The sequence below is a fragment of the Grus americana genome, chromosome 3, assembly GCF_028858705.1.
Source record: "Grus americana isolate bGruAme1 chromosome 3, bGruAme1.mat, whole genome shotgun sequence".
NCBI lineage: Eukaryota > Metazoa > Chordata > Aves > Gruiformes > Gruidae > Grus > Grus americana.
Genome location: NC_072854.1, coordinates 116587235 through 116659323, shown reverse-complemented (window position 1 = coordinate 116659323; position 72089 = coordinate 116587235). Strand labels below are relative to the sequence as shown.

Sequence of the window (72089 nt, the reverse complement as noted above, 5' to 3'; positions counted from 1 at the left end):
GGCCATGACAAATCAAAGAAGCAAATTAGGGCTGAAACCTATAATCCAAACCAGTTAGGATTTTCTCCTGTGTTTTGTGGAGCCTGTGTCTCCCTCCAGAGTTTAAAGATAGGAAGGATGGTGTTGGTATTACATATGTCGAGCAGAACGCATGGACGCTTGGAATACCCTGTGCCAAATTCATGAACATTTTACTATCATCTTTGGGAAGAATCCATAAAAAGCCAGACCAACATTTTATGAAAGTTCTGAAAAAGTTATTAAAAAATGGAAATGTATGTTGTATGTATCTGAAAACTGCCTCTGAGCACATATATTCTATCAAAGGGAACAAATGCATTGGAACATAAGGCTATCACATCTGGGAATAAAAGCTCCAAATACCTCTGAACTTTGCTTCCCTTTGGTTTCAACTTCTATCTTAATGGAAATTTTTTTAGGGTGTAATGGTTTGGCACAGTTGCAGAGCACAAGACAAAGAAACAGGAGATAAAGCCTGATTTATTGTGTAATGCTGACCAAGACTGTTGCATCCCTGCTTTACCCACGTCCTCTTCTGCTATACTTGCTTTATAGGCATGCATTATGTGAATGGATTACTACAATATACAGAGATAATAAACTAAATTCTGGAAGTTGTTTTCTCTTATAATTCATAAATTTAAATGTTTCATAATAACTTTTGTTCTCTTTTATTCAAGATCCACAAATGTCTAAATCACAGTCAGTGAGAAAACCTGCCTCCTTCTAAACAGTCGGATGATTGTACGCAGAATGCGTTGAGGAGTATCAGGTCCTTTCTCTGATTTTTCCTCACCTCTGTTTAAAACTAACATACTGATAAAGAGAGACTCATCTAGGAAAACCATCCAAGCTGGAGCACTCCAGCAGCCCAGCACATATCACTGAGTACGTGCCTAAAGTCACAGCAAGCTTCATTCAGATCTTCCCGTTGCTAGAAGTTGAGGATAAATTAATTAGATGTGCGGCTTATGCTGATTAACTGTGAGGTGGCAAGAGAGTTGCAGTGATTTCCGCTGTGTAATATAGATGTACAGTTCATTTGCTGATCATTGAAGAGAATGTCTGCTTGACTCTTCCTTAAGATCAGCTTGCTCAAACTTCCTGGTTGGGCTAAGATGGTCTCCAGGTGACTTACCTGGATCAGCAAGGAGCTCAGGTATGCCAGGAATAAGGGAAGCAATGACGGGTGCATCCCTGGGTTTTATGTCATCACTGAGGCTTGAATGCGGAGGATGCCTTCACTGTCAGCCTAGAGTGCTCGTTACAAACCAGATAACTGTTTGGGGAAATATTTTTCCAGGATCCTGTGTACAGGTTGTGTGGTTGACAGACAACTAGCTGTCTTTGAGTCGTTTTTGAAAAGTATTTTTCAGAGCTGTGAATATCAGATTTGTAGCTATCCACCAAAAAATTGAGAAACCATAGTCTCGGAGTTACTAAGGGTGATTTATTGTCTGTGATACCAGCTGTAGTAATGATGAGCCCCAGTCATGCTGCCCACTTTCAGTTGTTCAAAATAGCATGAGAAGAGCTTTGAAGGCAATTCACACAGAATTTTTTTCCTCAGTTTGTCTTTTCATGTGTGATCTGGCTAGGGACCATCCTTTTTCAAGATGTAGTTTTTCCCGCAACCATCGGGGCTATAATATATTAAAAATGAAAAACAAAAATGGAACCTTATGAAGTTTTTTGGGTTTTTATTCTACAGTTTGGTGATTCTAGATGTTGGATTTTCAAGAAATACACACAGAGCCTTGAGTCTTACAACGAAAAATCTGGCAACGCAGAGACGATGACTGCTGACCTACTGCTAGGGACCGACGTGTAGACGTGGTGGCCTGTGTATCACATTGCTGTGATACATCCTGTAAGTCTCTTCTTTTTCTAAGGGCCATGCCGGGAGCCAGAGAGCTTGCTTCTGAGATCCTGAGCAGATAAGTCACATTTGGAACCTGACAGCGCTGCCACTCCCCATTGCAGACTGAATCCAGTCACATTCCTAAGGCCACAGCTGTAAAGCGAGTTTGTGGTTTTATTTTTGTTCTTTTCAAGCCATATTTTTAGTGCTCCCTATAATAAATCTTCATGTTTTGATTATGTGTAAAAAGACAGTGACTAGAGACAGAACACAGTGCTACCAAAATAAACTCGCTTAATGCACAATGGTCCTGCCACAAGCACGGACTCCCCTCTTTGCCTAAACTTAATCTCATTTGAAGTGGTGCAGGGAGAAACATGGGCAGAAGGGAAGAGTCCTATCCCAATGAAAAGAAAATAAGATTAAAAAGAGAGAACATAAATATATACGCTGGCAAAACGTGCGCAAAGAGTTGCCTAGCAATTCTGCAGACTATTTGTGCAGTTTGGGGAACGCGTTCCGAATTAGCATGAGGGAGAAGGCAGAGCTGGTTACACCAAGCCCTTGAACGTGGCAAGTTGGCCACCGTTTCCTGAGGCTGAAAGTAGCAATTTGCTTTCATCGAAAATGAGTCACTGGGAGCCACCGACATCGAGACACGGCCATGCGGCAGGGTCCTGCGGCACAATGGAGCCAGCTGGAGGGCCGTGGAAGCGAATGCTAGTGCTCAGCATGTGCTGGCCAGCTTGCAGCATCCCGGGAGTGGTGCTGGGGTGCCGGAAGCTCGGGGACCCCAACCCATGCCCATGAAGGGAAGGAGAGTGGTGTCCCAGCTCCCACCCTGCTCCAGTGCGAGATCCACCCAGGGCTGGGTGGCGGGTGCAGAGCCCCGGCGGATGTCACTGTCCTGGGATTGCGGCCAGGCTCCAGGCCTTACGCTACCAAAGTAAAGTGCAAAGATTTTTTTAGAAGAATATTTAGGCATTTTCCTTTAGAAGTACTTTCTTGTGACAAGTAGATTTCACTTTGTCTTTTTCAGTGAATTTAGTTCTGTTTTTCAAATCCAAATCTTAGCTCAGTGACCATATTTAATTCTAAAATTCTAATTTTGCTTTTCCTTTCTGTGTTAATTTAATATCACTTTCAGTGTAAAGCTCAGGTTTATGAAATTCAGTTTGATGATTTTCATATCAAATGGTGGAGAAGAGGCTGAGACCAGAGAAAGAGTCTTCCATTTTTAATTGGGAGGTGGAAAAGGTGTAATGGTATTTGGAAGTTTGGGGTTTATTCTTTATTAGCTTTTTCCTAATAGGTAATTGAGTGCATTTCTGCTTTGAACTACCAAATTTTTTCTACCCCTTGAAAAGCTGAATTTTTCTTTCTCCCATACCCATCTCTAGCAACTTTCTATTTTTTCAAAGGCTTAACTTCCCAGGAACTCTGAGAAATATATATCTAGTTCATAATCTCTAAATTAACCAGAATTTCTATTAAACTGTAAGTAAGGTACTTACTTTAGAAATATGTGTTCAAAGGAACCACTAAACTTCATGGCTCTATCAATACATACTTATCTCCTAATGGTATACGTGTTTAATATATATGTAAATAAGAGTTATTAGCAGAGATTGCATGTTTGGCTATAACTGTGGGTACCAGATTACCCTGGGGATCTTTTAAACTCTTCTTTGTTTTATTCCACATGAGAATGATAAGATTTTTATTGAATTAAATTTAGTTTTGTTTAAATTATCTTGCTATGTACCCAGAAAGTGTCTATTTAAAGGAAAATGTGTATCTGATTTCAGAGACTCAGAATAGATACTTCTATACTTCTCTTTGGCCACAAGGGAATATGACAGGAACATTTTATTTCAATATTACTTTAATTAAGTAAGAGCTGATACGGAAAGTGTGTAGTGCCCTGTAATTTGATACGGACATTTTCTAACCTTCGAAACAGACTGTGGAAAGCTCTCTGTGTATATCAATTCCTGGGGTGAGCTCGAGTGGATACTTTTTGAGTTTGTCATCTATTTCTGGTGTCCTGGCAGTATTTTTCCTTATCAAATCCATAAGTTATGTCATTTCTATTTCTGTTCTTTCTTTGAATCATTCAAGGTTGTGGGTTTTTTTCATTAGCTGTTATACAATGTCACTTATATTCTTGGCATTTGTATTTCTAGAAGCATTTGTGTGTCACTTTTGCATGCTTAGCACCTGCAAAAAATGGAATTTATGAGTTCACTTTGCATACACCGTACCTGCATCCCTAGCTTTGCGTTCACTAATTGAACTTGGAGCGTGTAAGTAATCTCATCTCAGACATGCTCCAAAAGGGGATGTGCAAGTCAAAAAAGTATTGTAGGATTCTGTATGGAGAAGTGTTTTAAGCTCCGTTCTGGACATGCTGGTGCAAAGGCTATTTTGGTACAGTGGTTAAGCACAACCAACTGCCTCATTCAGCTTTTGCATTATTCATGGCTTCCCTTCAGAAACTGAGTGTCCATGAAAGCCAGCATTTCAGGGCTGGTGGCTTAAGAAAGATCTTTCGCACAAACCTTGTCTGAAGTTCTCTGCCACTCGGGGCAATAAGAGTATTTTCCAAAACCTCAAGAAAATTGAAAACCATGGGATTATATGGGGTAAAATGTCTGTTTTGATGGTACTGGATTTTTTTTCTTTGGTTTTAGTTTTTATAGTGTTTTTCTAGGTCAGGTAGATGAGGCAAAAACATGCTTATGTTGCAGGGAGTGACAATTCAGATACGCCAGTGAGAAATTTGTAAGAAAAGCCTGTCATCGAAAGGATGCAGTGGGAACTACGTGCCGCACAGATGTGGTGCAGGAACACCACATCTTTCTTTATTTAAAAAAAAACCAAACCAAACAAATAAAACACAGGAAATTCAGGCTTCATCCGTACCATCCTTCACCTCAGCCTGAAAGAGGATGCCCTGAGATCCTCAGGCCACGTGGGTCAGGCTGACGGGGTCAAATCCTGCTGTCCAAGAGCAGGGGTGGGAGAATACGAGAGCAAGGCTGGCATCTATACCAGAGATGCCCTATACCACATGGTCTGACCCATGCACAAGAATTAGCCAACACATAGGTGTCCGCGGTATGGGAACTGCCTCGTCCATGGCAGGGGAAGGAACTGGGATCAATCACAAAATGAAGAGCTGGTTTTGAGCCATAGAGCTGTTGGAGCTTTATAGCAGCAGCAGCAGCCGCCACCATTTGCTGCAGTGAAGGGCAGGTGAACACTGCGGGGATTTGTGTGTATCGTGAGATGGCAGAACAGAGCCAGTGGTCCTTCCCTACCCGAGCGTACTTCTTATCCACGTGTCAAGAGGTTGTTCAAACTCAGCATTCCTTTGTCAGCATCTACATTTCTGTAGCATTAATGAAAAGGAGCTGGAAATTGTGTCTGTCTTGCGACAGAGCTGCTGGCTCTTTTCTTATAGAAAAATCTGCCTTTAAAAAAAAACTGTAAGGAAAAAAAAATCAAGTTTTACAAACAACGTTGTATCCATATCTTGAAACTCTACCAACAACACAGCCTTCACGAGAAATTTTAGCTCTTTCCATTGTCAAGTTTGCTAAATGTAAGTGGGGTGATTAAGTTCCTTTTCTTTATTCGAAGCTTTTGGGCAGGAATTTCAGCTAATATAAATGTCCCTCATGGGCCAGATTAGGTCTCAGTATCTAATGTAACTTGAACATTGAAGTGACTTGGATTTTTTCCTGTCTTTATTTTTCTTGTAAATTTACTTTTAATTTTCTTTTCTTTCAAATCTGTTGTCTTGGGGAACTTTTTGGTTGCAGAAAATAGTTTTATACATAAATAGATAATGGAAATTCTAAGAATTCAGAGTTTGTTTTCAGACTGACTTAAAGAGTAATTGTTTCAAAATATACTCCAAAATGCAAATCGCAAAAGAACCCCTAGCAGTTGATATGGGAACACTGAAAAAATTAATTTTTCTTTAAATGTTGTGAAATAAAACAATATAATTATCAATACAATTCAAATAAAATGATTATAAAATTAAACACTGATAATCAAAGTGAAATATTTTTACCTTAATGAAATGGTTTTGATATGGACAAAATAAATATTTTGGCGTTAGTGGCATAAAGTAGGAATTAGACCTTCTTTGTGAAGCTCTACTTCAGAAAATTTAAAAATACTGTTGAAATTACCATGGTGAACGTTTTTCTTTTTCTTTTTTTTTCTTTTTTTGGATGTGGAATGTTCTGATGGAAATCTGTTTTTCTTTCATGCACTAGTTCAGTCCAGAAAGCATGTCATGCCAATGCATCATTTCAGTGCTAGCTTCAGTCACTAGCTGAATTCTTCTCTCCTTACTTACGGCATTCCCCTGCTGAGGTCAAGGCTTGGGTCTTAGCAGCCAAGCAAACAGATTTTGGCCATTCATTTAGTGGCTAAATCAAATATCCCAAACTATCTGGATGTCAGGGACCCAGTAAGTCACAAAAAATGATTCCTCATTGCAAATGAGAGAGAAATGACCTTTCTGGCTCCGTATGCCTCTTGGTTCAGGTGCTGAAGTGGGACTCGTTCAAATGAACCATTCAGTGTCTGGTTTATCCCAGCACAGTGAGCTGGTGGTCTAGGATATAGCAATGTTCCCTGTCAAAATTAGTGCATTAATTTCTGGTTTTGTTATATAGCGATGCAAACCTGCTTCTTATTTCCGGTTGCTGGTGTGTCAAACCCATGTGACTGAGAGAAGATTGTGGCTTTCTTTGTGGATGGTACAAAGTACCGATGCCTATGTGGATATGCCTTTTCTGGTTTGGTATTACCAAATTAAGTGTCAGTTTGTGAAATATTTACTCTATCTGCAGAGCAGATGGAGTGGAAATGCTCATGTGAGTAAATATTTGCCATATATGGACCGCACAATCTGGCTGCATCCTTGCTTATACTCTATAATTTATGCTTTTTAAACAGCAATGAAGAAACCTCAAAAGATTCGGAGGTTCATTTGGATTCTTATAAACACCGAAAGCTTGGATGCTTTCCTCTGCCTCTTGAGGCTTTACAATTTCTGTAAGAAATTTGGTGAAAGCACTTTCTGTAGCAATGTAGTTCATACTTCCAGTTCTCCTTCCATCTAGGTGCAGAAAAAGTGGGATAACTGTGAGGTAACAGGGAACATTGGCTGCGTATGTTTAGACTCTAATACATAGTACTGTTTAGGTTTGGGTCAAGTATGATGTTCAAGACAGGCAGCCTCATTTTTACCTAAACAACCTATTGTGATCTGGATGGGTGTCTTGTTTCATTTTAAAATACCTAGTTCTGTTCAAGACCCTGTATAACAGAAGTCGCATTTGGCTACCATCAATTAAATATATTATCTCTAAACTCATTTACTGTCTCTTCTACTAGATAAGGAAAATTTCCAAACATATTCACCAAGTGAAAGAGGAGAGAAATAAGAAAGGTTATTTTTAATTATACTTTTAAATTATTTTATTCTGAAGATTTATTAAAAGGAGAAGAAAACCCCCTAAAGTTCTGAAGGAATATTAACATAACATGCCTGTAACTCAAGCTGTGTTTAATGAGAGGTGCTGTTTTTTTCTGCCATGAGGGCTACAGTCCAATGAGTGATAGCTATGAAAGAGGTCACATACATATTCATCAAATTCGACATGCACATGTAAACTGGTTTTAATAGGCCATGACAGCAGAAGTTGTGTCAGGCAAATAGCTGCACATGTGCTCATTCCCTCGACTGGCATATTTAGCCATTATCACTCTGGTATCCATGGATGAAATATTAGCTTGTTAACTTAAGACCATCAGTTGTTGCTGATGCTTAGTGGCAACCAAAAAAGCACAGATTCCCTCTGCAACTTTATTATGTGCAGAGCTAGGATTGAATTATTACGATTTCATTGTAATATTTCCATTTCCTTCCTTTATTTATTATGGAGGATATTTGTAAGTGATAAATTGGAATGCAGCTACAATATAAATAAAGGGACTATTGATTCGAAAATACTCCAAGGATTGGATCCTGTTATTTCCATGAATTTCTTGTACTGTGCTTCTGATTGTACATTCAGAAGGGACAACGTTGCTACAGCATTAATTTTTCCATGAGCACGTAGCAGCATGTGTATTGACACACAAAAAAAATAAACCGAAGGAAAATACGGCCCTTCAGAATCCTCAGCACAGCAAGGGGTAAACGACTGGCGCTCTACCACGTGTAAATCAGCATACCTACTGGATCCCGCTGGTTTGTTTTGCCTAAGGTGTGACAGTTGGGTTGATAGTTAACCTCTTTTTGTTACTCTGTTCCAGGACTAGGGAAAAGGAATCTATGCTTCCCTTTTTGCTTCTTTTAGGGGAACAGCATCTTCCCGCATTAGGAAAAAAAGCAGAGAATGGCAACTGCGTACAAAAAACCAGGCTTACTTAGACAACAGCTTTGCATTTTAAGAAGGAAAGTAGACTGTATTGCGGTCTTTTCCCTAGAGAGATTTTTTAAAGGCTACAGATTTTGGCTGACGTGTGGGACTGGGCTGTGATGGTGTGTTTGAGGAAGTGGTCTGGATTGCCACAGCAGCAAATGTACCTTTGTGTGATACAAGATTGATACACCGCTTCATAGTCCTGACTTATTACTATACATATGTTAAGAAACCTGAAGTGAAAGCTTGAACAGGACGAGAAACCTAAAAAAGAGTTAAAACCTTGTAGCATTCTAATTATGTATGCTGAGGTGTGAACACTTTACTTTTCCAAAGTGGTTCCCTTGCATTTCTTGAAGAGCTTTTGCAAATATTGAGAGCTAGTGAAAGCAGATGTCAAGCTTGGCCAAATTATGGTGTACTTGATTGTAATTTAAAAGTAATAAACCAAGTCAGCACTGAGGCAACTCATCTCAGCAAAGAAGGAAATAATTCCCTCTGCAAACAAGTCCCTCCCCTTCCATGTCTGATCAAGAGACTTAGCGACCCAGGTCCTGAGGACAAAACCTTTAGGTGCACAAATGAGATTTGGAAGGCAGATTTTGAACTGTATCCTCTCCTAGCCTGTTGACTCTTGATGTGGCGGAGGAAGGCTGGCAGGAAGCTCAGAATAGTTTTTAGGTTTTCTTCTGCACAAGGACAATAACTGTCTCCCTGGAGACAGTGCTTGCAAATTCCTGGTGCATGCTCTTATTCTGGGCGCAGTTCATCCCCTAAAAAGCTCTTTATGCCAGGTCTGTTATGGAGTTGGCCAAGGTAGCTTTATCCCGTCTGAGTGTTACTCCCCTCCCTGGAGGGAATATTCATGTAGCAAACTACAGCTGCAGTGAATAACACCAGAGTCTTCTCTGGACTTGAGGTTGGTGTTTATTTTAAGAAAGCACACCTCGTTTTTGTGATTTCAGACTCCCACACAGCTGGGAATGCCGTGGCTGGTCAAGAAATCTGTAAAACTAGACTCCTGGGGCAGATACATTCATCAGTTACTGCATGCTCCTTTGTGTGTCTTCTACTGCTTCTATTTTGTGTGAGAACAAGCATGGAGAACAGCACACTATTAACCATGCCAATGGCAAGGACAGTCAAGTGCAAAGAGAAATGCTTAAGGAAAAGTACCGTGTTTCAGTTTTGAGGGACTAACTTGAAAATTATCTGTATTCACAAAAGGTGACAAGTTTTGTAGAGGACCCTCTGCGCCAGTTTGTCTCTCTGTCTTCTGAATTTGGCAGTACCTGGTTCAGAGGGAAGATCAAGCTACAGCAGGGTAATTGCCACTGCTTCAAGGTTAATCTTGCTCTAATCATCTAGAGGTGAGGATGGCAATATAGCCTGAAGTAGCAGGCGTTAGATCCTGGCCAAAATGTTTCTTAGCATCAGGTGTTGCTATTCCAGGCAGTTTGGATATCCAGATAAACAGACAGTGATTCCTGCAAGTCGTCTTCATCTCTGAGCTGGAAGAGCCTCTTCCCTGCAGAGCTGGAGACACAGGATCTTCATGTACATGTCACTGGCAGATCAGAGTTACTGACCCTGAAGTCTTCCAGACAGCGTCTTCCTCTGCAGCTCTATAGGGAGACTCTAGTGCAAGAGCTCTGTGGAAGGCTCTTAGGTGCTGCTGTGCTATAAATGAGGATAATTTAAGAGCAGAGACACTGAAAGTTGACACAAGTTAATCTTTTACTGTTGCTCTATTTCATATTTGTTAATGCAGCAAGTCTGGTTTCAAATATTTTGAAGGAAGACCTGAGATTGCTCCAGTATTAACTGTGCAAGGAGAAGTCTATCCTATAAAAAGACTTTATCTTTTTGTTAAAAAATGCACTAAGTCGTGGGAAAATATTCAAAATGAGGAATGATCTGATAAAAAACATTTGAAGCTTGGCTTTGGCTCGTATGCACTTTTCTGAAAGAGAAGGGACGTGTTTGTATATTTCTTATCAAACAACCCCAGATTTATTTATATCAATCATTCCTGTAACATGACATGTGAAATTAGCATTATTATTTAACTTTACATTACAGTGACAAGCAACATCGTTTTTGATCTTGTCTGGATGGAGGGGATGATTTCCAAAAGTGCTCTGCAAGAAGTTGGAGGACTGGCTGCTCTTTAGTAATGCGGAGTGCAGGTTTTGGTTCGTCTGGGTTTAGGAGAACAATTTTTTATTGAAACCAGAAGAAAGTGAGTTTTTCAAAACTTCCTAGTCATATTGAGAAACCTGTCCTTGGAGCCAGACAATAATGTGTTGCAGTCTCTGTCACAGAACAGCCTTTGAGTTTTTGGGGATTTTTCACTTTTTTGACCTCAAATCAACTTTCTGTCTTGAACATACAGTAAACACTTGAACTGCATTCATTCTGAAAGGCAAACACATCTGAGCTTGCAGTCGAAGCCAGTTATTTGACTTTTTTTGTTTGTTTGTTTCTTTTCTGACAAGCTGTTTAGCCTCTTTGATTTATTGATGTGCTGAGTTAATTCATTATCTGTATAAGTAGAGGGCTAGGGGTGTGCTGGGGTGGATTTTTCAGCTGTGGGACGGCCCCAGCATTTGCAACTGGAGGTCTAATTAGTGGATGAGGCAGCAAGAGCTGCTTTTATGGTCATTTTTGTGTGTGTTTTAATGGAAATCAAGAAATACAGCAAGTCCATGGTTAATGTTTATAAATATGCATACAGTTAAGCTTACTGCAACTGTTAAACTGTTCCATAAGCTTCTGAGTCCATGACCCAGTGATCATTTGGTGATGGCCACGCAGCTTTGCTGCATGATCCCACATTATTGGTGGGATGAAGGATCAGAAAAGAAACAAACACAAAGTGATAGAGTTGGCACTTTAACTGCTGGATATAACTGGAGATCAGAATTTGTCAATTACTTAGTTTTGAATTAAGTCCTCTGCCAGCCTGCCTGCAGAAATGTTTTTATGCAGTAACAGATGTCAAAATCATGTGAAATAAAACCTGTTTATCTTGTTCTTTCTCCTTCCCTCTGAATCTCTACTCCTTTACTTAAAAAAAAAAAACTTCATCTTAAAGTTTTAGAAAAAGCCTTTCAAGTGAGGCTCCCTTTCTGTAACCGTCTGCAGTACTCTTGGCCATCAAATGCCAGCCACGCTGGCCCAAACAACTGAAATGGCATTCCCTAAGGAATAAGCACAAACAGGGAAATGAAGCCTCAGGTTTTTCTCTTGCTACCCTGCCCAACCGTAAAAGCCTCATATGCCAGTTTTGATCACTTTTCTGAGTCAGTAAAATGCTATTTGGCACATAGTTCCCTAAAGTTTATGGGGAGGATTTTCCGATGGTGTGACATGTACAAGATGGTGTCTTGCATGTGTTTTTCCTTTCTCCCCTTCCTCACTGACTGCTGGGTCACTGTTGTCTGGTTGAACATACACAGCGTGTGCACTGTGTGAATTCACACTTCCTTGGCAAAGGCACCTCATACAGAAAGCTCACTCCATAAATAACTTGGGCTGTGCATTTATTCTGCTCTGAAATGCTGTAAAAAATAAAAGGCTACCTATCAAAGTTGTTTGTCTAATAATGGAGGAAGGGGACGATATTGTAAACACTGTCCAAATGAATTGTAGTAACCAGAATAAATGGTGGTTGCTGTTACTGAGCGCTGAGACTGAATTGAGGCCTTTCCAAATACATCACATGTGACTTTAATCCATTCCAGAGCCCAGGTCTCTTCCAGGCTTGGAAATTTGATGCTCTGAGGTGCTAAGCCCCCTCTATTGCTATAGAAATCAATAGGGCAGCAGCCTGCTCAGCACCCCGCAAAGGTGATCAATCTGTCGCGGGTCTGGTCCTCCAGGCCTGATCCTGCACAGCGTTTCTGTCCGCACTTAATTTTAGGCAGGGATATACCGCCTTTTGCAGAAGGACCACTCACTTGCTTTAAGTTAGCATGTATGTAGGGTTTACAGCATCAGAGCCTCAGTCCGTGTTCCGGTTTTATGTTGCTGCTTTCTCGTGCGCCTTCCTTGGTACGGTCTACTTGAATAAGGCCCCATTTCTCTATTTAAAATCAGTGGTTTCTCTCCTTTTGGTGGACAAACATTCTCGGCACTGAACTTGTTAATAATAAGCTCTGCCTAGGGTTTAAAGGAATGTGTTTACAATGTATAAAAGAGACCGTAGAGGATAAAGTTAAATTATATCCAGCCAAAACTGATTTTATGTGAAAGTTTAATCCAGCAGGTGCAGAAACGGTAGGGTGGAGAAGGGGTGGAGGAAATAATAAAACAAAACAAAAATGTTCTCAGCCATCAATATTTGCTGCCTGAGAGGGGGGTGAATCCTGCTTCAAACAGCCCTTTAGACGCCACCACTTAAGGGTCAGAAAAGGAGCTCTTTTGAGGTGACATTCAAACCTTTAATAGCGGGCAGCCGGTTTTGACAATAATAATTTTCTCTCATTGCAGGCCAGCGACTGCGCTGCTCGCTTACCTGTCCTCGGCAGCCGGGATAGAGCGGTAACCCAATCCCCTGCGCTTGAGGGGTGGGGGGCAGCAGCAGCGCCCGCAGGCCTCCCCGGCCCATCCGTAATTATACGGCCGGCAGAGGAGTGCCTCGGGTTGCACATTAGGCCCTCGCTGAGATTAGTAATTATAATATCAGTTTTCTCCAAATAGGTCTGACAGAATGGCAGTGGTAGCAGAGGTGACTCAAAGTTTAGTAAGTCTTAGGGAAAGTTTACTGTCTCCTGCTGCTTTCTGTCCCACAAATTTGGCCTCTCTAATAACCAGCACCGGCCACAAACAGTAGGAATCCTTTTCAATCACTATTAGCAACACTTCATTTCTGTCATATTTGACCCCTGGCAAGCTGCAGCCCAGCAAAGAGCATTCCCTGCAGAAAGTAACCAGACATCCAGGATTTACTCTGTGACAAATGACATTTTTAAGGGCCCTTAAAAAACACTGAGACAAATTCACAGCAGGACTCTGGAAAGCCCTTTACCAACCTCCAAAGGAGATAAGGGATAGCATAGCCCTTACTCGGTAGCACCCCACCTTTAGCTATTTCTTCTGTGTGACTTCATGTTTGCTTGTACCTCCAGTAGGAAACTCCTGCTCCCCTTCAGTGTCTTAAAAGCACGATGAGGTTATTTGTATTATATAGTGAGGAGTTTCCTAACATGAAAATGTCTTTCACCTAGATGTTTTCACTTGCAGCTCTTCCTGAGTACTTCAGCAACGTTGTTTTTACTGGGGAAATAGTGAGGCACAAGGAGGTTGTTATGGCCACCAAGCTGAGTTCTAGTCTATGCCTTAATTTTAAAAGAAATTTTTTAGTTCATCAGGAAAAATTATGTTGGGCCCAAGAAAGAAGTCATACTGCGGGGGGGTTGCATGTTTAGTTTCTTGTAAGGACAAGTTGTGCATTTGAGACTACATTGCAGACACCAGTATCCAGATAATTCACTGTTGCAAGGCTCTAAAATGAGTGCAGTATGAACCTGGAAAAGGCAGTTAGAGGGAGAAGAGAGCAGAATAGTTCTGCTGGGAGGTAGGAGCAGAATAAATAGGAGATGCGCAGACTTTTCCTCTTTAGACACTTCCAGCTTGGTACTTCTGAGGTAGATCCTGGTTGCTCAGTGAGATCTGCAAGATGAAGATGAGGCTGTAGGCTGGTGAGCATAATGAATATATTAAAAAGTCAGGACAAGATGTAGCAAGACAGAAAAGCCAGACTTTTTGATGCCACAGCTTCTTGCGTGCTCTTCCCAGCTGTTCTTCCTTCTTTATTTCATTTCCTCATTGTGTGATTTACGGAGGGGGAAAAAAAAGAAAAAACATGTTGGCCAATGGTTTATGGCCATTCAGAAACAGCGGTCGTTGGAGTCACCCTGAGTACTTCTGCACTTGCAATAGCAGATCGCATGTTCTCCTTCCCGCCCGCCGTGACTCTCGCACACTCAGTGCAGAGAGCTGCCTAGGTGCGGCAGGCACTGCCCCGACCGGGAGAACTGCATTGTTTGCCCTTTCACGATATTTTTCTGCAACGCTCACAGTTGACATTTGAACATATTTTGGAGGGTGTGTTGCAGCCGCACCTAAGCCTGTGCCCACAGGCCTGTTTGTCTCTCTGACCTGGGAGCCTCCCGGGGAGCCAGGCTGAGGGCCGCTCTCCCTATTCAGTATATGCATGTCCAGTGCACCCCTACTTCAGTGATTTGTGAGGTGCTTCGCTTAGTGTCAGAATTCCCGTGAGCAAGCTGAGGAGTGCGTTGGTGACTGGGGGCAGAACAGAGGGCTGTGAACCCACCAAAGAGATATTTTGCTTTTAGATCAAGAGTAAAAGACTTCAGCCAGTCCTGCTTGCTTTCCTTGCACAGTGCCTGCACACTTATACTTCTGCATGCAAAATGAGAGCTTCACCGTAGTTTCTAGGTTTCTGTCTTCCGGCCAGTTTACGTCTTTCTTGGCAAACCAGTTGTTGGCACATTCAACTTCTCAGCGGCCCAGCCAGCCTCCACAGGTAGAGAGAACAGGCTGGGTGCAGTCGCAGTTAGCACAGGCTGACTGAAAGCTAGCTACCCTCTCAGCTGTGCAATGGAATTTGCCGGAGATTGGGATTAGGTGAATTAATATCTTTGAGGTGCAAGAGTTGTATTTTTCAGTCATCGATGTAATGATAACTCTGTGTTAAAGGGTAGCACAAAATGATTACCACTTGCAATAGATACCTGTGAGGGGGTAGGAAAAAAAAAAAAGTCAAGAATTGCTGCGCATCTGTGTATATTTTGGGGCCTGAAAGTGAGTGCTCTCTAGTGTCTTTGTTCCACGTCTTGGTATTTTGCTGAAGAAGGCTAAGCTAGACTGATCAAAAAAGAGTAGTGTGAAGAGGGACCAATTACTACTTGCATTGTGGCATGTGGGATTGTCTCCTAGACCTTCATAAGCTCTTAATATACTGAAAATAGGCTAAGAAGGGCCACCTTTGTTGCTGTGATTGTATACATTGAATTGAACGTATTTTGCAGCCATCGAAATCTCCTTTAAAAGTACATTTACGTTTTGGCTCATCTTCTCCTTTATGTCCCCTTTATGTCCTTTACGTCAAGGCGTACAGAGTGAGTAAACATAGCACAACAGAGCTGAAATCCTAGCAGATGCTGGTGGGGTCCACGGTTCGTGCTGAGGTGGATCAGTCAAGAGAGCCTGGATCAAACATAGCTCATCGGCCTTGCTGTTCAACTTGGGCAGAAATCAGGCATCTGGGACAAAGTGTGTAATCTACTACTAGTGCTCAGGCAGCTGAAGCCCGCTTTCAGGAAAGGCAGGTTTCCTTAATTCTTTCTGATTTTTTTCTCCTCCTTAATGTCCTTAATTGATTTTCTTTCACTGTGGCCGAGGGCCTGGATTACCAAGTTCTCTCTGAGCCTGAAGGTACAGGATACTTCTGAAGTCTCAAGGCAATGTAATTAGCCAGCTATAAGGAGAGATGGAGCCCGGTTAAACTATCAGCCACTGTTGGAAATTTGCAACGGAGCCGTGCTGATCCTGCAGCGTGCGAGGCAGAAAAGCCATTAAAAAGAAGTCAGATCCTGCTGAGGAGGAAAGGTATGTCTTGTGCTTAATGCATTGAATGGGGATTCAGGAGACAGAAGCCGAATTCCCGCTTTCCCCTATTCCCTGCCTCAGCCTTGCTGCCGGCCCTTAGGGTTACCACTTACGATCTGAGCAAAGTTTCTGTCTGCCTGTGCAAAGCTGATTTTTCTTAGAAAAGCAAGATGCCTGACACAACCCAGCCCTGCTCCCAACAGTTGCCATCAATATGAAGTATCACAGTTAAAGTGGATGGCTGGATATTTACCCTTGAGTAACAACTTTGTTTCTTGGGCTAAGCCACAATGTAGAATGATTTTTGGCTTGTTGACTTGCTGCTATGCTAATGCTTCTTCCCATGGTTCGTTTCTTTTTTTGTGGTGCTCCCTTTGTGTGAAAATCTGCATCTTTACGTTTCCAGTGATAGTGTGGTCCAGACTGAGTTAATATAAAGCTCTGTGGAGAAATGGCAGGACAGGCTAGTGTTAAAACGAAGGGAAGCAGAGGTGACTCAAAGTTTAGAGAGCCTTAGAGAAAGTTTACTGTCTCCCGTTGCTCTCCGTTCGACAGAGTTGGCCCATCTAAAACCAACACTGGCCAGCAGCAGTGGGAATCCTTTTCAATCACCATTAGCAACACTTTTATTTCCATCATACTTGACCACAGCAGGCTGCATCCCAGTGAAGAGCATTCCTTTCAGAAAGCCAGCAGACATTCAAGTGCAGCGGATTTACTGTGTGAAAACGGCATTTTTAGGGGCTTCTGAAAATGTTTAAATGAATGCTCTTTTTTTATTCTTTCTCACAGCTTGATTCTCAGCTTAGAAAGCCCTTCTTGCTAAACAATTTTAGAGTTTCGTACAGGAGCTTAGAAGTTAGGTTAATGTTTGCAATATAAATGTTCTGTTGCTGCTGTGAAATTACACATTTCTTAAGGCCTGTATATTGGCAAAATGAATGTTTGTAGCTGTTTTGTTCAGGGTGAATGAATTGGAGTTACTGATGCATATTTTCGAGTTGACAAAAGAATTCTGCACAGTCTTTATTTTTGATGAAACTCTGCAGTAATGTTTGCAAGGTTTTCTTACTCCGACTAGCAAGGCAGCCTTCCATAATACAGCCCTATGCAAGCTGAAAAATCTCCCCCCAGTTTGGCCCTATTCTTAAAACTTTCCATATCCCGTTAATCAGGAGACTGGTTTCAGGTCAGAGAGAGGGAGCCAGTGAAGGGACTTAAACTGAAAGCTTATTTGTTGGAGGGAACAAATAGGAATACAGTCAGTCTCCATTACAAATCATAACTAAAGCAGAGTTACAAGGAGCTGGTTAAATCCGACTCACAGTGCGGTGGAGTGGTAGGACTTCCCTTCGCTCCCCAGACCAGATTAAAGTGGCTCTGGGTTTGGTTCCTTCCCGTGCAGAAACGCCTGGGCTCACGCCAGTTCTGACTGGAATCAAAGGGAATCTCTCTTCTGCAGTGAATTATGTGATAGGCAATTATGTGCAAATAACTATAAAAGTATGGGTTTTGTCAAGTTCCCGTAAAGTCCCTGTTTATATTCACAAACTTTTACTGTCTTCTTCCCTGAGGCTGGAGATTTCAGGAGCAGCTTGTGAACTTTGTGCCCCTCATATATTTTTTTTTTCCTTCTGATCCTGGTTTTGGGGGTATCACTGACCCGATGGCTGCTCCCACGATGGGATTTCCACACGCTGATTCCACATGCCTCTCCCTGCACAATCTGTAATTGTGTCCCAGGTTAGCGTCATTTTACTAAATTAATAGCCCAGTCAACAAAGACAATCTTTTACAGTTACCAGAGAGAAATGAGCATATTTAGGCAGTTTTTCAGCCCACCTATGGGATGAATCATCTCCTGAAGATGTTGTAGCCCGTTGTTAATTATGGAGGCTGGGTGAGTCATTCCCTAACCGAGATGCCACCAGTGAGATCGGGTGAATCCAGGCCTGCGGTGCTCCTGCCCGAAGCCCTCCTGAGCCGGCAGAGCAGCGGGTACAAATTTGGTTTGGGTTAGTGTGAAAATATAATGCAAAATGCAGTCCGAAAACCATGTGCAGCGGAACAGTTTGACATACTTCTGTTGTTCTCGGGGAATGAGTGCGGCAACGCTTTGGGAGTCAAGCACATAATTTGAATATTGGGCCTTCTAATTGATCCCAGTCCTGACGAAGACAGACTTGACATTACATATACTGTATGATCACTGGCACAGCAGGGGCAGTTAGGCAGAGGGGATTGAGTGGTGTGTTCATGAAAGACCTAATGGAAATCAAAGATAAAATGTTGCCTCCAGGAAATTATGCTCCCCCACACATGTGGTCTGTTCTTTCTTTTACCAAGAATATAGGGAATATTTAATGAACTGGATTTTAAGTGAGTATAGTATGTTTCCCACTGCAACTATGTGGTCTCCATTAAATGCAATACTGTATTTTTGATGGGCAAGCAAATTGGTTTCTTTTGTTTTGTTTTGTTTTGTTCTGCTGACATTAGCCAAGAGCTTACATTTTCAATTTCCTACAGTAAATTGTGCTTGTCCACTTTTGAAGAGCACAGAACAAAGGTGTAAAAACGTGTGTGTCAAGGGTGACAGTGTGGAAGATGGAGTTCAATAGTGCAGGTTCTGCTGGTTTTAATCTAGATCGAGGTAAATATTTACCTGTCAGATATTTTCTTTCCAGAAATCACTGCCTTACTAACAGTTCTTATGTCCTTGTGCACTCCTAAATTATAATAATATTCAGTAAAAAGGTATTTTGGACTGACTTATTCAAGTGCTCTACTATCTGTAAATTAGACCTTCATTGTAGATTGACCAGTTCAGACTTAAGGTGAGATGTGCTCAACAAACATTGGTTTATCTTGTTTCTGCCAAGTAAAAACATTCTTGTTTTGATGGTATTTTCCAGTGTAATCTCTGTTATTAAGATACAGGTGGAAAAGTGTTACTGTGAGCGTGTCTACTATTTTGGCAACAAAATGGGTAGCTGCTGGGTGCTGAGATGATTTGAAAGTGCAGCCAATGCAATGTTCACAGTGATCAAACTGAAGCTATTGCTGCCGTGTTAGCTGCCAAAGATACATAGTTAGAGACTTCATTCAGGGAGAATGAGGAAAATTCATAGTCCCATGACATTAAATAAAGAGAACAGCCAAAGCCCTTACTATATACTTCCCTTTTTTCCATTTCTTTGTATGCGATTTTCTCTTCCTTTACATCTCTCTCTGTCAGAAAGGTTCTCGTTTAAAAGGTTTTGTAGGTGTTGGGAACAAAACCAGCTGAACTTGTAGTCTGACCTATCCAGCCAGCTCCTCCTGCCATAGACAGCTGTTCTTTCCTTTCAAACACTCCAAAACCACTCTGAACTAACTGTTTCATTTTAAAAAAATGCATCATCAATCATAACTCTTCTAGTAAGGAAAAGAAGATAGTTCTGAACAATAACTACAAAATTTCCTTGCATTCCTTTCAAGACGGTGTCTGTTGCTCTTCCTGTAATAACTGTCTTTTCTTCGCACCTAGCCATCCTTCTTACTCTGTGTTTCTTCTCCATCCTCTCTCAAAACTCGCTGTCCTCTCTGTCCTCCCACTTGTATCACATTCCCTGACTTTTATCCTTTCCGTCTTGTTTCCATGGGCCTAGTCTGGTACCACTGAAATTAATGGACATTTTGGCAATTTCTCTGTCTATAACAAAGCCGGATGCTCTCTAAGTGCTGCTGCACTTGGACCAGTAGCAAATGTATCAGATTGCCTATGAAACTCCATCATGCTGGTGCTCTACAGGAAAACCAGTGCTGCTTTTGTCCGGCTGGCCAGGATGTACCTCATTACTAAAGAAGCAGTCAGGCTATATGGAAAATTAAATCAAACTCTTAAGATCCCAGGATGAATTGGAGATTGGCTTCCTCCCAGTTCTGTTCCTCAGGCTGAGATCTTTAGCAGACATATGCTGGAGGGGAGGGATCAGGGAAGTTTTGAATGCCCTGAGGCAAAAGCTTAGCTGTCCTCTGCAGCGGTTTCTAGCTCTCTGAAAACCTCTTGGTCTCAGCTACTGAATGAGTACTCACGGTTCCAATTTCTATTTTTTTCCTTCTCTCCATAAAAGTATAAATATCAGTCTGTACTAGTAGGGTAGTTTGGCTTTTGGAACAGTCAAAGGTTAAAAAGTTGTTTGGGAAACTTTACAATAATATATAAAGAGAGTGTCACCTGCCTTCTCTCCACACTGGAGAGCTCTGTTACAGAAACTCTTCTTGAACTTCGTTTTAGTTAAAATAAGATTGTTCATGTAAACCAGACAGGGCAAAGCAACTTGAATCTTGAAAAAAGAAACAGAGGTTGAGAGAGCAAGAATCAAAATTGGGGATTGGAAAAATGTCTATACTTTGTCCTGGATCCATCCCCTGAAGCACTTTTGTGATGCATTAGAAAGCCAGTAACCCTGAGCTTTCTCTCGACTGTAGAAACTAGGAGGTATCTCCAAAGAGCAATTCTGCTCAGCTAAAACCCGAGTCAGACTCTCAACATACTGTCTCTTTTCACGGATGATAAAGGAAGCAAAGGACAACTCTTTTTCTATTTTTGGCATCTCAAGCAAATGGTTAAATTTGAAAAGGATGAAATTGGTCCTTTGTATATAGTTAAGGGATACAGTGTGTATGAATCTGCAGGGGTGCCAGAGAGAAAAAGGGGCATTGGAACCAGTGACACAGAGGAAGGACCAGCAGACGAATGAGCCTCTACGTGTGGGGCAAAGGAAAGAGAAAAACAAATGATAGCCAGGAATAGATGAGACCAAGTGATGGACACTTGGCAGGGTCACTCTGCGGTGGCAGAGAGGAGGAAACGTGGAACAAATGTCCCTGTTTTTAGCTATGTTTGGTACACAGTGGTGACAAGACAGCCACGAGAAAATGTTAGAGGCTGAGAAGTAGGATTGCTTAGGAGGAAACGGCCGGCCGTCTCTAGGCATATTGGAGACTGTAGGCTGCATGGAGACCTCTGTTTCTGATAAGCTCAACGTATCTGGGATTTTATGCTTAAATGGCCTCATGGACGCCATTAACAATTTACAGCAAACCTAGACAAAAATTAAAATAACTTTTCCATGTTCAAAACCCCACCCTAAATAATTTTGTATTTTCTCTCAGATATATGTGTGGGACGATCAGGGTCATAGCAATCCTTGAAAGGTTAGAGAGTTTGCTAAGAGACCAATGCTCTCCCATTTGTTTGTTGCTTCATCTGCCTTATGCACTACCCATGTAGCTGAGGGTTGTCTATAAGTCTTCTACCTTGTACCAAATTAAGAAGACCATCTGTTGAAGAAAGCCTGTGTAAACAGGTTTCCTGGAACACAGCATTGATGAAACTGCACCTATACCAACATTTGAAGCCCCACTTTCTCTGTAGAGAAGGGGGCAGGACTGGTTTTCTGTTGAGCAACACACAGCTCCAGTGAATCTGTAATTTCCAAATGTCTGTTGATTGAATTTGTGTATTAATGGTTATAAGGATCTTCCTCCTTAAGCTATAAATCACATTTTATGGTATTAATTCATAGGAAATGATTAAAGCATCCTAAATAGGTAAAGATTTACAGGTTTAATATTAGCTGCTTGACTGGCATCTCCCCTTGATCTTGTAGTGCCAGAAGAGTGATTGGAGCGAGTTCATTTTTATGGAGTTATTCTTCATTAATAACCTGTTTCTGACTCCATCTAACATGCGCAAGGGACACAGAGACAGTTATTTGTTCTGAATATGAAGGACTGTAGGTTAAATGTTTTCCTTCATTTCAGATTAGTTACAGTACTGCGTTCTCTGCCTCAAGCAGCAGCTCGCTGCTGGGAGAGGTGTGAAACAGGAAAGCGGTCAGGTTATATTCTTTGTGACAAGAGTTTCTGAAAAGTCAATGAGGTCCGTTGCGAAGAGTCCACTGACTTTGGGCTTTTTTTTTCATTTGATCATGCAAATGTTTTCCGTTTCAAAGAATGCAGAATCTTTTAAAAAATAATCTTTTGCTCGATTTGAAGACATGACAGAATAGACACCTAGGAGATCAGTTCAGAAAATGTTTTTCTAGGTAGGATGCAGCAAAGAAGAAACAAAATGTTGTGAGAAATAGTGTGTGAGTTAGTACTTGTGTATTGGAGAGGGTAGAGAGCAATGTAGAGAGGATCAGAGACACAGAAATTGGGTCTGGGAAGGTCCTGGATGGTCAGAAGAATGTGGTTGACTTGTGCTGGTATGAAAGAGGAAGATCTTTGTTGAATGGCAGGTTGAATTTCAATCTCTTGGTGCCTGGATGTGCATAACTTGTATATCCCTAAGTTGCCACATTTCTACAGCAAACAAGGCTGTGTTGGCATCTAAGATTTAACCTCCTGTTAAAAAATAAATGTCACTTTAATGCAGAAGTATCTCCATGTTTAATCAAACTCTTCAGGCTAGTAGCAAGCAGAAACTTGAGAATGCTTCCTTTTATTTTGATATAGCCATTTTTCTTTTCTGGTAGGCACTGTACCTTTTGATCTCCTGAAAATGAGACACTTTTTTGATGTTACCTGAATCATATGCATCACATTGCTATTCAGTAAACAGTAAGAGCTCCATACTAGTCACCTCTCACATTGCCCAAACTTAGTTCATTAAGGATGAGGTGCGATCAGTTGTTAGCCATCATGATGGAAGTTGGATTAAATCAGTAGTTTCCAAATTGTGATCCACAGACCTGAAGGTCTGCTGAGATTTAGCTGATCTTGAGAATTTTTCATGCTTTGATTCAGCTATTAAATCATGTTCAGAGAAGTTCACCAGTCAGAAACATATCATCAGCTGATGACGACTGGCAAAATTTGACGGGAGTCAACACAGTCATGCAGCCCCACTCTGCCTGAAGAACTGTCTCCTTTGCCAGAATTTGTTCAAAATCCGTTTCTGTGAAAGCCAGCAGCAATGTCATTGCCGCTGCAACATGATGTAGTTACCCATGGGAGGGAAAGAGTCTTCAGGATTGCCTTTAAAACATGTATATAGTATAAGAAGTTTTGGACACTGCTGGCTTTTCCTTTCAAGAAGTTGATGTGAAAGTGAATTATTACTACCACAGAGAAACAGAAGAGGTATAATATTAGGATGTTTATATTTTAGAGGTGGTCCATGCACAGTGCCTGGAGGATCTTGTGATGAGATGTCGCATCAAATAAGAAATCCAATACTCAAATTCAGTTGTCATAAAAAGAAGGTTTTACTTTGACTGTATTCCAGCACCCTGACTGAATTCCAGAGAAATATAAAGACTCAGTTTCAGAATGATTTTTATTTTGCTTTGAACACTGTTCACATACAATAAATGAAAAAGAACTTTCGTGTTCTGGTTGGAGAAATTAGCTCTAAGAACATTTTAATGCTACTTGCTCTTATTTTTTATTTCATGTTCCAGAAATGTCTGTGGTACTTGCTAAAGATCATAAAGCATCATCAGCCTCTCCTTTGCCATGCATAATGAAAGCCAGCATTTCAACAACACTGGGAAGAAGCTTTCTTTACACAGCACAAAAGAAAATTTTTTGAAAGGCCAACATTAATCATGGACAATAAAGCAAATTGCAATGTTTTCGCAACGAAACACAATCAAATGGTTTTACTCTAGCCAAAGAACAGGTTTCCAATTCTGAGAATAACGCCATACTCCACACCAAAGAGATACAAAAGCGCTGCTCCAGCACTGTGCTATTAAACCTCCTTTGCCTCTATAAGAGCTCGGTTCTGACAACGCTGACTGTGTTTCATGAACCTTGAAGTCAACGGGACTCTCTCCGTGCTACCTACTCATATCTCCCAGGTCCCTGTCAATAGACCTCTGGCAAAAACATTTTCTTTACCCTGCTCAGCAATCGGTTCATGCTGATGAATGTCTGAGGCTGAGCAGATAGCTGTGACATTTATGGAGACACTGCTGATGTCTGTATTCTACCTCATGGACTCAGCAGAGCCCTTGCCCCTTTGGGACAGGGGTCTGGCAGGAAATTCCTATCTTTTAGTGAATATAAAGGTAGGTTTGAGATTCGAGTGGCTTTTGTGTTTGGTTTTGGGGAGGTGAGAGTGTGATCTTTCTCTTGTTCTGCTAGAAGAGACATGGATTTGCTTTGGACATCTTTTTTGTTAGCTCACTGAATTCAGTAGAAAGGCACCTGATGGACCCTCTAGGCCACTAGGATGGATAGATAGGATACCTCAAGCTATGACTGATGATAATTATTCCCTGCTTTCTTCACACATTCGCGGAGCTCACATGTTTAAAAGTGAGTGGAGCAATGAAAGGGGAGAAACACACCTGTAGACATGAATTAAGGCTGACAAATCTGTAGGAAATTGCTTTTGAGTGCACTAGATTATTCAGAAAGCCTAATGCTGTTGTATGGTTTTCCCTTGGTTTTTTCTATGATACTGTTTAATACCACCTAGATTCTTACTTCTTGTCTTTGCTTCTTTGAGAAATTTATTTTTTCTTACAGTTTGAATGCAGTTTGCAAAGGTGTATGATATTCCCAAGGATTTCCCCTGAGACAAGTCAAATACTTGCAACCTTTTTCTTATCAATTGATTCCAGTTTTTAATCCATCAAAAGCAGTTTGATGCAAAAGTTGCACCTTCATGCCTTGAAACCCTACATTTCCTTCGCAGGCCGCCTTCTTCACTGTTCCAAAGAGAAAACACCTCCTGTGTTACTAACAATAGTAATATAAATCCTTAAATACATTAGTTCTAACAGCAGCTCCTGGGACATCTTCCTGATGTGATCTGCAGGTCATTAAGAATCTGTGACTGCTTGAAAAAATGGATCAATATCACAGCACTCCAGTAGGGTTTGTATTTTTTATTTTCTGTTTCCTGACCTGTTGTTTTTCATATTCCTAGGGAAATCCCATCCAGCCTAAAACTGATCTTTTTGGCACTGCTCTTTAATAGCTGCCACCCATCCAATCAAACTGGGCAGAAGCTGCCAAGCTCTAGTATTTCCTTGCTTTATTCCTCAAAGAATGCCCTTGCCTCCTCTTTCTTGGATGTTTTCTGTACATACGCTTGTGACTCTCTGTCTCTCTATTCGCCAAGATCGTGTTTGTTTGCAATTAGTGGAGCTTTTGAGCAGATTTAGGCCACTGGTACATAACTCAATAATCACCACTCTTCCACTCTTTTCCAGTCATTCTTTTGTGAGGGGCAAATATATTTCATGACATAATAATGTCCCTTGGCAAATTTGATCTCATTCTCGTAATGCGAATGTTTATAGACAATGGACTCATTATGCCAGTTAAAACAGATTTTGATTTTGCTTATCTACAGCCAAAGTTCTTGGCCCCTGGTGCACAACCAAACCATGTGTAAAAAGGTATTCAGCTCTGAATGAGATCACTAGCATCTGTTGCTGCACATAACATTTAATCTTCAAACACCATCAACAACAACAAAAATCAGGCGGTTCAAAATGCAGAAGTGGAGGAACACGGGCACTGTGAGACCGAGCCTCAATTCCTCTTAATTGCTGCCATGCCTTGTGCACGCAGTGGTGCTCTCCTCACAGCCAGAGCAGCCTGCCCTCGGGAGTCCCTGAGGATTGCGCCGGGAGAGGGAAAGCCCTACTGAGCAGAGCGGCCCAACATGCAGCCACTCCCCACCCATCCTGTCCCCTGGGCAGTTGTGCACTTGCTCAAAGCAGGGGCCGAAGGGCAATAAATGAGAGAGGTACTGAAGTGATCAAGAGTGTTTATTAATATAATCCCTGATATGCAGAGATTAGCCTGACCTTTATAGTAAAAGTAGCTCATAATCATTCTGGTTGCTCTTGATAGTCTACAAATGCAATTTTGAATCTCCTCTTCTGTGTGGTATTCCTGACAGATAACATACAATCACAGTTTTCCAACTCTCCTCAAGAACTGGAAGTATCAGCTATCCCTTCAGGTCCTCTTTGCATTTGCCATTGAGATACCTTTTGACAAATGTGTATTTCTTCTCCCTTCTCTGTTCCTCAGAGCTATAGTATCTCCTGGATCGCGAGCTAAATAAGATATCTTTGCTTTACATAACCTTTCAAAATGCTCAGACCCCACCTTGGAGCTTTTTCAGAAAGCTTGTAAAGAACCCTGCTTCTAGATAGGTGTACGTTTTTCTCTTTGTGGATGTCAGATGGTCTTGGCTTATTCACAGGCACTGTCCAATGCACCTGGAGTCTGATAACCTCAGCCATCTGAATCACACCCCTGCGTAGTCATTAATTCTTGATAACATTGCTGAAGCCTCGCATATTCTCTTTACAGCTTTTCTTAGTTATAAGGATTCTCCCATCACTCATTGGGTGCTCTCTCAGACATATATTTGTTGTGCTTTGCTGGTATGTGTCTTGAAGCTATGCTGTTTTTCAAAAACGGGGAAAATACTATGGCAATGATAATAGGAATAATATAAGAGACTGATAAAATAAAGTAAATCAAAGCTTACTGCTAGCAGTGGAAGTTAGTTATGACATTTTAGTTATATTGTTCCGTCTTCCAGAGATATAGTTTGGAGTCCTTGAGGAAGGAAAGGTTTCTTGAGTTTTGTTGTATAACGTTGTTGTTGCAAATGTACCTGCTGGTCTGGTGCTGGTATGTTCCCCATCTCCTTGACTGATCTGAATTTTCATTGACTCATAGATTTCACGGAAGGCTCGTCATAGTCTTGCACGGGCTAAGAGTCTGTTCCATTAAATGGAAATTAGGGTCTCTTGTCCTTTCCAGGAGTCGTGGTTAATGAACCTGCACCAAGATTTCCTACGTGATGTGCGTTTGGTACCTGTGGTTATACCCAAGCATTCTGTGCAGTGAAACAGATGTTTGTCATATGGTCCTAAATACATAAATCGGCCCGGTCTTTCCAAGCCATTTGTGTGCCAAAGAATTCAATTATGGCTCTGAATGGGCCTGGGCCATAATGCTGTGAGACGAGCTTATTTAACAGAAATTCTAGAGTGTTTGGCACATTATGTTTACCAGGGTGAGGCAAACAGGAATGAAATGCAGTCCTGGAAAGAGGACTGTCGTGCAGATGACTCACTGCAATCAAACACTTCGAGAAAATACGGTCTCTAAATGTTATGTCTACAACTAATTAATTGTATTTATTATAGGACCTATAGAAATACAGAAACTGTGAAGTTTAGGGAAAATTAAATTAGGTTTTCAAACAAATGCCAGGCTGCCCAGTGTTCTTTTTTTTGGAAAAAAACAGCAATCTCTTTGCCAAGTAAACTGAAATATGCTAAAATGCAAGTGTTGATGTGTTTCAACAAGGAAATTCAATCGCTGAATGCAAACTTTGTTTTCAAAAATTGAAATGTTGAAATCATCCAGGTTTCAAACTGAGAAGTAGGATCATATATACACAATCTTTATTTAATCAGCAGCTTTGACATTTTTACGTTAATTCTTTTCTCCAGATATTGTGTTTTCCCTCATTGAAATATGCCCAATTCACACACAGTATACTCACACTCAAATAGACACACTTGCAGTGGAGCTGACAGATTTTGTTCCAGATGTGACTATATATGTGTATACGTATGCACCATATAGTAAATATTGAATTTTTTTTTTTCCTTTTCCGTTACTAATGCCTCAAAATTGTTTGAGTATACTTGCGTAAGAATTTATATCACTAGAGACGTGGTGGTATATGCTCTTTGTTATAAGGCAGGGCAGGACGAGGTTCAGTAATCAAACTCTTGAATGAAAATATTGTGATCTTCAGCTCAGTGGGTGCATGGTTGACAAAATCAAGCGGTGCCTCACACCGATAGAATAGGACACGTGTTCTTTGCATATGTATTTTGATGGTTTCTTAACAGCATGAAAAGACAAAAGAGAGTAGAGAAGAGATGGATGTACTCTGTCTTTACAGTGGGTGGGTATCTGAAGGGCAAATCCTCTACTGGACAACAGAAACAATGCCTTTCCAAGAAGGTCTTAGAAAACAATTTTTCTTTGAAAAAGCTACTGTTCCTCATACAGCACTCAGAAAATAGATTGAGTGGTCAGGAGATTAGTGACCTTAGGCAAATCAACACTACATATCACAGTCCATTTAAACTTCAGATCTTGGAAACGCTGTTTGAAGACTGGTTTCGCAAGCCAGCAGTAGGCTGGCATTCTTTTTTTCTCATCAGGGTAATGGTAACCTCCTCTTGGCAGCTGAAAACTTATTCTGTGAGACCCTATGTCCATGCGTCAGTTGGAGAGCAGCCCAGGAAAGCATGGCACTGCTAGCCAGCCAGCGTGGCGGTGTGGACGTACGAAGAGCAAGAACATCTTTCTGCAGCCTGGTCAGGAGGGTGTTAGCGCAGCACTGAGTCTAAGTTCACGGGGAGCCCCGCCAAGCACCTTCTGGCTCCGTACTAGAGAAATGGTGCACGGGAGCCAAGACAGGGAAGCCCTGAGGAAGGGCTGTGGCCAAAACTGTAGAAATCAAATCTAGGTCTGAATAGAGCATTTCGCTGACCAAATTTGGATTGTCACCAATTGCTGCTATTTAATGAGACCCTGTGGAAAGCAGGACCTTACACTATAAACTTCCGAAAGGGGGAGCAGAGCGTCTAGGTCGGTGATTAACCAACTAGAATAATCAGTTGTGTGTGAGACACTTTGGGGGATAGCTGTGATTCAGTTTGTGGAAAGAACGAGGTGTCATTTCGGTTTTTTAGGGATGTAAGTTTGTAACTAATTTTTGTCTCTCCTTGCCAGCGTAACGGTTTGAATGTTAATTTAATTTTGCAGAATATCATTTATGTAAATGTAATTAGAAGGGAAACATGATCGAGAGATGCACAGCACCAAAGAAAATTTATTACTCCGAGGGGTATTGCTCTAATCATTCAACTGCAATATTGAGTTTCCCCAGATTTAATCTAAAAGCAATAAATTACAAAAGGCTAATGTCCTGCCCAACAAAAAGCTGTCATGAACCCAAGTTTCTGTGGGGAAAAAATTCAGCTTCATCTCAGCAACAGGCTCTCCTCGTTTACACATTCCTTTTATGATTCCAGTCAAGTCAAAGTAAAATGAATACAAATGTGAGAGTTTGAACACTTTCCCTGAATATGTATGTGTGTCTGTTGGTGATTGTAATAATCAGCAACCCAAGGCGCTGGGACTTCGTTATCTCGGGCAGAATTAGGAATGCGGTCCCGCAAAGGTACAACTGCAAATTCTTCTCCCCACCTTTGCGTGACCCTGTGATTTAAGGGAAGGCAAACTTGGGTCTGATTAATTCCAGTGTCCATATGAAAGTCTCTTGCTAATGTGCCGTCCTTTTTGTTCTGCCGGCGAAATGAATGAGAAGAAACGAGCTGTCGTTTTGTCTGTGTTAGTGACTGCAGCCTACATGCTCCATGGGAAGCACTGTCTCTGCGGGGAAGTTGCCCTGTTGATGCTGCTGGTCTACATTTACTAAAGGGACACTTTTGGAAAGTGGAATGAAAAGCAAATGCGTAATCAGATAATACTGCGTAGTTACTTCTCAAAGCCCTTGAATAGCAGTTCTGCTATTCAAATAGCATCTCTCCGCTTGATAAAGCCTGCAATGAAAATTTGTCGACGAATAAACAACAGCTAGGCAAAATAAGAATTGGTAAATGCCTGCCTAATGTGTATGCTAAAACACTGTTAAGTGTTGGGGTTTTGTGGTGCAATTTACTATGAAGGCTGATGCCAACATTACACTTCTTTAAGAAGCGGAGTAATTAGTACAGGAAATAGGTTTCTTATGTTTTATTTAGCCAAATTCATCTCTGGTTTAACTCCGCTGTAGCCTGGATTACATTTGTTCTTATTTCCCAGTGTTCCTCTGCACAGTTCTTTATACCATGACCTTTAATTCACTGTGATTGTCTTTTATTTTTGATAGGGGCCATAGTTCCTCTCTCAATTTGTTAGTATCAATTATGTTGTAAGCCTGGGTTTCTTGGCTTGCAAAATGAAACCCATCAGATCTACAACAAGTTTTTACAAAGTGCACATTGGCAGGTTTACAGATTCCCACAGCTGTACATGGGACACGGGGAGAAGCTCAGGGCTGCAGCCTCAAAGGCACAGAGAAACAGAACTGTGAGAGGACTGGGGAAAAATGCAAGGAACACAAAAAAACAATGTTAGAAGCAGGGGAGGAGGGGCTCAACACATGAATTACTCATGTCCTTGTTGAGGAAAAACAAGTCTTAGGAGGATGGCTGAAAGCAGTAACTAGCATTCTGGAGAATGAGAGTGACTGGGTTGGGACATCTAAAGAAGCTGGTGAGGCTCAGGACCTGCTGCTGACCAACAAAGTAAAGCCAATTATGAAAACAATTATTTAATTCAAATCAGTATCTTCCTTCAAGGGCTCCTTGTGAAAAACTTTGGCCGAGAGCAGGGGATGTGCGTGCACCGGTCTGCACTGGGGTCCCATGCTGTGACGGCACAGACGGGACAGGGAGGCAGCTGCCGCCACCTCCTCCTGCCTCTTGTCAGCGTTGCAGAGATGAGTTCCTGCACTGGGAACTCTTCTGATAGGGCTGCTTCCATGTGGCTGGCACCCCAACTTCAGTTTCATTTCAGCCAACCCAAAGTTAAACTAAAAGGAGGAAAAGATGTTTGAACAGATTCATAACAACATACATACTGCATCGGCTTTTGGTCTGTAGGGTACTGGTGTAAAGCTGTTATAGTTGTAATTCTCCACCCACGGGTGTCTAAGGAGGTACAAATGTGTGCAGCAGAACATAGGACAAACTGCTGTGGGTACACTTAATTAACAGTGAACATGCACAGTACTAATCATTTCATCCTTGATTGCATGAGGTATAGCACAGATCATGACAACCTGAACAGTAAGCTGCAGACCTCTTCTGTATGATTACATATAGGATCTTCAGCAGCCAGCGCTAGTTCCGTGGCTTTTTGCAGGCAAATCAGTAGAGAATGACAAAACTGCAGAGCAGCCGTGGAAAAGGTCTTACCTTAGTGATCTACGGTGTACACAGATTGCAAAATGTAGTGCTAAGAGACCTGAGATGTATTTTTCATTTCACAAGATGTAATTGCTCTAGTTGTGAAATAACATTTAAGATGGTTTTCTCTTTGTTTTTGCATAATGCAAGAAGGGGAATCCTGCATCATGGAAAATGTTTTCTGCCTCAAATGAAGACTACTGTTCTAAAATTCCTTAAGATGCATACATGAAGATTTTATTAGTCAAAGAAGTCTTGCGAGATCATCATCATTTATTACAGTTCCTGTGTTTTTCATTCCAATGAGATTTATAATTATAAACTGGTAATTAAAGAGGCTCCACTCTGTAATTCCATAGGAATTCCACTGTGATCTGACATTAATTAACAACCAATTATAAATTATGATATAACTTTTAAAAAACCCACCAGTGTCTGGATGCCTTCTTTCAGTTACAATGAAATGTTAGAAGGAATTTTGCTTTTGTAAGCTGGAACCTCGTTGCAGATTGATTGGTACTACTGCATGTTACAGATGTGTTTCCACGATGCAACAACTACATGGATGGGCAGGTTCGACCTACTAAGGATTTGAAAGAATTTTTATCCTCCTCTTTCTTGTAAGAGGCATCTGTCTTGCAGGATTTCAACCTTCTGTCATGTCAACAAGTGTGCACACTTTAACGCTTAGATTTTATCTGACTTGTTATGTAAATTAGACTGGTGCGATGCATCGCTTGTCTGCCTAATGCAAGCTTTCCCTGGCTTGACAGTATATTTTCAAAAATTATAGCCAATCAGGAAAAAGAGAAAAATAGTTACTGGCTCCAGTGAGAATGTCTGTCGGATAGAGAAGACATGATAGCAGGTTAAGGGGATAAACTGTCAAAATTCTGGTGTTATTTGGCCGTCTGCATTAAAGATCTGATATCTAATGGAATTTGTATGTCCCCAAAATCTGATGGGTGGAATGCTACCTAGAGCTAGGTACCTGGTATATGTGGATAATCAATACTTAACCTCTCTCTTTCCTTTTTTTCTCCTTGTCTTTATTTCTTTACTTTTTTTTTTTTTTTAGAACTGAGGTCAGTAATCATCATTAAGCTTTTTGGAAAGCTGGGGGAAGTGGGATCATATCGAAATCCATTACTTGCAAAACCATGTAGAGAACAAGAGACATAAAAGGAGACAACAGATTATTTTTGCATGGATGAAATCATGAGGTAAGTTTTCAAAGCCTTGCCCTGCAAATTAATTTCCACCATCTCCATTAAGCTAAATGAAAATCACGTGTGCGTTTCTGAGTATTTCTTAACACAATCCTCTCTTGCCTCTTTGCAGCTCCTCCCTGGGACCTTCCACAGCTCCTTCGATCAAACCTCTGAGACCTCTCCCACGAAGTGAGGCTTCTGATCTGATCTGATCAAAGTTGGTACGGGTAACGGAGTGAGGAGAAGCGTGGTCCTTTTAGTCATCTCCACATACAGCTTTCATTATAAAGCAACGCTGCTCTGAGCACAAAGTTGTTCAGGAAGGTAATAGTATGGCTTACTCAGCAGCCAACTTTTGTTGGCTTTGGAATCCTCACTGTTTCTGAGAGTCAGTGTTGTTGGAAGGATGTACAGCATTTATCCTTCTGTTGTAATTTTCTGCCAGTTTTACAATAGGTACCGGTGCTGATCCGTGGGAGCAATCCTTTTATTTAAACTCAGGCAAATCTGACAGTCTTGACCAAGAGATAGTCCTGCCTGTTGCTTTCTCCCTCGTTAATGTGAATGTACCTGTTCTCCTATAAAATAGATAAGATTTCAGCTGGGAAATTCCCATAAAAATCTCATCCTGTTATGTTGCATCTAACTTGCTATCAGGGCATCTCTGAATAGCCTTGCCAGTTAGCCAGAGATGTGTCACTGACAGCAAGGAACAAAATGCTTTGACGTAGGGAAATGTTATAAACTTGCTAGATCAGATCAGCATCAGCGGTGAATCAGCCTACTCCTATTGGACCCAGAGAGTATACATAAACTAAACTTGCTGCTTTTACTTGTAACTATCCCTAGAAGGGATTAAGTTTTTAAGATCTGGCTGCATGCATTTCAGATATTAATATGTTCTTTTGGTTCTGTGCCTGAATAAGATTTAGAGGAATTTGGAGAGCAGCTGGACGCTAAAGCTTTAGGAGATCCAGCGTCAAAGCAGGGCTCATAGTAACCAACATCCTGTCAGCAAATCCTGATGTTCTATATTTAACCTACTATTAAAATTATGTTTTGTTATTTTTTTCTACCTTCAGCTCAAAAGTTTGGTTTCTGTAAGATTGCAGAACAAGGCAAGCTTAGTTAAGGCTATAAAATTTATCTCACTGCTTTCTTTTTAGCTCGCTGTTGATCTGGTGGCAGCTGAAAGGGCAAATGAGAAAGGTAAGTATTATGTTTCAAGGGGAGAGTTATAAAAGTCTACACTGCATCCAAAGTATATTTTACTCCTAATAATGAGAACTGGATGAACAGCGTTTAAAAAAATATGAACCTACCCCATCTACATTGGTTCAGAAATAACTGATCTAATGCAGTTTTCTAAAGAATAATTGATATTATATAATCATAACTGGCAGTTTATGTCATGAAAGTGACACTTGACACTTTCCTGCTAACCAGTTTAACATCATCAATTAGAACATCACTTGTGTAATGACATTTTAGTAACCAGTTTAATATCATAAATTATGACATCACCTTCTTTTATGGCATCAGGGTTGAATAAAAGGTTTTCTTTAGAAAAGAGAGAAAGGAAAAAAGTAGGAAACCTTAACATTGCCCCTCATTTTGTCCTTATAAAAGTTATGTATGTTCTAGCCCTCTGGTCACTGTCCTCATTAGGGAGGATCTGAGAGCTGAGAAGCTACAAACAGGGGTGAGATAAACAATTTAAAAGAATGTGCTTCGGGTTAGCACAGACAACCTCCCAATAGACAGTAGTGTCCTTTGCATAACACCAATGGAACTCATCCAGAAATGGAGAAGAAAGTATGGGCATGCTCGTGGAACCTGATGAACTCAATTATAGTGCAGTAATATTTACTGAGATGTGGTGTGAAAGTTCAAGACTGTGTCATTACCCACCAGTGGGTGTTCTTTTTCTTCATGGTCAGTGGCTTTAAAGCAATCCTTTATATCTTATTCTTCACTGAATGGTCAAATTTGGGTGCTGGAGTCTGGTATTTTACATCTCAGACTGTTTTGGGCACTGGATTTTATGATGACTGCCGGTGATTTGAGTCCTGAGTTGGCAAATGGCTCCATTTATTTGTATCCATTTAGCCTCATGGAACCAGACAGGAGCCAGACATGAATTGAGTTCAGAGTATTCTCAATTAAACAAAGGTCTCTCTGAATGTGTGTCTTTGTAGGATTAACTGCAAGGAGACAAATATTTTAAGTATATTGTGTGTTTTCGGAGCTGGCTTTCTAATGGCATATAACATCAGCTTCCTTCTCTTCCTACCAAGCTCAAGAAAAGTGTTATCAGGGACCACAGCCACAGGCAAAACAAGTCATAATCAAGCATTTTCAAAATTCTTTCTGCAATTTTTTGTCTTGAAACTGAATCGTTACCATATTATGCTGTGCTAAACTCCACTGGGACTCTACCCTGAGATAATGCCCAGTGTGTCTTCTAGCACTTACGCAGAAACTTAACCTTGTACACGTAGATAGTCTGAATTCACGTGCTTCTCCCATGGCTTGCCTTCATATCAGGTCCTTGGTTTGCAAATTGGGGAAAGAATCCTAGACAGGAAGTCAAATTCACATTTTAAAAACTGAACAACTGTTGTATATTGTCTGGGGCATAAGCATGTCCCTGAGTAATCTAGAAGAATTTCCCTTGCTAATTCCCAGGCTGTAAATCAAGGATATGACAAATGGGTGCTACATGCCATCTGAGCAACTGTTCTGTCCTCGATCAAGTGTCCAGTGCTCAAGAGATGCCCAAGTACTGGCAAGAAGGTGATAAATCGGTAAGTATGATAACACTTCTTAAATTACAGACAAAATTTTAAGCAAATCCATGTAAATTGTCAGTGCATGTCTTAGTGGTCTCTGGAGGATGCCATGATTTACCTACTCTCTTTTCTCAACATTTTTTCAAAAGTTTTTTTCCCCCATGAATATTTATGTCGATGCCTCATTTGCTGACTGAATTTCCACTTTGCTGGAATTATGCTTCCCCATAGTGCACCCAGGAAAGGTGAGCCGTTAGAGGTGAGAAAAAGAGATTCCGTGACCTTTAGGAAATAGCAAGTGGCACTAGATAAAACCTGTTCTGTGAGGGGTTACTTATGGATTGGTTGGACATAATTACCAAAAAATTATTATCTCTCTGAAACAATTAACTTCTGGAAGATCAGAGTCCAAATCTCCAAAAGCTCTGATCTTTTGCAAATTGGCTTTGCCCATTGCCACTCTTAGGCAATGAGTAATTCTTAAAATAGGCATGAGTGATAGATACCACATATTTCTAGTTATGAGTATGGACTTATTTACAGCTGGCATTTTTTTTAAAGTGAGTTGTAAATGTTAAGGTGCTAGATTCAATGCTTATGAATGTGTTTCCTTGGTGATAAAGCTTTCACTAAGCACGTTATCTATCTGTGCTATCTTATATGCAGACAAGAGATGATTCACACTGCATGTTATAGGTCTTGTGCTTTAAAATTGAATCCTCTATTGACTTATGGCTGAGAAACATAGAAATCAAATCCACAGCTGGTTCTTCTTAAAAGTGAAGTTTTGGCAAAAGCAATGAAGGCTTTAATGCATTACAAAAGTGTGCATTTTTAAAAGTTATTTCACTTCCTATTTTCTCTCTACAAAACTCCCTGAAGTTAGGGGTACTGTTGGGTTTCATCTTGCACTTTCAGCAGAACCTAGCCTTGATTTTGCATTCCCCGCTACTGCCTACTAAATGCAAAGAAGATGTTAGTTCATGGAGGTACACAGATTAAACAAACAAATACATAGAATGAAATCTTTCTGGCACAAAGAAGCAATTTATCTAATGATGAAGCAGTTGTGGTTGGAAATCTCTTCAGTGGAGAAACAGAAATGGCTTTGGAAAAGGTGAGGTGGAACAGACTGAGCAAATGCCCTGACAAACAATGTGACTTACATGAGAGTGAGAATTCCTGGCCCAGTTGAGGGCAATGGGAGTTTTACCATTCTTTCCACTTAACCTTCCTTTGTAAGTAAAATAAGGGAGAGTTGGCCCGTTGGATGCCTGTGAGTAGTTACCTAGCGCATCTCTGCTTTACTCTGGCCTCCTATAAAAGGATGCTCTTGCCTTTGATCAGCTCCAGCACTCAGGAGCTTACAGGGGTTGTAACTCAGAAGAACAGGTAGATGCAAAAGATACAAAATGAAAGGGGGCCTTCTACCAGTGAGGCACTGCTGATCACAAAAAGCCGTCATCCCAGCACACATTACACATTAGGGTTCGAGAACTATAAATGGCATAGGGTTATGTGCATTAATTGCATCATAAAGTAGAGGGGCCCCAAAGGAGGTCTGGTCTCAGCTGTGCTATGACTGGGACAAACAATTAATGAGAGATCTTACAATCTCATTAGGCAGGAGAGAAGTAGAGAGTATTAATCTCCTATTCTCTCTGTTAGAGACTTGAGTTTAAATGTGCCCATCGTTTACACAATCTATGGAGTAGAGGGGAATGGACCTGACTTTTCCTGAGTCCTATTCCCAGTTTCAGGGACTGGCTTTTCTTCCCTTCCTCCTTCCACCAGCATGAGCTCTTCAACCCTCTCCAAATGACATCAAAGATGTTTGGATTTGCTTTTTGTCTCTAATTTCAACTTCTTTTTCTATGATTTATGTTTTTGACAGCTGCAGAGTCATACAGTAAACAGTGAACTGTTCTATTCCCAGTGATGTTCTCTTAATTTGTTAAGTAACTCACTGCTGTCCTTGCACATAGGAAACTGTCCTAAAAATTTTTTGAGAATGTTACTTTGGGGGCTTCAGATATAGCAAAGGTAAATCAAGAACCAGGTCAAGCAGCATTGCATTTCTGAAGCGCAGTGGAGAGAGAGCCTTTCTGACCCTGCAGGTTTTAAAACCTCTTGTTGGCTGCTTAGGAGAAATGAGCCAGATGTTGACTCGCTTTGCTTGCCTGTTTAGCAAGCTGTAGCAACGTGGTGGAAAAATGGGTTCCCTGGTATGTGGTAATGCCCCCACATAGGTCTGAGCTCTGCTGTTGGAACTGGTACAGGTTTCTGGCATCCCTAGATAAACTCTCATGTCATTTACAAAAGCTGTCAAGGGCTGGCATTGGCTTTGGAGAAACCTTAGAGATGGAACATAGGGCTACGACACCATGGGCCAGCCCTGTAGAAAACCCACATGGTGACTACCAAGGTTACAGGCTGTAGGAATGGCTTTATGTGCTCGCTATCTCATGGGCATGTAGGACTGATCTGGAGGCGCCTATTCATTGCTGAGTGGGTGTGAATGTAAATGTAAGGATCTTTCATGTCAGCCTTCAAGTGGACTAACACCCTGCAGATGGCTCTGATTAGAGGCCAGAAGAAAGGAAGAAGGTACAGTGTCTCCTAGAGCCCCTGTTGCTGCTTTTGGATTTGCTGCCATTGTTGACTTGGCTTTGGAACAGCCTTTGCTGGAGCTGTTGCCTAGATCTTGATTTTGACATTGTTTTGTCTTTTCTTGTACTGTTTTGCCCCAGTTTGTCTTTGGAAATGTCCAGAAATGGAACAGGTGCCACTTTGTCAATAGTGCGGGGGGCAGAGAGTTTGTCTCCTTAGCTCTTGGTTGGCCTTGACATTCCCCTTAATTAGTATTATCTATCATTAGATACTCACTTATATCACCCACTCTGTCTATTCTGCTTAAATATACTACCTCCAAACATAATAAATCTGAAGGAAATGTGCCTATTATTTTTCTTTCTAAATCAAGTCCAAAAAAAATGAACCAGCAGTATAGTTCTGTTATAGTAACTGCTGATTTTGCCACTTAATTTTTTTCCCCCTTCTTTCCTATTTCCCTTTGTTTTTCTCCATATCTCCAGGATACATAAACTCCCTGTCACTCTCACAGCTTTTCTCAGCTATGCAGCTGCCTGTCAAGGAATACATGGTAAAATTCCTACCATTACCCATTCCTTACACTCGGACAAGTGTTAGGCCAAGATTCACAAATGTGATTTGCTTGCCCAGATATTACCCATTCCATGAAAAAGTTTGCAATTTAACAGGAAACAACACAAAGCAAACAAGCTGCCCTCTAGCCTGGGAAATTCCTCTAGAACATCTCCTTTGGAAAATTCCTGTATCAGGACAATCAAATATAAGGGGATTTGGAAAAATTTGGTTTCATCTAAACTTTGGCTGGATTTCCTAGAGAGCAGTTTCCTTTGTGAAAACTGTCTGAAAATGGAGTGAGATGAAGATTAGTATTTGTCTTATCCCATCCTTGTGCTAAGTATATTACTGAATAATACTGCTATTAAAAAAGGATAAAAGGACTTTGTAGGTTCCTGAAAGTTGTTGAAGATGGACCCTTGAGAGAGCAGGGAAATGAGTTTGAAGGAGGCAGGTCCCATGTCTTTGTACTTTGCCACATTTAAAGAAGTGCAGGAAATAAAGCATACGTTATTGTTAATATTTATTGTCAACTTTGTCAATGTTGTCATATTTATCCTCAATTACAAAACTGACACATTTTTCAGGTAATAAGTATTTTTATTAGTGTTATTTCCTTCCTCCAGGTTTAGGAAAAGCTACAGATCTGACAAAAAAACAATAAACAAAATCAAACAAGGTAATGTTTGCTTTTCTAGCAGTATGCTTTCATAGTCACTGTTGACATTTTTAGTTTTCTGACAATGGAGCTGTTTAGTACGTCCCTTTAAATTCTTTCCCAGGCAGAGCCAAAGTAATCTCCCAAGCAAATTCCTCCTTACAATTACAGTGTGATACTTCATACCTGGTATATCTGTTCCTCAACACCTGATTGTGAGCTAGGGGTTATGAACTAGCTATATTTAAGACTGTAATTTGGTTTTTAAAGTTCCTCTTTGTCATTCCCCATTTTTTGGTCTCCCTACAAATCTCTTTTAAGAGCATCTGAAATGCCACCAGACCCCAGAGGACAAAAGTGGGGGCACAGGTGTTGCAAATACTCGGCCCTTCCACTAACCAGTTGGTTTTGCAGGGAGCACTGTGAACATCAGCTTTGATTTTAAAGTGTGCTGTTGCTTTAGCACTGCTAGGGGGGTAAACAAGTGAACATGATGTCATTTTTTATAAATATCCATTGGACTTGCATGGATTCTCATTAGTTGATATATCAAGCCTTCACTAACTACAAGATAAATAAGCTAATAGATACATCAGTTAAACCAAGTTGAGCTTAAGTGTCTTAGATAATAAAGCTTTGCATACATTCTCATTCAAGCAATTTCAGCAAAAAGCATAACAAGTAGCCAGTCTGGGATAAAAATGTTTTTATTTCAGTACCTTGTTCTTCATAACATCCTTCTCAGACACTATAACATTATTTTAGTCTTTAGAAAAATATCTAACAACATGATTGTCTCACACCAGGCATAATCCCAGTGGAAATTAAAATTGCATGCATTTTCTCATCACTCTTTATTTAACAACTGGGAGAGTTTTAATATTTGAAACTCAGCAAGAAAATTGTCTTGAAACACAGAGGTTCCTTTGGGGTAATTTCACTTTTGTTTGTGTGAACTTTAGCCGAGCAATTTTTTCACGGTAATATGGATCTATGGATTGTATGACGGTTAACAGGACTTTCTATATGTGCTTCTCACCTAACATACAAGGAAAAATAGCAAAGAACATTCTAATAAAGTCATTTGAGTCAGCTAGCCTTAGTAGTAAAGATGCCTAGTTTCAGCTTTTTTTTAATAGTTTCTTTTAAACACATGTCACTGGGTTTAAAAGTGAACCTGAAACTCACTGTATTCCTGCATGAAAGGCAATACAGTTGTGACAGTTCTTCAATTTTCACAACAATAACATCAGACAAAAAAGGGTGAAAGAATAAACAGAGCTCTGCTATGAATATTCAATGCCAGGAACAAGTGAACGCAGGAAAATCACTTTAGACTCTAATAGCAACTAAAATTACAGCATCTTATCCAGAGCTATGTTTGATGAAAAGAGCAAAAGTTGGTTCTGAGAAGACAAGACATCAGAGACCTCTGCTTTGTTTACATGGAGTATCTTGGAAAAGCTTTTGCACTATTACCGCCCCAGCTCACCCTAGGGTAAGACAGCAGGGTAGGCTGGGCTGGGATGGAAAAGAGCATTTTTGCATTGCTGACTAAAATGGGGTGCTATCCCTGCTGTAAAGTCAGTAAGAAGGGTTTTTTTTATAACTCCTAAGTATATACTTGGCCCCAGTGCAAGTCAGTTAGCATTTTTCTTGATGTTTTTGAGGACACTGGGGTTTTTTTGTTATGTTTCTGTAAGTGAGAGGACATCTGGCACGCCCAAGAAATCTAGTATTGATGGGACTTGGTAATGCAGTTTGCTTGACTCGGAGCAGCAGTATCCAGAAACTTATGGCTCATCTACAAAATGAGCTGGTTGTTTCCCTTCAACAGCTAAAGGATAAATGCTTGCAATGCAAAATAACATTACGATAGGCTCTTGCAAGTGGTCATAGAAAAGTGACAGTGGATTTAGTAGGGTTGATTGTATCAGCTGATTTCCATTAGAACCTTTTTCTTTTTGCCTGTAATCAACTCTCAGGAGATAGGCTTGCTAGCAAGGCACCATGGCTATCACGTGGTGGCTTCCTGTGTTCATTATAGCTCAGATATCTCCTGCAGATTGAAGATTCAGAGGTCAATAAGCACCTTTCAGAAACACTCCACATTCAGCGAATGTGGTTATCGCACTGCCTTGCATTGTGCGTCATCGCTTGTTTTCACGTGTTCAATAGAGTAACATCAACACTCCTGTTGTTTTACTTGCACTCTTGATGTTTCCATCTTCAGCATTTCTGAGAGAGAGTGAGACCTGCCAGTCCCTATCAGGAATTCGGGGATCTTTGCTCAAGTGTTTCTTGCAAAGTCAAAATAGCAATGTCCAAGGCCTCTCTTTATGCAGAACACATACACTGGAGCAGATATTACTGCCACCACATTCAAACCCAATTTTCTTGTCAGCTGGGGTGATTGCACACTGAAATATATGCTCAGATACATATTTGGATTTCATTCTTATTGTAATATTTTAAACCTTTTCTCTGAATCTTAATCATGACATCTTTTTCTCCCATTAACTGTCTCACAGGAATTTTGTTTACTAATTCTTCAGCTAACAAAGGAATACTTCAGGCCTCTGAGCTGTTTCAGAAAACAGGCATCAGATCTACCCCTCCGGTGCAGCATCGGTGAAACCAAACAGAAACAGAAAGTATTTCATGTCCTCGTCTTCTCATTAGTCCTGTGCAGAGATACAGGTGAGTATTCGCCAGGCCAGAACATTTATCATCAGATTCATTTCAATGGCACAGTGCGTACCTGTGGGTGAGTCTGTAAGGGAAGAGAGGTCATGGGAGATGTTTATTCTCAGACAGTTCTACCAATCACACGCAGCGTATGACCTCAGGAATCTTAATAGCGTGGTTCAAATGGGCTTCAGATACTTCTGCAGTGTGGGTAGCCAACAGCAATTCAGTGTTGAAGGGAGTCCACTGTGTTTGGCAAAAGGCATCAGAGCACTATCAGAACCCCTAAAAAGCCAGAAGCTTATTGTTCCACTGTTTGTTTGGTTTTTTCTCTGCACCTAAGCTGAATACTAAGAATTCAGTAGCCCAGTAGTGGATGGAAAGACGGTGTTTCTGAGAAAAGGTGGCTATCAGTAGGCTCAGGGTAGGTTCTGAATGCCCTTGTGATCTTTATGCCAAGAACAGGGGCAGTGAGGTGTCAGAGTTACCTGTGTGCAAACCAAGTGCCTCAGGAGGGCCACATTAGACTGGTTATTGTCAAAGGTGTCTGTCAAATCTCATACTGGTCAGCCCACGCAGCCACATATGCAAGATGAGCCTTTGGAGCAAAGTTGCTACCACCTTCTGCCCAGGCAACAGGCTCTTCTAAGCCAGGAGCTGATTTTGCATTCTAAATCTTGGAAATTGAGTTTAAATTGGTTGAGGCCAGGTTTGTCTTTGTTCTGCTTGTGCAGAACCTAGCACAGCAAACACCAGCCTGTGATCTGCTTCTTATGTGCATTGGTGGTGTGGAAGGCCAGATATCCATGTCAGAAATTAACTTTATTTCCTACTGAAAAGCCCTGTCATCGCCTTGTCCGTGCTTGGGCATTGAAAAGATTTTGGTTTGTATCAGTCACGGGTGACTCTTTGGAGTGTACACAACTCTCACCAGTTTGTTCACCGAGGCTGCCGGTTATTGCTGTTTGCAGACTGACTTAGTTACCCTTTTAAATATCACACACCTCATTATCACAGTCTTTCAACCCTATCGAAGTCATCGTGATTATTTCTTAAAGTCTGTTTCTCCTGTATTAGCACGACTGATATAAGTATGTTAAAGAATTTCCCTTTTATATTCCAGCCTGAATATCAGTATTTGAGGAACAAACAGGACATCTTACTGATAGAAGTAGTTGCTGCGCAGAAGGCGTTTTATTTCTTATTCTCTTTGGTATTTTAACAAGGGCAATCAACCTAATTCCACATTCTCTTGTGAGATTTTGCCTTCTGGGTAAAGAACATCCTTCACCTCCCCTTCTCCCCCTTTTCCCAAACAATCTTCTGCTGCGCTGGGAAGATGGAATGTATAGGTGATATCCCTTTCAGAAAATATATCCATAATATATCACAAGTATTGTCATTATGATGTATTAATGTAATGCATCATCAGAGAGCTGTCAGGGTGAAGATTTATTACTCTAAAATATGTTATGGTGAGACACTGGGGAATGGGTTGACAGAATTTTTGTTTATTTTTCTAAATTAAGGACTTCTAAAGTAAGCTTAAAAATCTCTTACCTTCATGAAGTAGTAGGGGTGGGAGGGTCACAGAAAATAGGGCTTGAATCAGAAACACCAGAAGGACTCAGGAGGCCTCATAGAATAAGAATGTAATATTTTTCCCCCAGGTGATTTCCATGAGATCTGCAAAGTTTAAGTTTCCAGCTTAGATGAGAGCTACAGTGGGCAGTCAAAGTCATTTTAATCAACCCGAACTGGACTTTATTGTTTCTACTTTAAAGGAAAACAGAGTCGCCAAAGCATGAAGACTTGGGCTAAAAAAGGCAAACTGTGCTAACAATGGTCTAAAAATAATTGTATTTTAGTACCAAAGGCTATTCCCTTTTCCAGGTGTTTCCAGTGGACTTATCATAGACCTGATACAAATGCACTGAAATCAGTCAGGGCTTTTCAGCAGGTTTGCACAGACTTTGGATCAAGCCCCTTCCCTGCATCATGTGGTGAAGCCATGAAACTTGGCACATTTATAGCATTGTAACATAAAGCCATCTGTGTACAAGTACAAACTTTTCCTTATTGCCAAAGTGCTTAATGTAATTACAATCAGGCTTGCTTCTCCTCTGCTCGGTTCTTCCATATGCTGAGATGGATGAAAACTTGCACTGGTAAAGAATCCCGCGGCATCTGAGTTTGCGTGCCGCTTACAGCAGTGTACATTGCTAACCTTGTAAATCTTAGGCGCTTTTGCATTTTAAGGAACACACATAAAGTTACAGACTGTCTTACAGGAAACTGGTAACAGAAATGTATCAAACAGTTCAGCCTGGATTCTTTTCTTGGTAACTACACAAGACACCTGACTTAGGAGCTCAGTTGCCCTCGCTTCCCTGCATAGTCAATGAGGAGTCAGAGGTGTCACAGAGTTTAAATACCTAAGATGGGAGTTGCCTTCCGGAGGTGCCTGTTACTCTTTGCTGGCTAGAAAATGAACGCAGAGCTCCTGTTCACCACCTAAAGAAGGTTGTATTAATCCTGAGCGTTGGCTCCCCAGGCTGTCCCTGTCCATAAGCAGCTGCAAAATAGTTGTTTCATCTTATGATTCACTCTTTATGTTGACTTCAACTATTTCCAAATGCGATGTTTTCCCATGGCATTTATTGTATCCTTCAATTTCCTATATCATGGTATTTGCATGTAGTTTCTTTAATACTGAATATAATATTGGTCAGTGTAAGTTAAATACCAAGGTTGCTTATAGGTTAATGAATGCACTGTGCTTGCTGCTGACTGACGTAATTACTGATAGGTGGTACACTGAACTTGACCCTACAGCCTGTAGACATGTACTTGACTTTATCAGTGGGGATGGTATATTCAAAAGGAACATTAACATTAAAAAGAAATATATGCAGTAGGTGCATTTGCAGGCACAGGGAATAAGTTTTCAGGAAAAAAGATTGCTGAAGGCAAAAGGTGGTTATGCCAGAAAAGTCTACAGATTTCTCTTCCCGAAGGAAAATAGTTACAAGCTGCTTAATTTTGGCCAATTTTAGGAGGACAGTTTAATTAATTACCTAAAATGTAGGTGTGAAATGAGTGCCAAAATTATGCAGATTATCTCTACCCAAAGTCCTGTATAAACTCTGCTGCTATCGGTATAGGAAAAACCTTTCTTCCTCCATAAACTTCAGAATGGTTTAATCATGTATAGTGACATAGATACGTTGTCTCAAGCCAAATTTATTTTGTGATGTTAACAGAAATGGTATATACAGATGCTTATAAAACACCTGCACTTTGCAGATGCCAAATAACCTGTTTCTGCAAATACAGAAAGCTTTACTGGCTCTCGATGAGGTTGTGTAGATACGTGCTTGTGGTAAAAATGTACTACTGTCTGTGGACACTATATATCCATCTCAAATACAGCTGGGATTTACTTTTCTAAACCAAGATGTGAGAAGGGCACAACTTTTTTTTAAAATTGGTGTAACTAGTAAAAAAATTTCGTAGTATGTACTCATGATCAACTAATTTGCTTAATGAAAGAAGGTGGGCCTGGTCCTCCGTAGTGTCAGGGGGGTGAGCTTGTAGGATCACGTCATGAAGCACAGTAATTGAGGGAAGATTTGTGTGGGGATCTGTAGTCTGCTGACAGTAGTTTCTTTCCTAATTTTGTGATGCCAAAAGAAAGGACTTCTGACCCATGCTGCAAGTGTTAAGAGGCAAATAAGTCTTTCATTTGAAGGTTTCTGTGGGAGGTTGTCACACATGCTACAAATCAGAAGTTTAAGTGTTTGTGTTGCATAGAGGTTGGAGTTATAAGGAGTTTGCCCAGACTTCTCTCCCCTCTGTGAATGGGGGAAACACTCAAATTCAGTGTTTGTGGTGGTTGCTGCTCGCATCACCAGTTAACACAATCTTAGGTCGGTACGTTTTTAAGGAGGTAAAACATCTTGGAGAGACCATATGAAATCTATCATGGCAAACCACTGATAACTCCACATCTTATTAGCTTCAATTAAGTATTTCCATGGGGAGCCGTGGAACTGTTTAAAGTCATGATGACACATACACACACTTTGTTCCATCCAAAGAAATAATCTGTTTTCCAGATTTCCAAATAGCCAAGCTATTTTGTTACCGTTTTTTTCTTTTCCTCCTTTTAAAAGAAATAATTTATAAGAATTTATCTTGGGCTTGCTACAGATTTAAAAGGAGAAAAAAGGTTTCTTCTGTTCGACTTTTAAATTATATGCATGACCAAAGATAAATATGTTTTTTATTTATAACTGTGGATAGATGCCAAACAAAGCCTTTCATATGACGCACCGCTGCTGTAGTAGAGAAGTACTTAAAACAGTTCCAGTCAAGTTAGGCCCCAAGACTTTTCATGCAAAATGGTTAAGACCTTTCGTTTATTTATTTTTTTTCCTTTTCTTTTGAACATCTTCAAAGGTTGCAAGTGCAACATGCTTAGAGGATGCCAGGCTTCTTCCTGTCGAGTTGAGACGGTCTGAAAACCACATTGAAACATGGGAAACTACAGCTACCACAGATTGCAGATGAGGGGGTTTTTTGCAGGCTGTAGATCTCTCCTGCCCCTCCCCACGTGGTTGGTAACAGTTGGATGAAGGTTATGGATGGAGGCTGGTAAAGCAAAGGATTGGTGTGCTGTTCCGAGGCTGGGATGAATGGACTTTGACAATACTGCTGAATAGGAATACTTGTGGAGCTAATACAAACAATTTGTAATTGTCAGAGCTGAAAAGTAAAAACATGATTATAAACTGTGCCTAGGATCAGCTTATGTCAGCTTTAAATGATTTAAAAGTCTGGTGTCTGGAGCTGCATCTTACTTGCCTGTAAAACTCCTTAAAGACGACTTACATAACCCTGTAAGCATGTCTCTCCCTTCTTGTGTATTTATTGTGAAAAGTAACCCTTTGTCTAGCTGACAGGAGACAGGTTTTTAGGACAGATGTGAAACAAAGCCTTCCAAATAAATCAGAAAATACAGAATTTCTCAGTCTAAATAGAATGACACAATTGCCTGGTAACAGTAAGTCTTTTAGAAACTACTGGTTGTCCTTGTTTTATGCAAGGAGAGGCTCTGAATCGTTAGGTGCTAATGCACCTTGGTCACCTGGTGGCTTTGTGCTGTGCCAGGCTTGGAAACTGTTTCTGCATGGATGTGAAGGAAGTCTGTGAAGGATGCAGACTTCTCCAAGAGAAGGGAAGGAGCATAAGAAAGCGTCCTCTGTTACCTAGAGCCTACCATCATTACGCCTGACCCTAGCTCATTATCCCTTGATATCTGCAGCAGACGATGACCTTTGATGACACTGCACAACAGTATGCAGAGGAGACGCCTTCCTTTTAATTTTGGCTCCTGAATGCCAAGTGTGGTAGCTGCTTCCTCACGCTGTGTCCAGCCTTCTTTTACTGAAACACATGTACAAAAATTAAAATGCTACTAAATAGTACTAAGCAACACTGTTTAGGTACTAGGTTACATTTCTAATTTTGCTAGAAGTGCCTCGGTCTTCCCATCACCTAGGAGTCTGGAGAAGGCGGGAAGCAACTAATTTACCATGTAATAAGATAGGTTGCTGTTGACACAAGTCAAGGGCAAAACTATTAAGTCATTAGGGCTGATGTTGTAACATTCTGATACAAAGGCATGGCCTGGGCCTTTCAGATGTACATCTGACCTTTGAGGATTAAGTTACTTCACAGCTTATTTTTGGTACTCAAAAACTGTCTTTTTTTCCTTCTGCTTCACATGCATTGATCTTTGGCCCTGTGCTACGTACGGCTTGCATAGCAGCTTCTGCAGTGCTGATTTGTCCCAGTTTTATCAGAGGAAGCAAGGATAGAAAAGGCATCACGTTCTTAATCCCGCCATTCTAAGAGTACACCATGTATTCCTTTGCTTCGCACTGCCCATGTCGCAGCTTGGCCCAAGGGAATCGGGGAGATAGAGGTGGCTCTCAGGATTCTTCCACAGTGTAGAGAGAGTGAGTATGGCTTAAACTAATCTATCTAGATGTCATTTAAATATGTATAATACATGTCTTGCTATGGCCCTGAGATATTTTGGTGAAGTAACTTTTCTCAAATCTAACGGTTTTGCCAATAACCAGATGATTATTTCAACCATTGTATCCTCCAGCACAGCAGCAGGTCTGCACTTGTTTCACTTTCATTGCATGGGCAAGAGAAGTGCAATGGGACTCCAGAATTTGTCTTGCAGTCATACTTACTGTCTCTCAGGATTGGTTCGCTTCATGTCAACTTGTTTAGCTCTGAAATTTTTGGCTTTTCCTTTTATGAGTCACTCTCTGAAATAAGGAGCCGAGAAATGTTCTCACTTGGACCTGTGCTGGGCTGTGTCTCCATTTACCGTCACTCTGAAGGCTAACTGTTCTCCAGGTGAAATCAGCCTTACCCACAGGTAAGCCTCATGGCCTTCATATGTAACGAACCATTTTTCATTTTCAAGATGCACGAAGAAACCAAATCAAAGGACATCTCAAGCTATTGTGTGAGTCCTGTGTCTGAAACTTTTGACCAAAATGTTTTAGACCATAGGGGCAGGCTGAGAACGTGCATCAAGGCCTGAGTGACATTGTCAAAGCTACTCAGAGTAAGTCATTATTTAACAAGGAAGGCTCATTTTATCTGATGCTTTTGTTACTTATATAGGAATGTATTCAATAATGTGGAGCATTCACCAAAAAAAAATCTGAGAACGTTTTAAATTTCATTTGTAAGTTGTTTTTTAAGTCTGTCTTGCTTATGAATTTAGCTTGTCCTTTTGAACTACTGGAAAGGGTCCTCTCTCTTGAGGAAGAATTAGCAGACCATTCTTTAAGAAGGACATTTGGGAAGCAAGGCATCTCATGAGTTTATGGCAATAAGTCCTGGAATTATGTTTCGTTAATTTCTGGTTTATGTTATTTCTGTGTTCAGTGTTTTTAAATATGATGGTGATGAGGAAATGCTGTATTTCATGAATTTCTGTTTAATTTTATTTTATTTTTGCATTCGGCGACTTTAAATACAATGGCGATGGGGAAAGGGAAGTTGCAATAAAAAAGATTCTGCTCTTAAGACTGTACATGCCAAGGTAGGTTTGGAACGGATGCTCATGGCTGAATTAATAAACTCTGACTGTAGAGGTTTCAAACATGAATTCTGACAGACCCTTCACTATGACAATACTAGTGGGAGTCACAATAATATCATCTGCTGCTGAACATCGCTAGTATGTGTGCACTGTTGTGCCAAAGGTTAATATGCCAGTTTTATTTCCTTCTCTCTACAGCTATAATTTAAACGAGTTGCACACATAAGTGATGTTATATGCATAGGGTTTTGCATTAAGTTTGCTATGTCAGATTTGTTTATAAAAATCATATTTTGAACCACTTGCCCAGGGGCTCCGTTCTGGGGAGCTGCAAGCTGATTTCTTTTAAAGAGGCAGTTTTCATTTTCCATGAACTTTCAATAGAGATTTTGGAGCTCTGAACAGGGAGCTCAGTTTTAAAATTAGCACTTGCCCAGGTTTACAATTAGGTTTAATTACTTAGCAACAGAGAGTTTAATCTAGTTTTACATGTGTGCCACATGACCCTTTCCATACCTTACCCAGATTGGAAGGGCCCCCTGACTCTCTTGGGGAAAATTGCTTCCCAATATTTTGGAGACCGTTTACAATGTTTTTGTTCCTATGCTGCAATGTTAACATGGCCCATAAACCTAATAGTCACACAGTAGTTAATAAGGGGCAGAAAGTTTTATAGTCTTTTCCGCAGTTGTTAAAATCCTGCTACTGTAATTTAGTCCTAGCCACACAAAGCCTATCAGTTGTTGTGAAAAATAAGAGGGTCTATATTGGTGTATTCTTGGAAACCAGTGGAAGAGAGGACCTCTCCTGAGCATCTAGCTGAACCTAATGAACTTGGGGATTATTTAAATTGCTTGGTTTGTAATATAAACACTCGAGGGCTTGCCAGCAGTGTACCTTCAGGATTTGTGGCTTTTCTAAAAAAAATCATTTTGGATTTTTTTTCAGAATCCATTGCAATTAGTGGCACTATGGCAAAGGATGATTTATCAAATTGCCTTTCAGTTACAAAAATTACAATCCATTAACGATGTTGCAAACATATTTTTAGTCAGGTTCGGCAAAAATAATTTTCTAGCTGTCTTTCTATGTTATGTAAACTAAGAACATTCCCAAGATACCAGCTGAATCATCCTTTGTGCCATTGTAGACCTTCAGAATGGTTTTGACCTTCTCCTGCTAAAAGAGATGCCGATACTCATGACCGTACCAGTGGAAATGAGGTACTTAGCCAAGTTAGTAAGATTTTTAGAATAAAACCTGAACTGAAAGCTGGATAGGGACTGTTTACAAGGGCATATAGTGACAGGACAAGGGGTAATGGCTTTAAACTGAAAGAGGGTAGATTTAGATTAGATATTAGGAAGAAATTCTTCACCGTGAGGGCAGTGAGGCACTGGAACAAGTTGCCCAGAGAAGCTGTGGATGCCCCATCCCCAGAAGTGTTCAAGGCCAGGCTGGATGGGGCTTTGGGCAACCTGGGTTAGTGGAGGCAGGGGGGTTGGAACTAGATGAGCTTTGAGGTCCCTTCCAACCCAAACCATTCTGTGATTCTATGAAATGGGCCCAAATGTAATTAGAGTTGGACTACTAGTACCTATTGGGTCCATATTTACTCCAGTTCCTTTACCACATCAACAGGGAGCAGGAACGGCTAGAGGTGGGACAGAGTGATCACTGGAAGGAGTGGTAGAGAATAACTTCTCTGAAAAGGAACAGTTCACAAATTTCTCTAAAAGAGAATTTTCCATTAATCAGCGTCTGCTAATAGCTGATTATTAAAATAATTAAAATTCTTAAAGTATTTTATTATTTAAAGTAAAATTGCAAGCATCTTTCATTCAGAACATTTTTCTCAGAAGGTACCTATTCTACTAGTACATAGAAAACTAGTATAGAAACTATTACACAGTAGTGAAGAGTGTGGGGGGGAGAGGAATAATCAAAAGCTTATTTGTTTCAAAATCAGAATACTGTGGACACTATGAGGTCTTAAGCACAGTACTGCATGCTGTCTAAAAGGGCAGAGTTCTAATTACTTGGCTGCCATAACTACTTCAGTGCTTAAGATGTTGTGATTTCCTTTAGATTTCGTCTTCCGCCTGTGTTGCCTGGGATTGCAATGATATGTTCTGATCTTTCTGTGACATTTCTAAAATGCATTTTATCTCAGAGTAATAATGCCTACTTTGTTACTTACATCTTAACATTGTTGTCCTCCACCATCCTTGAGAAGAGGGTTATGGGCTATCGTGGATGAGTTTGGCACTACCAACACATGGGGTTTTGCATCGTCTGAAAACTGGATGCAGTTGACGGAGTAGAAATCTGTGGGCTTGGTGCTGAATTTAGTGGAAGTTTTGAATGCAGGGAACAGATAATTTAACAATGATAGAAGCGAAGGGTGTGTTGTGTCTGTGGTGGGCGGATGCTTCAATGAGAAGTGTCCGTGAACAGGGATAGAGCTCCACACTTACTCCCCTGCGCACTGTGCTGAAGCGTTACCCAAATACAGCACAATTACACTGTCACCATGCTATAATAGAAGTCTAAAAAGGAAATGGTACTATTCACTCAGTAATTTCTGACTCGTTGCATGATTACACTACTGGATTCATTTTGAAGCACATATATGGGAGTACCCTTGTAATTATCTGTCTAAAAATACCACACTGCCATTTCTGGGTTGGTTTTCGAAGAGTGGTTGCATAAAACTTTATCAAGATGCTTAATACACTGTGCCATGCTCTTCTTGGGCTGGATTGTTACTGGGACAATGAACTCAGCATTGCAATGGCTGCAGTGCCTTCCAGCTCCGGCACACTGAGTGCTCTGTGATTCTGCAGGGCATGTCTGAAATTCCCACAGCCAGCAGGCTCGATGCTGATGGGGTGGGAAGAGGTAGGAAGAAGCAGCAGGTCCCTGTGCGTGCCCCTTCCCACACAGCCTGGCTTCCTTGCTCCTCGGGGCTCTGCACACCTGCTCTGGTGCCAAATATTTTCTGCTTAACCACAAAAGTAAACCAGAACATCCTCCTTGTTGTCCTGAACAAGCTGTGGGGAGAGCAGAGGGGGAACTCCTTCCCTGAGATGCTCCTGGACACCCTACAACTATATACAACCCTTCGCTATAGGTTTGCCCCAAAGGTACAGTCTGCTGCTGCCTGACAGGCTGCTCCTCTCAAGAAGTAAAGCATTGCTCTGGAAAACAGACTTGTCTTCGTGTGGTAAGTTTGTTCTCCTAAACCTTGATCCCAAAACCACTGAAATCAGCAGTGTTTTGAAGTCAATTTCCACTGATTTCCATGGTCTGGAGATTAGATTTCACTGCCTTTTTAACCCTGGATCTCAACAGTTCCAGAGCCTTGCTCTGGCTCTTTTTTTCTCTACTGTGGGAAAAAAAAGATGCTATTTAACATGATGAGATCTAAATAACTGGGCACCGTGCATGGAAACTACAGCTCTATTGTTAGCCCCATTTCACAGACAAGGAAGCTCTATCTGAAATGATACCTCCAAGTTGCAGCAAAGCCGAGAATAGAATCCAAGTTCCATTCTGTAGATATCCTAGTACAAGGAAATATTTCAGCCTTATTTTCATTTGCAAATATTTCCAAACATCTTGCCTTATCCTTAGACTCTTGCGAATGCAGCTGTGAACTGGAAATGCTTCATGTTCATTTTCCTATTGCATTACTTTTCTTTCATTTTCTTTTCTTTGTTAGCTGCAGTCATTAACAGTTTGTGAATAAATCAGTTATGGGTAAAAAATATACTAATAGGTAATTGAGCTTTTTTATGCTGGTGCTGATTGAGGTAGAATACCACAGAGAAAATGCACTGATATTTTCAAACCAAAATGGAGTATTTTTTTTCCAAAACCAAACTGACTTACAAGCCTCAACACTCGTAACTTTAACTATGAATTAGTCTCCATAAAAAAGAGACTGAGACCCTTCTCAGATTTTCCATTACAGTGGTTCAGCAACCAGTCAGGGAAGGCGGTTGGAGAGCTACATCGTAGGTGACACTTTGGAATTGTAGTTTTTCGGTATTTATCAACCGCTGTATTTTCTGCTTGAAGGTACCAATGTTTTTGTGTCGCGTAATAAATTACGGAATGTTTACATGCAATTAGGTATGTTCCTACGGAGGAGAAGACACTGGCAAACAGGATTTTCCAGAGGCAGTAGCTAGTTCAGAGGCCCAGAGCCACTGCAGTTGCTGTTGTCAGGGAGGACTGAGTGGCAGTTCTAATTACCAGTGTCTACACGGGTTTCTCATAGGAAGATACAAGCTGTCACGATCCCTTGCCAATCACATGAGAACTGACCTAGGGAGAACATCAACTGAAGGTGAGTGTACATGTCCAATAAATTCAGTCCCCACTGCATTAGCTTATTTTTAGGATTGTCCTGAAAAGACATTCAGCCTGTATCATAAAACCTTCAACTGAGCAGAAAATATACAGGATGATGATGACTTTAAATTTGGGTTCATGCCCTCTGGGGCATGAATTCATAGTACTTCGGATATGATTTGATAATGTACTGAATGCAGAAGGAACACAGAATCTCTAGATGAGTTCATAAAGACAGGGCATTTATGCAATGTCGGTGCTCTCCTAATCAAAGGAAGCAAAAGAAATTTTATTCTTAATTTTACTGCAGATGTTATTCTTAATTTGCAATGAAACCATGCTTTCTGTATAAGATATTTCTCAGAAATAGAATGTTTAAAGTTAGCACATAAATTTATGCATGCAACTCATCCGCCGTTTTCTGATTTTTCACCTTCTTCCATTGAATGTATTAGAGACTTGTTCTTGAACATAGTTTAGACAATACATGTGTCACAAGCAATGATGAATCAAAGAAAGCAAGCATCCAGAAAGGGAAGCTAACTAGACAGGTAGGCCCTCATCAGCATCACATTCTGTTCCATAGCTACAATAACAATAATTGAGTCAGACACATGGATTTTAAGTGCCTCTTAAAGAGGAAAGTTAGGGAGAGACAGTGTGGAAAGAAAATTATATACTGAAATGTGGCATCTCAGTTTTGCAGCTGCCAGCCTCGTTCTGTCAGTAGCCACAGCTGTTGCCTTTTCTTCTAAACTTAGCAGGGGATGGGTGAAACTAAAGAGAAGCAGTGCAGGCACTTCAGCTGATAAGGAGGTGTGGGTCCAAGTCCCTCTGTGTAATCAAAGGAAACCTTTAATTAGTTTTAACTCTTGAGAGAGGTATTTTATTTGTGTGGACAGAAGATGATGCCCAGGGAGATGTGTGCCTGCCTCATGTGGATGGATGCGCTCTCAGGATGCTCCTCGTCAGCCCTTCTTGCACCAGTTAGGTTTTTTCTGGTTTCGCTCTTTTGCCACTTATGTTTTGTGCATTTGGGCAGCAAGCTTCCTCAGTGTCAGCTTTCCCAATGACTGAAGGAGAATATTTGTCTTAAAAAGGAGGAAATCTAGTCTCTGGTTCTGCTGCTGATTGAATATGGTCTTTTAGCATATGTTCCTCAACCCCAAAGTCAAACCTGGTGGATTTCAAATCTGGCGTGATGAAAAGTACAGGCTTGTTACAGCAGAACTGGATGTCACTGGTACCAGTTTTCAGTAAGAGTCTTGCAATACTGTCACTGAATTTGGGGTGGAGGTTAGGTGTCAGCTTTGGACGGCAAGAGACTAAGTACGAATATTAACTTCCTTTTTTTTCCTGCCCTTGGGGGTGCAGAAGAAAATGTGAAGACAGGCCCCGACATTCAAAACAAAATGTAAAGACAAAAGCAAATCATCCACCATTTGCTGTTTTCTTTTCAGTAATTTTTTTTTTTAAACGTAGTCTTACGCTTAAAAGGCAGTTCTCTGCTTTTTTATGTGCTGGCTTGGGCTTTTTGAGTGCTTTGTCTTTCCGTGTGACAGTCACCTGCCAGTTACCCAGATGATTTGGGGAGAGGAACAAAATGCAGATGTGGGTAATGGAAGACGTGTATCCCCCCGAGTCACATACGCTGTAGTAGTCTGGGCTTTGGCATAAGGGCATGAGGGGTGTTTGTGGTGCAAAGGACTGCTGAGGTAGCATTGGAGGACTCTGCAAGACCACGAAACCTGGTGTGGTTTTGACCTGTAAGAAATAGTCCTGGGCAGAGTTACCTGCTGAAGGTCTTGCAGCCCAGAGGGATGCAGTTGGCTCCTTCCAACACAGAAGCTGGGAGTGATTTAACATGAGGTGTGGATAATAGGGAGAGAAGTGGGAATATAACTTAGCTGACAATACAGATACAGCCTGTACTCCCCTTATGCATGAGCTTCACCAGGGGATAAAATATCCTCGGCACCAAGCAGGGTAATGCTCGTTGGTGCTGGACTGTTGTACGAGCCACTGACTGCGAAGGAAAGAAGGTCCTAAGGAAACAGAGGAAATGTGGATGTTTGTGTCGTATACAGAAAATTCGGCCTGGCCTGCATGCCAGATGATATCCTTCCATCTGGTGAAGCTGAAGATGCTGAGAACAAGGATAGAAGGAAGGGGACCATAGCCCAGTTAGATCTAGGCACAATATGTAGTTGAATGAAATAAAATATTTCTTGAAAAATGATTGATGAAGACTAGAGCTCGTAACTCCTGGGGTAATTTTGTCACTTTTATCTTCAGGGTGGAGATCACTACATGCCAGGCTGCATTCCTTCATAGCATCTGAATCATTCTTATTGTCTCCACAAGCTGAAAATGAGAAACAGACTGGCAGGAAAGTTAAAATTTTCAAGGTGGAAAGAGCAGGGAATAGCCTGATTTATTTATTTTTTTTTTTTAGATTAAAAGTTCCTGTTGCATTTTTGTAGACAATAATACACTGGATTTTATGATTCCTCTGTTTAAAACAAGACTAGAGTTTCCTATATTTTGAAGAGAAATAGGAGCACCTGAAAAAATAGGGCTTACTCCAGCGCCTTCTATATCCAGCCTGGTTTTCTGTGAGCTGCACGGCGAAGAAATATTTCCAAGTCACCGGTGGTTGCCATATCCTGTATGCAAAAAGATTCCATAAATGTCTGAAAACAGATGGAATGCAACTTTGGAGGAATAAATGGATTTTTAATTTTCTGAACATTTTGGATTCCATCTGGTTGAAGTAACTAAGTGACCTAGTAGAATACTTTTGCCTTTCTTGTATAATAGATAGAAACACAGCTTGCCTCGCTATTGACTGACACATTCCCCTCTAATACATGGGTTTTACTTGCCTCTACATTTGCTTACTTTTAACTCTTTTGACTGCATCACGAGGGATACCTGATGCACCTCTTCTTGCATGTCATATCTAAACATTGGCCCTCCCTCAATTCATAATTTGGCTTTGCAGCTTATAAGGAGGAACTCTAAACCACCTGCCTAAGCCTACCTGGTAGTAGTGGGAGCCTAAAGAGGTAACATACCTTAGACTTATCTCCTTATTTTTTTTTTTTGCTGCAAGCATTGGCACGTGTTCAAAATTTAAAAAAAAAAAAAATCAACACCAACCCAAAACATTTTTAATTTTCTGTCTTGTTTAAAGGCAAAGAATAAGAAGGAGTAGGGGCTTTGTGTACAGGTACCAATAAGGTGGATTATTTCTGTTTACTGCTCTTTTTGTGACTGCCATTTAGAACGTTGTTAAACAAATAACAGTAAATACATGTGTGTTTTTCAACAGGAAATGAGCATTTGTCTATGAATAGAAAGTACAGGCAACCTGAACTCACAAGAAAGGAGTCATAAAGTCTACTACTCTATATAAAAAAATGGAAGACCTAGGTTTATGGAAAAGATGCCATTTTGGTGCCTGCCTTGGTGAAATTTAAAAACCAAATCTGTTCATCCCTCTTAAGAGAGAAGGTGGGTCTTTTTGATCACTGATACTAAGCCTGTACTTACTAGTTGCACTATTTATGAAGCTGATTATTTATGATTGCCATTCAGAAAGTTCTACTGAGAATAACTATTTCCATGCTGGTAAGTTCATAAGCAATACTTAGTAGGCTATTGACAATGTGTTTGGTATTATTTTTCATACTTTTTGGCACTTTGGAACATTTCTCAGGGTTCTTGCTATGAATATGGATGAAACATTCCAAAGAATGGGGAATAACAGCCTTTTTTTTAAGGGACAGTAGTGAGACTGTTTTCACTTCTGGAAGCACGTATATTTGTATTTCATTAAAAGCCGTTGCATTTTAGGATCACAAGTTTCAGTCTAGCACAAAGCCTGAAATGACCAAAAGATTTCACTTTTGCCTGATATATTAATGTTATGTAAAAAGTGTGTTTGCTCAGGCCTTAATAGGACAAAATATAGCATTTCCACTGCAAATAACTTTCATATAAATCTCTGGTCACTGTAACCCCGTAATTCAATCTAAGCTTGTTTCTTTTCCCTGAAATTTGTGATTATGAACTTCTGACGGCTGGCAGGAACACACACTGATGCTGCCAGCAAAACTCTGGATGCAGTGCAGTCGTGTTTTGAGTGTCTTTTGCTGGGATCCTGTAATAAGTTTGCCTTGTATGGCATCGAGACAATTGAATTCTCTTTTGCATTATACACATATATAATTACATTACTGTCTCTGAAGCCTTTTTGCCCCCATAAATGATTAAAACTGTTGTTACATAAATTTGGACTTGGGAGACATATTTAAACCTCCTTGTACAGAACATAAGTGGCTGAAAGACTCAGTGGCTGCAAGCATGGAGGATTTGCTGGTTTGTGATTTTCTGAGAGTTGAGAGTTTTGTAAAAGAGAAGTCTGTATCCTACTAATGGTACTGATCACATGTTCTCTCATTTGTATAATTGAGAAAATTACCAATATAATTAAAACAGCTCCATCTAAATAAGTTCTCTATCCACAGTTAATAAAATAGTATCTGCCCTCAGAGACCTGGAATTTCTCTGCAAACGCTTTTAGTTAAACAAAGCATTTTGTGTACCTACAGTAAATGTGATATTTATTTTTTCATTATTCATGAAACAACTTTAATGTCACTGCTGATTTTCCTGGTAGGATGTTCAGCTCCAGCATACCGGAGCTCATGCTGAGTTGTAGCTGAAGATGTCATTCACAATAAACATGAGCTGCTGTGACAATACGATGGCAGAAGGTGAGGAATCTCTTTTCTTGTGCAAGGGCGTGCATGCGTCTCTCTCTGTGCGTGAGGGAGAGAAAGAGAGAGATTTGATTGTGTTTACAAGATTCATTCGCGGCACAGCAGGCAGCAGTCACATTGTAATACTCACCTTAACACAGATAATTTGATTTTCAACCTGGTTATCATGCATTTAGACATAATGATACATGAAAATATATGCTTTAGCAGTGCATTTTAAACAAGGTTGCACACTTTAAGTCGGAATATATTAGAGGTGAGCGTTGATTTTTGCAATTGCAGAAGTCCTGGAAAACACCGTTCAGTGTATGTTACAAAATTACTAGGAGGAAAGCGAATTCTAATGGGTAAGTCTCAGGGACTGCTACCGTTTCTGGGCTGAGGTCAACAGGATGGGCTTCCCCAAATTTGACATCTCTAAAGATGTACAAGTTTTTCCCATTTGAGAGCCTCAGGCACTAATGGAATTTCTTTTCTGAGTCTCAGGTTGTCTCCTGACTGGAAAATGAAGAGTCAAAAAGTCCCATGGCCTTTCTGTCCTTTTCACTGAAAGGAAAATGAATTGCTTGGTCATAGGACGAACGTTGTCTTGGGTCACCATCAAGATCCTGACCTGCCTAACTGATGTGACACAGGGAAGGAGGTAAGTTGATGCTCATGAAGAGCAGAGCCTCATTACTGCAGCCTGAGAGATAAGGGGATCTATCAGCAATGTAATTATAGTCGTAACACACTAGTCTTCCTGCAAGACATAAAGGAATCTGCTGTTTGCACTGTGAGAATTCAAGCTCGACTCTAAAGAGCGTGGACGTGGTTGGGCATGATTTTGTGAATCACCTACAGAACATTTGCAACAAACAAAAGCGTGCGTAATTCTCCTGAAGTCAATACAGTTGAGCTTGTTTATACGCATGAGGCGTTTGGCCCAAATCTAGTTGGACTCTTTGCGTTATCACACCTCTGAATCTTCAGAGGTTTTCTTAGCGTCATTAATATTGAGGCTGTATGGTACCCAAGGTAATTATCCATTAATGCTTGGGCCTGGCCCAGGAATTATTCCACAACATGTTGCCTCATTAGTATAATATAATGGGGAAAAGAACAAAACAAACTAGAAATTAGGAAAATAAGAGTGCTAAAAGGAGAAGAGTGTGAAGAAGAAAAACACAGGGGGTGAGGTCCGCTGATGGTGTAAATCAGCATCACCTCCCCTGAGGCTCTGCCAGTTTACACCCTGTGATGCTCTGGCCCATGATTATTAGGAAAGTATGTTGTTGATATGCTCTATAATGGCTTCCATTACCAGCCCATGCTAAAAGAAGCAGCTGGTGAAAGTTATGTTTATGTTCCACAGATGGATCGGCAACGGCAGACACATAGCTCTGTGTCTGGTAAACAGGTGTTTGACTTTATATTTGCTAGCTAGCCAGAAGTCAGATTCTTGGTGAGGGGTGTAGGCAAAGGAGATCAATTTAGCTGTTGAAAAGAAAGAAACAATTCTTTTTGGTTGCACTTTATCGTCTTTTTAAATGGCAAGTAGTATCCTGAAACACATCCTGCCTTTTATCAGCATAGTCTAAGTGTCTGGGAAGAAAAATTAGCAGAGGGGCAAAAATCCCAAAACTGATGGGGATATTCAAATTATACTATCTCACCTCCTTCCTTCCTTGCCCATTTTCAGTGGGAGAAGGAAGTACTTTGGCTTTCAGACAAAGTGAAAGGTGCCTATAATGGAGTCAAAACTTCCCGTGCCAGAGGAGCAAGTTCACCAGTTGCTGCAGTGCAGAACAGGACTAGCTGAAATTACAGCAGAGTTTAGCTGTACCTTTGCTGGGAGGTGGAAATATAGTCCTCTCTTAATAAGAAATGTTTTGCAAACCAATTCCGACACCTGTAAATGTAATACCTACAGGTCCACAGCCAGTGCAGAAGGAGAACAATTGCTTTTCAGCTTACTGAAAATAAACCATTTATTTTGACTGTGTTTATTCATTTCTGATTGCTCAGAAAACCAAAAAGCAGCTGGGATTTTTTCTGGTCTCTGGATGACAGATACTTCTAGATGGAAGAATGACAACATGTAAATTCCTGGGTGAATATCATTCAGGCTAAAATTCCTTAAACTCTGAGGGTTTGGGAGCATTTTCAGGGATACCCAGCAGTAGGCTGAATACTCATTAATAACTAATATTAGGATTCTGTGAATCATAGTGATCCAGATTCAGCACTTCTAGTTGCAAATCAGATTATTATTTTACTCTTTGACCAGCTCTAGGGAAGGCTCCTTAGTATGTAATGCAAAGAAGTTGCCTAAGGGAATAGAGAAGGCTGGCATCATTTGCCTAAAACTTTCCCACACTGCTATCAGGTGTTGATCCTCTGGCTGAAGGTTAAATGCATCCTTCTAAGTCCTTGAAACCAGTGGCCAAGGCAGGCACAAGTGGTTCTCCAAGACAAGAGGTGACCCGGGGAGTGGAAAGAGCAGCCGGGAAGGCTGAAGAACACAGGGTAGGTCTGAAGAGATGTTCACCCTCAGCATGGTTAACTCGTTATCACGCCTGTTTTATTGAAAGCAAACTGCTTGAAGGAGCAGCTTTGGAATTGGCGCGTTATGTCGGAAGGTAGCTGTTTAAATGAAGTGCGAGCAGTGCGTGTTTTCAAACTTCTGTTGTAGATGTAATATATGAAGGAATAGCGAGAGCAGCAGGTGTTGTTGAAATTTATGGAGGAGCCGCAAGCCCAGGCAGCAGCCCCACAGGAAGAGCAGCGACAGTTACCACAGCAGATGGTCTCGAGAATTATGAACGTGGGACCTATCCCCAGCTGCCCCTATAACCTGGTCCTTCTTGAGCAGGAACCAACAAGACATCGACTCCTACACGGCCTACATGGTCAACTTGAGCAGCGAGACTGGTGGCAGTCAGGCCAACCAGCCACTCTAGATCCATGCTGACCAAGCCTGACCTAAGCTGTGCGTATCAATCTCTGAGCGGCGGTTCTGCTGCCGACTAGGAGAGGTACATCTTGAACCAGTTGGGAATCCCAGAATAGAAGTACTGATAAAGGCTCATGGAGGAATTTAACTACCCAGACATCTGTTGAGTAACAAATACAGCTGAACATGCATCATCGTAGAGGTTCCTAAATTACAGTGAAGACAACTTTATGATCCAGAAAGTAGAGACTCCTGAGGAGAAGCCATCCTGGATCTACAGGAGTATATTAATGAAATTTGCAGATGAAACTTTGCAAGTACATTAAAAATACAACAGCACTGTGTTTTAGGATTGACTTTAGCAGAGTATCGTATGTGTTTAGAATGGACTATCTTCCTCATCCGTTTATTAATTTTTACTGTTTCACAAGTAAACCATAGTTCAAGCCTACCTTCTCCTGTCTTTAAACCTGTTTGCATCATCAGTGCATGCCAGATATTTGAGATCTGCGGACTCTTAACTAATATACTTTGCAAACATCTCTCTTGGAAAACACATAGCTCATGGCAGAGACCAAGAGAATTAGAAAAATGGATAGATAATAGCACTATGCCAGTTCCCTTCAAAAATGCAAGTGCATACCTTTGCAGAAAAAAATCATTTGAAACAAATGTTGAAGAGGATGAGGAATCTTAAGAAGCAGAAATATTGAAAAGATAATAACGAACAGCAAATAAGGCATGAGTTTTCAATAAGGCACAATAGCAAAGGAGGCCTATAAAATTTTGGAGTACAAACAAAGAGATATTACATCACAGGGTAAAGTTCAAATAGGGCTTTTTTCCCCCCTTGTTGATTTCAGGAGATATAAAATAGGCTAGCGCACTGAAACGAGCAGCAAAAAGCTTACATTGATTATAATGATGAACTGACAGTAAGACTAAGGAATTTTTGAAAAATCTTCTAGAAGTTTTGATTTACAATGACACTTACTGGAAAAAAGAAAACCAAAAAGCCCACAAAACTTGATTTTTATCCTGAAACAAAGGAATCTATGAAATCTTAGGGGAAAAAATTCTCTTAAAATTTCTCACATAAATCAGCTAATCTTTGCCATCCTCAAAGAAAAAGCAGCCCTGAATGAATCCTGCTTCATTCCTCAGATTCAATACAGGGCTAATGCCAGGTTTACTCTCTAATGATTCATTTCCTTACATCTGGAGAATGTGTCTTTTAAAAATTTGGGGGGGAACAAGTTTTTTGGTTTTTTTTTTCCTCTCTTGCCAAGTTTTAATTTGATGCATTCATTTCTCCATTACCATTCTGTCCCAAAGCTTATTGTCTCAAACACTACACAGCAAAATCTTTTTCTCATCTCTTCAGGAAGGTAATGTTTCAATTTACATTTGTAATAGCGAGGTATGATCATCTCAGCGGGATGGTAACCTTAGTAATCTTCCTGCTAAAAACCTGATCATTAGCTTTATGATAAAATATGCCTGTGTTATACATATTTCCAGAAAAGAACAAAACTTTTCACTTGTCTACACTAATCCTGACATCTGCTATAAGTCACAGAGAGAAAGAAATCTCCCTCCAAAAGTGATTCCAATTCAGCATTGTATTAAGAATATTATCAAATAATTCCACTCCACCTGATCAAAGGCTTTCTCAGCATCTAATGCTAATAGCATTCATGGTCTTGAGCCTTTGCTTTTTCGAAGATTTTAGACTCCCCAAAGCATCACCTAAAACGTCACTGAGGGGTCAGGGAGTGTTCAGCTCTTTGATGAGAAAGAACCAAGAGCTCCTTTTAATCTTAATATTCAACTTCAGTACACACACACACATACACACACACACAAAAGAATAAATAATCTCAGGAAGACTGATCTCAGTCCAGGCACAAGCAATAGTTGACTTTTTTGTCAAAGGTGCAATTTAAGAACTACCTTTGCAAGCAAGGAATTTGGAAGGAGATGAAAAAATGAATGAGAATCCCTCTCTGGTATTATTTCTGTCTGAATTCAGTTCGAATTGGACTCAGACAAAGAAGATTGGAGACAAGTGTGCTATCAGCAAGATAGCAGCAGTGATATACAAACCACCACTAATGAACTCCCTTTATGTGTCCAGGGAGCCCTTCTAAAGGAAGCCTACAAACACCCGCCTGAAGGCTCTTCTTGCTTCAGGCCGGATGGATTTGCTTGCTGTTCTTGCTCAAAGTTAATTTGTAATCTACAAAACCAGTCTCCTATTAAGAGACAGAAACAAAACCTAAAGGTCAAAAAACCAGCAACAGAATCTCTATCAACCTGAAGCTTCAATTTTTCTGTCTGCTGCACCTGAACTGGCACATGCAATCACTGAACTGAGTCTCTTCAAGGTTTCAGCACTGCAGTGGAAGCAAAGGACAGAAAGAAAAGTCACTCGTGGATCCCAGTTTCTATGAGGGAAGGTATAAAAGGCTCTGAACTGTCCCTGGGCAAGGTTATTAACTTGAAAAGTACTTAGCTGAAACTCTTTCCTGGTGCATTGACTCATGCCCTCCACTTCAGCAGAGCCAGATTACAGTGATTTGCCAACGATTTTGCGGCTGCAAAATGCAGGAAGGTATTTTAATTGCATTTTCCCCTGTGATCAGTTCTGTTGCCATATTCTGTGGTTGAAATCTTATTGGAATGCTTTAAATAGAACAAAGACTTGGTCGGCTATTCTGCCCCGTCGCCCTTCCTCTTCCCCACCCAAACTGGTCCAGGTTGTTTGGACGGAAATGCTACTTTTATCTAAAAGGCTTTTTGCCTAGAAAGTGACTGCAGATGAACAGTGCCGACAGGCACTCTTCATAATCACTGGCTGGGCCTTTCTCACTCGATGTACATTTCCCAAAGGAAGTACACTGAAAAATTTGTATCAAGTTTTGAAAGGGAATGGTGTGAACTGATTCAGAGCCATCAATATACTGATTTACCCCAGCTGAGGTTCCTGAGCCGCACAAAAAAATCCCTTACATTATATGTGAATCAGCTGTTCAGTAATCATCAGGATCCAGGTTCTGGTGGTTTTACTTCCACAAAAGACAAGAAAAATGTTTTTATCACATTTTGCCTTGTGATCAACTCTGAAGCCTTACCACAAGATGAAATTTCAACTCAGTCTTATTTGCATTAATACAGAGATGGTTAAACTCTTTGCTCTCTTCTTGCTCTTCACCCATGTATACTCACCTGAGTAGTAACAGTAGTAATAACTTGCCTCATTCACTTTAATGGCCCATCTGGTGGAGGTGCAGGGATGATGATCCTCAGGTCCCTGAACAGCCTCTTGAAAGACGTGGCCTCTTCACTGACATCTCCTGAATTGCCTGGTGGAGCAGTTTACCTCTTTCTATCAAATAAGACGAGCACTTCCGTTACCTGCCCGAGGTTGACACCACCTGCAAAGTCACAAAGAAGTATTTAATATCAGATACCAGTTCCCATGAAATGTTTGTGTGTTAGCAGGACTTGGATTTATGCTGAGGAGGAGCGGAGGTGGAAGTACGGATTGATTAGGTCCCCTTGGTTAGATTGGATCTAGCTCCTATCTTGTGCTAATCCACCCCAGACTCCTGGCGGTAAGATCCAAAGCAGCATAAAGCAGATAACAGGAGAAGAAGGAGGGGGCTGGTCAGGGGTGTTTGTAAATAAATCTGGAACCTGGGATCTGCAGCCTGCTTGGTTATGGTTTTGTGAAAACACAATTACAGCATAAAATGAAAGCAGGCTGTGCAATGAAAACAAGAGGAATGCTATCACCCAGGTTGGCTTGTACTGCAAACCACCCTGGTCAATCATCCGAGATGAATGGAGGTATCCGCTGAATAACCTCACTTTGCAACTTTTATGTGAAGGCTTGATAAATGAAGTCAGGGAGAGGTACAAGAAAGTGATTAAAACCAGCCTGCGCAAAAGGCAATGATAACCTCCCTGAGCTTGAAACTTTTTTTCCCCCTTCTGCCTGGGTTTGTTGGATAATTAACCCTTTCGTCCTTCGGTCTCTGTACACAAACATTTGTATATTCGTACAAAGCAGCTGCCTCTTGACAGGCAATTTGTCACTGGTAATAAATTGGACCCAGTGGCAAGGCCAACCACTTCCAACAGGGATGGTTACAGCCAGGTACCGTGATCTGGAGTTTCATAGTGGCCTTGCTGTAGCAGAAGACCTTTTCCAAAGTTCAGCTCACTCATGTCTTGTCTCTGGGCTCTCTAAGCTGCCCAGTAGCTCACTCAGACACCTCCTTTTAGGCACCCTCCTGGAAGAACATGCCCCAGGCCACACTGGCCAAACAGTCTTAGGGGATGCCAGTCTGTTGTCATAGTGAGCTTGAATGGGATATTATTGCCACTAAAGCAAAAGGCAATTCTGGCATTACTGTCAAGCAGGGGCCAGGATTTCTCTTTGTGGACCTGGAATCATCATCTGTCATCTCTTGCGGTAAAATCAGTGACTGACTTGGAGGATGACTTGAGCGTGCAGAAAAGCATTTTGCCCGTGTATGGCATAGTCAGAGATCAATAGATTTCCCATTCCTAGGTATAGTCCATTGTGCTCCTAGGTGCTTGCTGGGGTTGAAAAGAAAGGGACTAGCAAAGGGGTCTCACAAACAGACCCTTGCCCAAATGTGGTCTTTGGTTGCTTCATTTTTGGTCTGCCCAACCGCATTAGGATACTGAATCAGGCGCTTATGGAAAAACAGCTGTCACAAGCCTGAGTCTGAGATGGCCTCTCAGGTGAAGATCTAGAAGTCAGCATTAACAAAATACACAGAAGCTTTCTTGCATGTCAGAGAAATAAGCTTTTCTAGGAGGAAGCCCCCCTAGACTTAGCCCAAAGAATGGCAGCAGCACCACTGCCTGTATTGAACAAAGCTCTTTAAATCCTTCCCAAGAAGCAAAATCTCGGCTGAGAAATGTCAACAGAGCTTTTACGACAGCCTGAAAATTAATTGTCCTCTGAAATGGCAGTCCTCAATTTAGGCTTAATCTCTCTTGCATTACTCAGGTAGCTATTGTGAAGTATCACCCCGCTTGCTGCTCTCGCTGACAGTTTCTATATCCCTTCACCACGCCCACTGGAAGGAAAACAATCACATAAATCCCTCTTGCAGGGCATGCTCAAACTCGTTTCTTATTGTGGGGCAAATTTATGGTCGCATTTACTATGTAATCTTTAAAGGGGACTGGCTGGTGGTTGAAGGTCTAAAATTACAGATGACCTGGGTGTAAGCAAAAGTGGATTTGTTAAAAAATCTGTATTTAAGGGAGGAGGGAAGGGGGTGAGAGAGAAGAGCTAGATGTTCCCTGTGTAGTTTATGACCTTTCCTAAAAACAAACAAACAAACAAACAAACAAAAAAGCCTCACCCTACAAGAAAGGTAGAAAAGCAATTTTCATTCTGCGGCTCTAACTATCTGTTTATCCCATTGCCATGATGTGACCATGCCCGGTTGGGATGATTTAGCACTCCACTGATGACTACCAACGGAAGGACTTCATGTGAAAAGGTAGTCTGCCGCGGCTAATGGGCTCTTGTTTCAAAGGGATGCTGTGTGTACATTACTAGTGTATGGAGAAGGTGCAGAAAGGCCTCAGCAGACATTAGGAATGGAGTGTTGTTGATGATGAAAAGGCACTTTGCTGTTGAGGGAATGGTGGGAGAGAAAAGGCGTATCTGTCTTTTTGATTAGAAATGCATGCTTCCTTTCATCATCTGAGCTGAAAAATTGGCTTCTGCTCTTGGTTTATGAAACCATTTTTCTTTTCCCTTCCTTCCCAGGTTTGCAAACTCTTTAATAAATTAGTTACTGTGAGGTGCATGGGTGCAAAAATCACCTTAGAGGCTTTTCCCAAATGCATCTTTAATATTTTATAAGTATTTAAATAGATTTATTCAATGTGAACAGCCTGATTTATTAACAGTGGCACTCTGGCATGGAAAGGGGGTTCAATACAAATTATGTTGTGTCAGAAATTTTTAGCAGCTAGATCTCAATTTACCAATGGATTCTTGGAAGTCAGGAAATGATAGGACCCACCCCATGTTAATATTTAATCAGGCTTTGGTGCCAGATAGGAGAAGCTGTTGAATGAATGAGACGCAATGAGGGGAGTCCTGTATTACATTAAAACATACATCATGTGTGCTCACTTCCGAGATTGGGGGGGGGAAGTGGGTCAGTTACTATGCCAAGTGAGAGGCTCAAACCGCCGCTGAATAAAGATGCTTTGTCAGGCTCCGAGAGCTGACCAGTTGAAGTTAAAATCTCACCGCAGACGTGTGCGGGAAGCCTGAGTGACCAGGTGTGGAACTTGTTTCTTTTTTGATGCCCCGAGTCCAAGAGATACCTTTCCTTGAGCGTATTCAGAAAATAATCTATGACAATAGAAACATTGAACCCAACATGATGGCAGAACTGCTTTGTAAAGCGCTTTGTAATGATGCAATGAGAAGGGTGCTACCAAACCTAATAGTGTCCTACATAAGTAGTGCACCAGGGGGCAGGGGAAGGGCAGGTTTACTGGTCCTCTGTGCGTCAGTACCCTGTAGGTTACTGGTTTGAATTACGCAAAATTAATTTTCACTCTGAAGTGCCAGGTAAGATGATTATTTTTATTTAGCCTGGTACATAACCCTCATGAAAACAAATTGGTTTTATTTCTGTATGGAAACACCAAACCACTTTCTCAATACATTTAAAGTGCAAGGAAGCTTGAAAGCAAAGTTTTTCACAGTAGTGTTCACTCATTTGAGTGGAACAGGTGAACGATTGCACGATTGCAAAATAGCTCTGCACATCAGCAAGGCTTTCCTGAATGACTGCACCCAGTGTGGAGCAATTCAGATGAGTTAGAAGTCTGCTCAAAAACTGACGATGTCTCATTTCTGCTGAGTACCACTGGCACAGCCTCCCCAGTCCACCCCACAAGGCAGAGGCTAAATAGGTGAAGGAAGAGCGAAGAAGAAAGCTTCAGCCAGCTGCAGTGGGACCAATACTGGCTAAAGAGGAGAAAAGAGGACATTGCAGAGGCCACAGATCATTTCCTGGAATATCTCAGGATGACCCAGCAATGAAGAAACCCTCCAGTGGTCAAGACTGTCTAGCCATAATTGCATGCTCATGTGCAAGGGTTGAGTTCTTCAGAGGGTGTGAACTGGAGTAGTGTGGTTGAAGTGCCTGGAATAACTGGCTGGGCACTGGCTGAAATCTTGGCCTGTAGCTGAAGTCCTGGTGACAATGAGCTAGTCTTCTGGTAGGAATTGTATTCATTTCCTTTTCTCACTTAATTATGTTTATTTCTATCCCTTTAAACATGTAGTGTGTTTAGTTTCCCTGTGTGCTTCCTTTATTTAAAGAAAGAAGAGTCCTTTGTAATGTTAATGTTAACATATAAACATATAAAATCCTTTGTAATGTTAATGTTAAGAAAAGTGGACAATGCTCCAGTAGGATGACTAGGTCAAGACAGGAGGCTGCTCCACACATCTGGCTCTGCCAAAGTTTGGCTGGAATGGTTTATTGTAAGATTAGATTACCAGGGAAGAATCCCCTAGTTTGTGCTGTCATGGTTGCCTGTTCCTGCTGGTACCAGGATCTCAGTTCTTTAAGCTGAATATTTGGAGGGGGAAGATAAACGGAGGAGTGGAGCAGAATGCTATGTGTGATTTCTTGATGCTGTTTATGGCGAAGTTGGATATGATTTTGTGGCATGTTTACCTGAGAATGTTTTGATGAGATTGTGGTAGATCCAGAGCAAGTTCAGCTCTATGTCTGTCACTACTTACAGATCTCCACCTAGTCTGCCACAAAGCAGGCTGGCTGCTCAGGGTGGGATTGTTAGTCTCTTCCACGTGGTAGTAGTTTTAGCTATCATTAATATATACTCATACAGTTCCTTAAGAGTAAACAGAGATATTATGACCTGCGTCATATAAAAGAGTAACATACAGAGTTGCACCTACATCAGCTGTGAGAACAATCACAGTTCAGAAAAGAATAATTTTTTTTTTTTTTTTCCATTCCAGGGGGGGAGTGTGTCCATTGACATGCAGAGTTATATAGTTACAGGGTTTGGGGACAACAGGTCCAGGATTCTGCATGAGCATCAGCTGCACTTTCCTGCCTCTGGGCAGCAGCTATCTAGGAGTTACCTGTGCTTCGATGGGTAAGGGGACATGTCTTTATGCTTTATCCTATAAAGCCAATCTACAGTTTCGGCTATCATTTGCTTCTTGTATGGTGAAAAAACCCCTACATGCAATAAAATTAACTTCTAAATTTACTGATTTTCTTTTTTAAACCACTGCAATTTTTTAGCATCTAACCACAAAGCTCTTAGAAATGGCACACTAAGTCTTCTCTGTGGCACATTATGTCCGAACGAGGTGATCTCTTTGGTAGGCATTTTGATACAGTCACAAGCAAAGAAGATTCTCTTAATTTTATCTCAGGAAAAGAATACCATCATCTACTCCAAACTCAAATATGTATGAATAGATTTTCCCTAAAGTTTTTTCAAGTTGGGGCTAGATGGGAAAGAAGTAGAGGAGAGAATATCAGAGGGAATAGGGCAATTTGCACAATTCGACTAGATGAAGCTTAACTATATTGGTATTAGGAAAACTATTGTTATAAAAACATTGTAGAAAGTTAAAGTGGTACAGGTTTTTCAGCTATGTCTCACTGTTCAAAACTTCACGTGGACTTCTTACTGCTAAAGAATTTGACCGGCTAGAAATATGCCTGAAAGCACCAAAATTTCAGCCCCCTTCTTCGCAAAGGAGCCAGCAATTGAGACAGAGGAACTGCTTCTGCAGTCCTCCACTGATCGGGGCCTTTCTTGGAGAGATGGTCTCACTCTGGTCTTTAGGACAGTTAAAAGGTTCTACTTTCTGTGCGAGTGAGGCCAAAGTGGTTATCTCAGAAATCTGAATGTGATTTTAATTAGAGCTTTTATTATTGAAACAGCTGTAACCACGATTGTAACAGTCAATTATATATGGAGCTTTATTGGCAAAGGGTGTTTAATATTAAACAATCATTGCTAACCGTGAACATACCTGATATAATAATGAACTTTATTTGAAAGATCAGCATGAGATAAAGGAGTTAAATTTAGCTGTACAGACTGTAACAATAACACAAGGGGATATCGTGAATTCATTTTATTTGGAAACAGAAAACTCTGAATGTTGTTAGATTATCTTTTTGAGAGCATAAAGTAAATGTTTGGTAACCAGAGATTTGTATTGCAAGAGAGAATCACTTTCACTAAAGCTACAGTAACCGAATGTTTAAATGTGCAGGGCTGAACTGTCAAAGCATGTAACAACATCTTTAAATAAAATGAAAGCGGCTAGAGCTGCCTTTATCAGTGTCCTCCTCTGACAACTGCTTAAGGTTCAATTCTGTTCCCATTGAGGTCAGTGGAGAATCTCCTGGTAATCTGAAATGATTCACGGACCTTACCAGGGGGAAAAAGGAGAAGTCTCAAAGCACCGAGGAAGGTGCGCTGCTGTCCCACAGCACATGAGTTGTGTATACCCGTGCAGAGCCATATCGCAAACCCACAGCATTTATAAATGTGGCTTAAGCCCCTTGCAAGCGCCGTGTCAAAGACACAAGCCTTATCCGCCGCCCCCTCTGGAGATCTTTTTTTCAGTCTTGCAGTTCTAAGTCACCGGACATCTTTGGCAGTTACAATACCTAGGTTTTCAGCTTAACTAAAGGCTCAGAAAAGCTCTTATACTATTTTTAGTTTATTTTAATTAGAGCTGACAATCTCTGCTAACTGATTGTAGGCTCAAATCAAAAAGGCTCACGTGGCAAAATCTGCCCTAACCCCACAGCTATGAAGCACTGAGAAAGTAAGTGCTGGCTGGGCCATACTCCTGATACAGCAGGGTTTGCTTTTATTTTATTTTAATTTGATATTTGCGTTGATGGCTACGTGTGCTGTTTGGCCTAAAGCACGAGTCCCGGGGCAAGCAAGGAGGCAGGATGTAAAGCAGCCTGGACATGTCAGGGACCTGCGTGGGGGGTTTTACCCGTGCCCATCCTCCAGACTGCACTTCCACACATGCAGGAGGACAAGACACGTCTCCTCTTTTCAGTCTCGTTTTTTCAATTCTCAGAGGCTAAACTAGGAGGCAGCACTTTGAATTTGTATTTGGGCTTGGGTCTTTCTCTTTAGTCCCACTCGCCTTCTGATTGCCGCTGTTTACACCCGATGGACCAACGTTCTGCAAACAGACAGCGTCTTTATCAGCGCGTAAACTGAAATACTCCAACCAGAGCTCCCTCCTACTTCTTGGTTTCCGAAATGCAGCTCAAATTCTTAATTGGGTAACCTGAACTTCTCTGTAATCTGTGTATCAGCGTGTATGGATGTAATGGACATGTCAGTGCTGTGTACGCTAACACTTTTAAGTCGTATAATGGGCCCGTTCACTAGAAGAATAAACACACCGTGCAATTTAACTGCAAACTGGGGGGATACAGAGGAGAATGTTCGCTGAAAGGTTATCTACAATGTAAAAGCAGTTATTTTCCTTTTGCAGATTTTGGGGGTGATCTGCAGCAGTGGTATTCTCCTTAATTTTGAGAATTGATTATCTGATTGTGTCATTTGAATGGTGGGGGGAGAGGAAAGGAAATGGAGAGAATTTCTTCTTGCAAGCACTTTTCAGCTCTTAAGAGGCTTTTGTGTCGCCTGTGCAAGCCTACAATTGGATATTGCAGAATACAGTACTTTTATGCAGAGAAAAGGATTAGGAAAAAACCCCAAAGGTGTGAAATATAACAAAAGGCAATATTTGGAATCACACTGTTAGGACACACAGCTGAAGTCAATGGGAGTTTGATCCGTGAAAGCACAGCAGGACCACGCCATATATAGGAAAGCGCAATCTGTCAAAATTAAGTGTGTAGTTTATGGTATGCTTTTTGTTTGAAATAACATATTACCTCCTATTTATAGTAAAGCAGACTAAACAGTTCTATATGTCTACATTTAAGATTTTCAGACAGAGAGTAAGGATACCTTTTACCTGGAAATTGTAGAGTCAGAGCTCAAAATTGTTAGCAGCAATATAAATGAATACCTGTGATTTTACAGGCATATAAATCTCAAGCTTCTGCTTACATAGCCCCGCTCTGTCTGCAGTATTGGCTGGGTCTGAAGATCACTGCTGGAGGACTACTAGGAAACAAATGAACTTGCAATGCATAGTATCTTAAAGGAAACTATAAATGGGATAGGTCAAGGACTAGGCATGTAAGCGACAGGAAAAAATCTTCCTTT

The 72089-nt window shown here is 40.9% G+C and overlaps 1 long non-coding RNA gene across 1 annotated transcript; it reads left to right on the top strand.

Annotated features, from left to right (window-relative positions):
* The first annotated feature begins 34911 nt into the window (after nt 1–34911).
* LOC129205403 (uncharacterized) lies at nt 34912–41467 on the top strand. The gene is made up of 3 exons (XR_008576713.1): nt 34912–35028; nt 38808–38860; nt 41371–41467. It is a non-coding gene; the product is annotated as an uncharacterized LOC129205403 (long non-coding RNA).
* Nucleotides 41468–72089: the final 30622 nt, after the last annotated feature.